This window comes from Dermacentor albipictus, unplaced genomic scaffold (genome assembly GCF_038994185.2).
Source record: "Dermacentor albipictus isolate Rhodes 1998 colony unplaced genomic scaffold, USDA_Dalb.pri_finalv2 scaffold_54, whole genome shotgun sequence".
NCBI lineage: Eukaryota > Metazoa > Arthropoda > Arachnida > Ixodida > Ixodidae > Dermacentor > Dermacentor albipictus.
This window is the reverse complement of record NW_027225608.1, coordinates 62415-134503: the sequence shown is the minus strand read 5'-3', so window position 1 is coordinate 134503 and position 72089 is coordinate 62415. Positions and strand designations below refer to the sequence as shown.

Here is a 72089-nt window from a genome sequence, read left to right as displayed (position 1 = left end):
GATTACTACATTAACCTTTAATAGGTACATCCCTATGGCAACTGCGCCGTCGTCACAAATCGTTGTTACATAATGTAGCTTCTCGGTATAATGACCATCCCTATGCCGTCGCAGGAACGATAAATAGATTGAGAAAAGAAGTGTAATCTAAACTTGTACTTTATTTCCTAGCATTGAGCGAATTAACGAAGGGTGAGGCCTAATAAGCTTAAGAAGGATGTGTGGCGCAAGGTTAAAATAAACGGAAGAGGAGGAGACAGATTGTTGTCTTTCTGGCGCTCTTTTAATCTCCTCTTGTTTCTTCCGTTGATTTCAACATTGCTCTACACATCCTTCTTAAGCTATGCACCAACTATCCCAACATTCTACTCGTCTAATAAGCAACATTGTAGCAGGGCTACTGCTAATGTTCTCTGCAACTGACAGTGTGTGACTTCGCTGAGGCGTAATATGGCGTATAATTGTTTCTTTTTTATTGTTGTCTCCACTATTGTAACTTATTGAAAGCTTGGAGCTATTGTATTTTCGCTACTCTTAGGTGTGTTGGCCAGTAACTCCTGTAAGAAACTGGCTTCGGTCATCGCGGCAATTACTACATGCATTTAGCTTACCGCGTTGCAAGATGCGCTATCGCAAGGCAACTGTGCGCATCGCGCACGTCCGCCTTTATCACCGTAGTGGTGACAGATGCGGGGAAATGGCGAACATCTCGATTGCCGCCGCCGTTCCGTCGTGGTATACCGACGGTGCAAGTGGAGCAAGCGCGGACCACGCGTGGATGGTTAGAAAACTTTCAGAGACGGGCGCAGTGCGATCGGCTGTGAAAGGTCTGGGAATAAGTGGACGCGCGCAGCGTCACACTGCGCTTATACTCCGCTGCGCACAGCAGTCAACCCTGTGGAGGCTGGAGTGACTTCGTTCGCGCTTGGATATAGTTTCGTGTCTTTTGACCGTAATTGCGCCCGACTGTATTATATATTGGCTCAGTGTTGAATGAAACAAGTTTTTATTCTTAGAAACAAATGGTAAACGGCTGCTGATGCATTGTTTTAGATCATTTTTATTTTTGTCGTTCTTTTTTTTTTAATTTGCAACCCGTCGCGAGAAGCCTCACGTGCATCCTCGCGCGAGTGAACGCCGTTGACGCGCCGCGAAGCATGGACGGAACGTGCGGAGAGATAACTTTTCCTGACCGGACTTCTTGTGCAGCTTCCGCAACGTTCACTGCTATGCACGGAACGTAGTCGGCTCTTCAGCAGAGCGTTCTGCCTCCTGCTTCTTGCGCGAGCGTTGTACGTACAAACCCTAGCGTTCCTGCCGAGTAGTTGTGAGCATGCCAAGTAACACTGACGTGTATATACCAACGTTGATGCACGCTGTCGTTTGATTGAAATAGTGCCGGCGTTGCGCAATGTTGTGAGACGCCTGTTATCTACCAGCGGGGCACTGTTTCTGCTGCCCAGCGGCAGTGCTCTCACGTGCCAGACATGTCGCCTCTGTGCCTCGGTAGAACAGCGTGTGTGTGTATATATATATATATATATATATATATATATATATATATATATATATATATATATATATATATATATATATATATATATATATATATATATATGTATATATACGACAGACCAAACAAATAATCGTGAGACTTGACGCATTTCCGTTCCAGATGTCGTCGAACTCGCCCCTCAGCCGCGCAATGAGCAGTGTCGGCAGCACTGTGAATGGCACGAGGAACATCAGTGCAGGCTGGGCCAGGCGCATCAGGTAGAGGCTGGCGAACGTCGCCAAAAGACCTAAGCCGTAGACTGCACAAGGATCAAAGAACAACGAGCAAACAGTGGCGCTAAAGGTAGCAAAAACGGGCAAAACTTAACATTTCTTTATCTTTACGATGACGTTCCATGAGTAATCACTGTAAATCGCTATTAGAAGCGACAAATGATCATTAGGTTAATTAAAAGTGACTCTCCAGAGTTTCGATTCCGTTTCTGCAACTGGGCCTGTGGAATTAAGCAGCAAGTGGACATTTCAAAAAGCTGGAAGAGCTTGATGCTTGGTGCAAAAATGGTAGCTCTGATGTACATGGTCTAAGAAAGTTCACGTACTGCAGCTTGACGTGGAGGCGGAATATATGCTGCGCTGATTTCTTGGTTTACCTCTAAGGCTTTGCAAGCAACGTTACAACAGCTATTTTACTTTCTTTTATACATGTCTCATTAGGCGATTGGGCGGCACGGATGACGAGAGACCAAAATTACTCCCCAGAAAAAGCTGAAAGGAAACAAAAAAAAGCACTTAATTTGGCTAGGGTAGATTAGACAGTACGTACGTATGTACGTACTGTCAGTATGTACGTAACCTTTATTATAGTGCATGCTGCTCAGTGCATAAGTGTGCTTTGTGAACGAACGGTTGTTTTTGTTGTTGCTGCTGCTGTTGTCAAAACAATACAGCGGGCAGAGAAACACCACAGAGAATGGGAGTATAAAGTTGGCCAGTGCAGCTGTGGCCAGAGCATTGGGTAAGAGAGAAAGTCACCGGACAGTCAAAATCTGGGGTTGACGACGCCTTCAACTTTCCACACGAGCTCCTTATCACGTCATGGATGCCGACAACGTCTGCTGAAGAATAATACTTTATCAATCGAGATTCAATATAATATACTCAGAAATAAGCAAAAACTAATCCTCATAGCATTTATGGTATTCGCTGCTACAGAAAAACGAAATACGTGCCGTGAAATGCCTGACCTATCGATGTCATCGGCACCACGCATAGCCCGCGAAATTCGATTGGCGAAGTTTAGCCTACAACATTCTCACCACCAATACATGGCCTTTCTTCGTGAAGGTCATGCAAATAACGCATTACAAGACTACTCTGGCAGCCTCAACTGCGTTATCCTTTAAATGCCGTGTTCCGTTAAGAGAAAATCAGCAGTGCTTGCGGGAATCGCGAGGAGGAATAACCAAACGGGATCTCTTCACACTTATGCAGGGTGTTTCACGTAACTTAAACCAAGAATACAAAAAAAAATCGGGTAACTGCAGCTGGGTGAAATCAACGACACATGCTTTGCCGTCATGTGGCGCTCCTCAAAATATCTTTTTTAATATTTCGCTTGATTAGTTAATGAGCTAAGATAATTTATTTTAAAAAATTTGTATTCACCTTAGGGCGGAGCATGTTACGTTGTATAGGGGGTTCAGGAATGACTAATCCAATTTTGTTGTGGCAATGTACGTGCTGCATGGTGATATTTTAGGCGTTTAAGGAAAGCTTACAAAATGTGAAATAGAGCCACGTGCCTGCGCTCATGCGCTATCGTATTGCAGCGCTCTCAACCGTGCTTATAGCTTATGGCTTATCAGGGATGACGGTTCTTCCTTTCCGTGTGCCACCATCAAAGATGCTGACGCACTGTGAAGCCGATGCCTACCGCTGCGGCCGCTCTCTTCGCCACGGTCCGCACGCACGGTTCTTTCGCACGAAACGCGTTTGAGAGCGCTGCAATACGATAGCGCATGAGCGCAGTCACGTGGTTTTATTTCATAACCCCCCCCCCCTTTGCGGGCTTTCGTTAAACGCCAAAAAAGTCACCACGCAGCGCGTATGTTACCACAAGAAATTGTATCGGTCCTTTCTGAATCACCTCTACAACGTAACGAAGCACACTTGGCCCTAACGTGAATAATAATTTTTTTGCATAATTGACTTTAGTTAACTAAATAATTAAGCGGAACATAAAAAACGATACTCCAAGGACGGCAAATCATATCAAATCTCCACATGATGGCAAATCATATGTCGTTGGTTTCAATCAGCTGCGGTTAAATAATTTTTAAGTCCTTGGTTCAAGTTACGTGAAACACCCTGTATCCCTTTTTAAATTGCCACATTTGAACACCTTGAACTTTGTTACTCTTATACGAATATCCATATGGAGTACTACATAGTGATAGGGTTATGAATTGTTACTTTCTTTTTACCACTGTTTAAGGCGTACTCCGCACAGTGGACGAATTCACTATTCAGTGCACGTACGACACTAAGGCAGTCGCACGAATAACAGTCGAACAGATTTAAAACGAAGTGCTTGAGGCCTCCAAAATCATTCGTTATACAGGTCACCTTGTTGTAAAAGTCGCGCACCGCACAGCCTCACCGTGAAAACGAAACAGAATTATTCCTTCGTTATACAGGCCCTTTCGATGTAGAGGCGTTTGTTGCATATGCGTTCGACTTTATGTTGCACATCTTGGTCACCAGAAGACCGCTTGTTCTCAGTTGTGTTCCCGTACCGTGTGGCGGAGAAATAGACGTTAACGCCCATGCAAAAGGCACCCAGCGCCCAGTGTTTCCGTATGCATCCTAACTTGTTATTTTCTTGATGTTAAGTCTATACGAGTAACACAAATTGAAAACAGGTTGCAAACATTATTTTGCTATAGCTCACAGTGCTCGAATGCAGTGGGAAGGTGAGAGTGGGAAAGTGGGAGGTTGGGCGAAAACTCGCATGGCCAGTAGCATGTTGCAAAAAGTGAAAAATGAAGGTCAGTGACCAAGTAAACAATCTTACTTTGTCAGCGACCTTAATTGTTCACTTTTTGTAAAGCGGTAGTAGTTGGGGCAGGGGGAGGATCGGCTGCTACGCGTTGCGAGAGATCATCTGTAGTTGACACCGTAGCTGTCTCGCTAGTCTATTCCGTGACATAAGTAAAGACTGGTCTCCGAAATTGGGTGGTTGCCGATCTAGGAAGACATGAGAGGAGCCATCAAGACTTTGTATTCGGTTACCAGGTGACTTTAGCTTTACACCTAAGTACCGACCTTAGCTTCGGGCCATATGAAGAAAACAAACGCATTCAGTGTGACTTTTGGCTGATCATCCAATATCGCTATAAAATAAATACGTTTTTACAGCATTCATATATGCGACGCTTTTACACGCGGTTAACATTTCAGAGGAGTAGCCGGAGCCGCCTGCAGCAACGCGAGCGCCAGCTAAAACAAAGTTCATAAAAAAATGCAGCATATCCAACGAGTCGGGACCTATATACAGCGAAGCTTTTGGTGGGGGCATAGAATCGAAACATGAGTGCACGCATGCACGCACTCAAACACACAAATTATGCCGAGCCTTTTGTTAAGCGGAATTACTGACTAATAGCAAGTACGACGGGCGCCTTGAACGCATCATGCGTATATGTGCGTAGGGCAATTCGAATACATTCTATCAACAAGAGGCATCTACTTCATTACAGTGCAGCAGCGGCTGCGCGAAGGCGAGTTTTCAGGCTCCTTTTTTCTTTCCCGCGCATGGCCAGCACCGCTACTGCCGCAGATGCGCGGATGCAAGCGCGTTATGGTGGTGGTGCAAAGACCCTAGTGATTCGCGCGGAGCGCTACTCCACTGGGATTGGTTGACCTATTCGGCAAGAGAACAGCCACACTGCAGCCACATTCACGAAACCCGGCGAGGTTTGCAAAGAAAATCTTCGCTGTTAAAACAACTTTCCTACTGCTTTTCTTCTCCATACACTGCTGGACAACCGAAACCTAAAAAAAAGGGGGCGGTGGAACACAAGGGTTGATTAGGTTCATCCAGATCTGAGAATACTTACATATCAAGGCCACACGGAAGTACATGCAACCACCGACATGCATGAGGTGGAAGCCGCGCAGAAACGCGTGCAAAAGGCCTGCGCAAATGATACGAGCAGTTGAATCGGTACATTTGGACGACATACATGCATATATCATTGCTCACGACTTTAAAGCGTGGCGGAAACGACAACTATGACTACGCCTCGATTTCCATTGCTACATGCTCAGGCTTTAGCACCACTTCGTACCTTGTAACCAAAATAATTACAGGGGGAGAGAGGCTGGCTAAGTTGAACGTGCAGCCGTAGCCTATGGGCTGTGTGGTGCAGCTAACTATTGCCATGTGAGTATCGTTCACTTCGTTCGCTTCGTAGGTTGTTTTGGTATCACGTTTTTGTTGTCTGGCGAGAACGCACTCACGATATCAGATTACACATGGTTCTTGAACGTAGTAGTACAACGTAGTAGTACATAGTGCGTAAAGGATGCAGTATTGTTGAAATAGTTTTCCAAAACTCGTTTTGTATCTGCTTCTTTCTATACCCGAAAGTAAAAATGAAGCTATAGTGGAGCACGATATTTTATGGCCAACTTAACAGAAGTTTTGTTACACGGCTCTACTAGTGTTAATGAAATATGAGCAGAAAAAAAGGGAGCCGCCAAGAGGACTCACCGGAATCAAATGTGGCGTAAGAAATACGAAAAATATATCATAGAAGAATAGAATCGACAGAAGCAGTGTGCATATCTGAAAGAAAAAGAAAAAGTTATGTAATTATAGTGGTATTATCTGCGACAGAGAAGACATATCGAACACGTGTTTGTAGTTTGAAATTAACAGTGAACCTCGTCTACGTAACAATCAAAGAGTTAGCTCCATAAATTAATTATCGCTTTTGTGGATCAGGTGCGCAGCATGTGCTGAGACAGTCAGAAGCGTCTGTGATGTTACTGTCTGAATTAGACACGTGCGCAGTGCTGTACTCAATAACAAACATGCATCACTTCCCTTCAGCGTCTCTGGTATGAATCAGTTCAGACAAACAGACAGCTCAATGAGGCCAGGAAATGGTCAGTAGGAACTGCAACTGCGTCATTTGTAACGGAGTGTTTTTTTATTTTATTTATTCTTATTTGTTTATCACAATACCCACAGCACCCGCAGGCATTACAGTGGAGTGGGGGATTGGATCAAATAAAGAACCAATAAATGACACAGGTAAAACAAAACATGTACCCGGGACACTTTCATACTTTCGCACCCACCCACCCACCCACCCACCCACCCACACTCATTCACACACAAACACACACCCACACACACACACCCACACACACACACCCACACACACACACTCTCTCTCTCTCTCTCTGTTTCTTACTTTGGTGGGCTTATTGAATTTGAAAATAGCTTGTCTCAGATAATTGTTGCGACATCAGATAACATTTTTTGCGACAAAAATGACATTTTAAATGTTTCAATTTTACAAGCTATTTCTTTAACCTTACTGTCATGGCCCAGCTGTTGTAAAACGTAATCAGGCTTGGGATCCCGGGATCTATAGCCGTTCGAGAATGGAATACGTTGTGAAAAATTTTCATTCCGAGATTTTCCTTGCATTGCTGTGGTGGTTCTCAACCGAGGCTTTCTTTTGCTCTTGAAACACTGAAATTCCTGGTATAATCTGAACAATCAAAACGAAAGGCTATGCTTTGAATTTTTTAAAAACTGTTTACATCACGTGTCGACCGCGGATGCCACACAGGGCAAGCATAATCCAAAATGGATCGGACATTTGATTTGTACAATGATACCTTTGTCTCGAGTGGCAACGTTCTTGCATTTCTACGCAGGAAACCTAGAACGCGGCATGCTTTAGCTGTGATATGATCAATGTGACGGCTCCAAGAAAGAACAGGTGTGAAATAAGCTCCGAGATGTTTGTGCTCCTGAGCTGATAACGACTTGGTTGAATTTCGAGAGTGACAGGGGTCATGAGTTGATCTTTTCCTCGAAAAACGCATATGAACAGATTTTTTCAAGGTAATGAGCATGTGCCACTTGTTTCTCCACTCATTTACTTTGTAGAGGTCATTTTGTAAAACACTGCAGTCATGGGTAGTAGGAATAACACTATACAGAACACAGTCATACGCAAATAGTCTGCTTTGCGATGAAATACCGGAGCAGATATTTATATAGATGGGAAACAAAAGTGGCTCTGACTGATCCTTGAGGCACGCCAGAGGGCACATCCACTTCACGGGATGTCTTGCCGTTAAGCACAACTTCCTGTCTTCTTAAATTTAGGTATTCCATTATCCACTTAGCAACCATACTTTTTATATGATACATTTCAAATTTTTCTATAAGAGTGAGGGACAACATCGAATACCTTAAAATCTAGAAACAAGCGTTCAACCACAACACTATTGTCCAAAGCTCCTGCTAAATCATGCGTAAACTCAAGCAGCTGTGTTGTACAGGACAATTAACTACAAAATCCATGCTGGTGGGGGCTGAGCAAGGAGCGCACGTTCATATGGCTTATAACATTACTGTAAAGCACATGCCCAAGTATCTTACATGCAACGCTGGTGAGACAGGCCGGTAATCCAAAACACTATTTCGCGGTCCCACTTATGCACGTGGACTATACATTGGCATGTTTCCAATCATCTGGTAAAGAGATCTTTTGTAAAGATTTGGTGAAGATTGCGCACAGATATTTGGTTACTTCCCGTGGGCATCATGAAAGCAGCGCAGGCGATAAAGCATCAGGTCCAGTTGCTTTAAACGTATTCGATGTTTTGAGAGCGGCCTCAATCTCTCGTTGGTTGATCATGATATCGCTCATTGGCTCACTCAACACAGGCGGGGATCGCGCCACAGAGCTTTGAGTGTGAACACGAGCAACGTACACAGAACTGAAAAAAAAAAAACGGGATAAAGCACTCGGCTTTTTATATCGGATTATGGACGGTAGCCCCGTCGCTATCAAGGGTCGGTATTGTTAATACATCGTTACGGTTCATTTCAAAGAATTGTCACCGTTCTTTCGGTCTTTTCTGTATACGGAGATGGAACGTGTTGAAGAACTTATCTTTGGCTGTCTTCAAAGTTGCCTTCATCTCTTCAGTATTTTTTTTTCTTGAGTTCATCTTTAAGCTTCAACAAAGGGTTTTTCTTATAAGCAGCGTAAACGTGCGCTCTGTGCCTGGCCTTGCATTTCATGTCTCGCGAACACCATGGCTTACTTTTGCTGCGTCGCGCAGTCACAACCCACGATGGTCCATATCTTTCACGCATCTCGAGCAACTTCTTAAATACTTTCCATAGCTCTTCCATGTTCAAGAGTTCAATCTGTGTCTCACACATCAAAGTAGGAATCTAAAGGCAGAACCATATCACTGACACGTGCTTTTTGATAGCTGTAGACACGCTGCGTAACACCGTTAGCAGCTCTCACATACTGCAAATTCATATCGCGCAATACGGCTTGGTAGTCGCTAAATGAATTTAGGTTCTTGAATCTAATCTCTACCCAGAACATTTCACTTTGACTGCATTCTATATCAATTTACCGGGAGCACACTGTCGCATCCGCTAAAATAAAAACACCTCCCCTGTAACGATTTCGGTCCTTACCGTAGCAAAAAAAGCCTCCGGAAAATAATTCAATATCCTCAACGTTCTTTTTCATCTTGACTTGGTTAGTGACCACAACTTCTTCAAAGCGACCTTCGGCATGTTACCTGACCAGACAAACTTGCAGCATGAAGAAAAACTTGAAGCATCAAGCCAGGATTAAGATCCAAGGACGACAGTTGGTATAGACATATCAACGAGGCTAGAAAATTCATCCCCTTTATTTAGTATACTTCTGCACTTCACAATAAGAAAAGAGAGCACAGACCCATCCGCTTTCTGTTCCTGTCATTCTGCTTGCACAACTTGGTCCAGGTATTCATCATAGGCGTACTTCACCTTACTTATATAAAGAGTAGTGAACTTGAGGTTTACTTTGTCAGTCTTCTCTCGATTCGCCTTAGCGTAATGCCACAGTCGTTTGCGCTTTTTGTGCAGGTTCTCCGGAAAGTCCTCTGAAATACTAATATCTGAGCCTTTTAATTACACCTATACATGTGTTCTGATATTCATCACATCGAAAATGGGGGAAAAAATGTATCAGAAAGATCTAATGGCGCCGTCGTACACGGGTCACAACTTCTGTATAATGCGTGCTCGTTCAGCAAATTGAGGTACAGCGAATGCTCTCTTCCCCAGCTATTTCAAGGGTGTCTATTGTGCACATGGACGCGCAATGTATACGCGAGAGGCTTAACCAGCACCACTCAGTGGCATTGCAGTGGATGTACATTGGAACAGTCTTTTCTAAATCGCATAGGTGCCGAAAGCTTTAATAGACGATGCGTATCAAAGAAATCAATGTTTGGAAATATTTTCGGGGACAAAGCAGCGGGTAAGCGACAGATCTTCTGGAATAATAAAAAATAAAATCGTGCGTTTTCCAGGCACTGTGAGAATCAATGTTGTGTGAATGATTTTGCTGGTAGCTAGCTATTTACGGTATCGCTTGCGGTCACGCAAAGTGTTTTCAGATGACGCAGTGAACATGTTTCGCGTAAAGCAACCGATTTGGATTTCGACAAAAGTTTGTCTGGTCAGGTAACATGCTGAAGGTCGCTTTGAAGAAGTTGCGGTCACTGACCAAGTCAAGGTGAAAAAGAACGCCGAGACGTTTCGGAGTATAGACCGCTTTATAGTGATCAAGGTACCCGCACGGGTTCCGAAACGCCTCTTAGAGGTTTTGTCCACCCTGACTTGCTCAGCGACCTCAACTTCTTCAAAGGGACCGATGGCACGTGTAACGCGAGTGTGCATGTGACGGCAGCGGCAAGGCGAAAGCATGACGACTGGTTCACTACATTTTGACTTAGGGAACGTCTATTCCCTTACGACCAAGGCTGATGCCGAAGGCGGTGCGATTTCACACAGCGCCAATCACTTACTAAGGAAGGAGACAGCTCCCACTGTGGAAAGTGGGTCAGTGGCAACGGCAGTGCAATATCTCAAAGCGCTCTCTGCCACAGCGAAAGAATGGAGCAAACTCGCTCTCACTTTCACAAACAAATTGTTGCGACGCAACGTGAAGCACGCGAAAGGCAGTGGTGGGCTTGAATATTATTCGCACATTCCAGCGTGTGGGGCTTGGGCCCGTGTACTGAAACGTTCAACATCTTGAAGGAGCAGCGCAATATGACGACGACAGAAGACAGGATCACACAGGACAGCGCTGCCTTCTGTCGTGGTCATATTGCGCTGCCCCTTCAACCCTTCAAGGTGTTCACCCAGTACCAACTCGCCCAAGTGTCGATCCATCTGAAACGTTCGCCTTCCGCGAAACTATCGCCTTGGCCACACCTCCGCCAATGGTGAGCCTTGATTGGCTGTTGTAGCAAAATGGATGGATGAATGGATGGATGGATCCTTTGGTTCCCATCGAATTCCAAGCAAACAAACGCATTTCCGGAAACCGGAAAATAAACAGCGCCATCTAGTAGTTCCGGCCCACGCCATTTTAACGTCATGGTGTCGATGGGTGCTCTCGCCGAAAATTGAATAAACGAACACGTCCTTTGGCGTTCGGTTGGTGGTGGAATGTACTAGAGGTAAGATAGGTGGTAGTTTATAGCAGTTTTCTTGGTGGCGTCTTACACGCGTTGTATCGCGGCGATATTTGTGGATTCCCTTAAAATAAAATATTTCACACTTCTTTATTCAACCTATTTTACCTAATGCGGGGTAACCAACCGTAATCAGTGCGCAGAACCAGTACTGCGGCCAGTACACTCGAAAACAACACACCCGAGCCGCTCTGCACTCGCACGGTGAACTCTCTCATGCGATGTGAAGCGTTCGATAGCGCGTGTTGGTAGTGCACGCTGACGTCACGGGCAAGCAGTCGCTTGGTTTATTGAACGTGGCTATCGCGGCGGCGAAACTTTCGCGGAAGGCGAACGTTTCAGAATACGGCCCCTGGTAGAAACTGGGGCGCCGGCACATGCTCTTGCTTTTCTAAGCCAATTGTTGCTATACGACATCACACGCGGCAATCGTCTCAAAGTACTAGTTAACTGTGCAGAAGTATTAATTAGGGTTCTTTTACGAGCCAAAACCACTTTCTGATTATGAGGTACGCCGTAGAGGAGGACTACAAAAATTTCGACCACCTGAGGTTCTTTAACGTGCTCCTAAATCTAAGTACACGGGTGTTTTCGCATTTCGCCCCCATCGAAATGCGGCCGCCATGGCCGGGATTCAATCCCGTGACCTCGTGATCAGCAGCCCAACACCATAGCCACTGAGCAACCATGGCGGGTGTGCAGAAGTATGCATGCATTTGTTGCCTAATGGGTAGGGCATCAGGCTATATTGCACTTAAGGAGACTGGCTCGAATCCCAACATCGGAAACCTAATTTTTTATTGTTGAATAGGCCCAGAACGTGGCGAGACAAGAGCCTACCTAGCGCAAAGTGCTTGGTAGAATGCTTCGGATTGAATAAATACGCAGGTCGCTGGGTGCATTAATCGGCTGTTCAATCGGCATGTCGTGTACCCACCTTTAGGCTCGGCAGGCGAAGCACGCGCAAGATGTACACGCTGAAGCAAACGTCCAGAACGTCCTGCATTATCCATGAGAGCGGGTGGTGCCTCCAGTAGACCCAGACAGCGGGCACTATGACGGCCATGATTAGCATGAGCGCCTGCCGGACCTCAAGCGAACCATGGAAGCAAGGTACGGCGCCAACCGGAAGCCTGCGCATGCGCCGAGAGACTGCACTGCGTTGCCCGAACAGCGACGGTCAGGCGTTGCAACTGCGCGAATCTGACTGACGTATAATACCCGGACCTTGAGCCCTTGACAGTCGCTGCGGTGGAGCGAAAAAAAAAATAAATGGTATAGTTTTACGTGCCAAAAACACGATATGATTATGAGGCATGCTGCAGTGGAGCATTCCGGATTAATTTCGACCACCCAGGGTTCTTTAACATGCACCCAGTGCACTATATACAGGAGTGCTTGAATTCCTCCCCCATCGAAACGCGGCCGCCGTAGTCGGGATCTCATTCAGCGCCCCCGGGCTTAGTAGCGGAACGCCAAATCTCCTACGCGACCATTGCGGGTGGAGTGGAATGAAGAAACGCTTTCCTTGGCTTCATTAACTGTTCGCTTCATATGGTTGTGATCAACAAAAATAGAGCCACTTTGTTCTCCTCGTTCACCGTACACGTTAAAGAGTCCCAGGTGATCAAATCAATCAAGCGTTCCTCACTAAGTAACGTTCATAGCCTGTCAGTTGTTTTGCAATATTACACAAATGAACTAATTAATTACTGATTAACAGCAGTAGCGTACTCAAGGTGTGTCAAATCGGGCTCGCACATACATAAGCCCGTCAGCTGGTACTTTCATTCTGTGCATATGCAACCTTCGTATATGTATCAACAAATATATCCATCGAGATACTGAGCTACTGAGCCAGCATGCAGTTACGGCCAACCCGAGAGGATTGGCATCGAATGCTTCGCTTTAATATCGACATGCTAGGTTACTCCTTGCTTCTCTGCACTTTTTTTTTATTAAACAGTGGGGGAAAGCCCAAACAGAAGTGCACACATGCGTACCTGCCGGTGCCACAGGACATCTTGTAAACCAGCGGCTCCAGAACACCGAGAATGGCGACTGCCGAAGACAGCGCGAACATGCCGTGAATGAAATAAACTGCGAGGAAACACACCAACAAGATATATATATATCCGTACAACACACAGCGATCACGTCTAGTCTCGTGGCACCCATGTTAGCGTTCTTCCAAGATTCCGGTACGCTCGAGGTCATGAGGCATTGCGTATACAGGGTGGTCAATTTCTCTAGAACAACCTGTCCACCATCCTTCAACAAATCTGCTGTTACCTGATCCTCCCCAGCTGCCTTCCCCCTTTGCATATCTCCCAAGGCTTTCTTTACTTCTTCCGGCGTTACCTTTGGGATTTCGAATTCCTCTAGACTATTTTCCCTTCCATTATCGTCGTGGCTGCCACTGGTACTGTATAAATCTCTATAGAACTCCTCAGCCACTTGAACTATCTCATCCATATTAGTAATGATATTGCCGGCTTTGTCTCCTAATGCATACATCTGATTCTTGCGGATTCCTAGTTTCTTCTTCACTGTTTTTAGGCTTCCTCCGTTCCTGAGAGCATGTTCAATTCTGTCCATCTTATACTTCCTTATGTCAGCTGTCTTACGCTTGTTGATTAACTTTGAAAGTTCTGCCAGTTCTATTCTAGCTGTAGGGTTAGAGGCGTTCATACATTGGCGTTTCTTGATCAGATCTTTCGTCTCCTGCGATAGTTTACTGGTATCCTGCCTAACGGAGTTACCACCGACTTCCATTGCACACTCCTTAATGATGCCCACAAGATTGTCGTTCATAGCTTCAACACTAAGTTCCTCTTCCCGAGTTAAAGCCGAATACATATTCTGCAGCTTGATCTGGAATTGCTGTATTTTCCTTCTTACCGCTAACTCATTGATCGGCTTCTTATGTACCAGTTTCTTCCGTTCCCTCCTCAGGTCTAGGCTAATTCGAGTTCTTACCATCCTATGATCACTGCATCGCACCTTGCTGAACACGTCCACATCTTGTATGATGCCAGGGTTAGCGCAGAGTATGAAGTCTATTTCATTTCTAGTCTCGCGGTTCGGGCTCCTCCACGTCCACTTTCTACTATCCCGCTTGCGGAAGAAGGTATTCATTATCCGCATATTATTTTGTTCCGCAAACTCCACTAATCACTCTCCCCTGCTATTCCTAGTGCATATGCCATATTCCCCACTGCCTTGTCTCCAGCCTGCTTCTTGCCTACCTTGGCAGTGAGTCGCCTATCAGTATAGTGTATTTTGTTTTGACTTTACCCATGGCCGATTCCACGCCTTCCTAAAAGCTTTCGACTTCCTGGTTATCATGACTGGATGTAAGGGCGTAGACGTGTACAACCTTCATTTTGTGCCTCTTATCAAGTTTCACAACCAGACCTGCCACCCTCTCGCTAATGCTATAGAATTCCTGTATGTTACGAGCTATATTCTTATTAATCAGGAATCCGACTCCTAGTTCTCGTCTCTCCGCTAAGCTCCGGTAGCACAGGACGTGCCCGCTTTTTAGCACTGTATATGCTTCTTTTGGCCTCGTAGCTTCACTGAGCCCTATTATATCCCATTTACTGCCCTCTAATTCCTCCAACAGCACTGCTAGACTGGCCTCACTAGATAACGTTCTAGCGTTAAACGTTGCCAGGTTCATATTCCTATGGCGGCCTGTCCGGACCAACAATACGTTGGGCGCCAAACGTGGCCCGCCCTGTTGCCGTCACCGGTTCTCCGAACAAGGCGCATGGTGGATTAGCGCTGTCGTCCTCGCTGGTTCTCCGAAGGGCCCCACCACCGCGGGTCGATCGAAGCACGTGCAGCGGGCTGAAACAGAGACAAAGCGAGAGAGAGAGAGAGCGAGAGAGAGAGCGAGAGAGAGAAGGGAAGACAGAAAGGCACGGATGTTAACTAGACTGAGTCCACTTTGCTACCCTACACGTGGGGAGGGGAATGAGGAGTGAAAGAGGAAGAGAGAGAACTTAAGTATAGGATGTCTATAGTCGGGCACTCGAGCCCTCAGGTAGCGAAAAAGAGCTCGAACTGCTTTCTGGGCCTACGAACTGTGAGGCCAGGCTCCCAAGATCTTCGCTTCCGTAAATGGCTTTGCAGAGCAGTACCCCTGCAGGCCGATCCTAACAGCTCCTCCATGGCCCGGGAAATCCCGCCTGGCCAGTGTTGACAACCGCTGGGCAGGAAGAGAATGGCTGGCGAGCAAGAAAATGGCTTTGCTCTCTGCAACCCTTGCGCACTTGGAATGCATTCAACCGTCTCACAACAACCGGCACAGAAGAGTCGATCCCGGCAACACAATTCCACTCAGCGTGCAAACGCCCGGAATCAGCTTTTAACCAGCCAAGCTTACTATCAAAATTTCCATGCAAGCCACTCAACTGGGAACCCCAAATTTCGCCCCGAAATTTTGTGCCGCCAAAGCGGACGTTCATGTTCCCCTTGCGCCTCGCTGAGAGATGGCAAGCCGCCCTCCTCAGCGAGGCACCCGAAGACCAGGAGTGGGCCGTCCAGCGGGCCAGGGCCGTTGCCGGGGATCTCGAAAGATTTTCCTCGGTTGATAGACCCCTGGCAGCCTAGCCCCGGGCACCAACATCAACAACCGTTGGACAAATAAAGTTCATTCCTATCCTATCCATGTTCCCCTTGAGTTCAACCAAACATGACCGTCGCGCTGCACAAGAGTAAATGTTTACGCAGAACTTAACCGAAGGCTCTCAACCACTAATGCCCAAGCATAACTTAAGCAGCCTAAGTTAACGAACAGCCTGTTCTTACCCTATCGCAGTGGCGTACTTATCGCACGTACTGTTGCCACTGAACAGTCTGGTCAGCTTCACAGGTACGTAATCACAATCGCGCTAGCTGTGTAGTCATTATTGAGAACACGGATTTCCTCCCGTAGCACGCTAGGCGTCGTCTACTACGGCAGGGCCAGCACAGGCGGCGCCACTGTCGAGACCGTGCCCAGTGCGGGAGTGAAGTGGAGGAGGAGGGAAGTGGTTGGCGCTACTTTTTCAGATTGAGGGGTTTGATGGGGCGGCACGGAAGTCAATCCGCTCGCTGCTGCTGCCGTGCTTTCCCACCCTAGTGTCTTGCAACGAGTGTGCGCGGTCATCCAGTGAGATGTGTTCAAGTTTGCTTGTGCGCGCGTGACACCATCCTTGGTTTTAGTTAGTAAGCGAATGTTGACAAGCTTATACAGCGAAGCTGTACATGGGTTAGGCTCCATGCATTGTCCATGTCCATGAGTGAACAATAGAAAAGGTGAGTGTGGGCTGGTCCCATGAGATAACGCAATACTGGGCCGAACCGCAGTGGAGGTGAGACAGGCTTCAAACACTCCGCCAAGGCTCAAGATCTGGCTGCTGCCTGAGGAAGGGAGGCTCCGGTCGGGCTAGTCACCCGGCCTCCCGCCTCCCTTGACCTGAGCAAGGACTTTGAATAAAGTTTCTCCTGTCTCTCTCCGCCAACAACAACAACAACAACAACAACAACAACAACAACAACAATAATAATAATAATAATAATAATAATAATAATAATAATAATAATAATAATAATAATAATAATAATAATAATAATAATAATAATAATAATAATAATAATAATGATGATAATGATGAAATAAATAAATTAAGACGCATTGTACCAAGTCGGTGCGTATACTGGAATTTTTTGTGAACAGAACATGGACTCACGAGCAGGAGGCGTTGCCATATATGCAAAAGATAAAATGTGTGTAAAACCATACACCATTGACTCGCGAGAAGACAATGCCACCGACTGTGGGGATGTCTGTACCGTACAAGTAGAAGACGGAATTGTGATATCCACTGTGTATATATCCCTAGGCACACCCAAGTGTGATATCGAGAAGTTCATGACTACGCACGTTGTGCTTGTTAGCCGTGATGACACAACCATCCTGTGATGATCGTTGGCGACTTCAGTGTGAATATTTTAAAACCAGACAAGAAATCGTCCACTCAGTGTGCGTTATAAAAGTTTGGATTGAAGTGCCACACCAATCCAAGTCACTCAACAACGGTCGTGCATAGATTTAACTTTGGTCAAGATTCTTTCCACGGTTGTAAGCCAACCAATCAGTTTATGATACCGTCAACACAAAGCTATCGTCATTACCATTAATAAATGATGAAAATAAATAAATGTACCGTTGCCTAACCTGGGCGGATGCTCTACATCCGCCGACCATGACTCTGAGTGGCCCTGGCTAACACTCCTAAGGCTAGACCTAGTTAACATAAATACCAAAGTTAGTGGACGATTTGATAGCCGTCACCGTAGCACAATTGGAAGTGCAACGTACGCCTAATGCTGAGGTTGCGGATTCGGCTTCCACCAGCGACAATTTATATTTTAGTCCAGTTTCATTTTCCCTTCGTTGTTTTCTACATTCCAATTTCAACCACAGTTAATTTTCTGGAAGCTTTTCTTGGTTTTATTGTTGGTTTGCATTAGGTGGGCGTCTCGTATTATCCTGTGCAACGTAGTGCAGCTTCGCTGGTCATCCACTTTTACAGAGTGCAATGGGTTCTAAATTTATTTGGCTTCGACGCCTTCTGACAGCTATCACGTGGTTGTAACTAAAGAAATAACTGATGCTTTGTTCGGCTATTCTTCAGTCAGACACAGACACATCCACACGCAAGCACGCACACACACTCAGTCTCGATAAACACAAAATAAAAATCAACTTAATGTTGTCAATCCCTTTTTTTTTGCTGAGAAATACAACATGCTATTATCGTTGATCATAGCTTGTATGCACTTTATAACTGCGCAAACATAAATGAAAACACAATGATTCTACATGCTTTCAACAATATGGCAAGAAAAAATATGCTGTCATTTTTATATGGGAAATACTTACAGAAGAATGCATTGAACTCCGTGACCTCCCTCTGATGTAGCGCGTGCTGAGTTTCTGCCGCGGAATCCAAGAAATAAAATCTTGATTTGCACGCTAACTTACCAACCACCAACCTCTTACCGTGAAGTTTGCAAAAGTACACTTTCGAGAGAATTTTTTATCAGCTGAAATTCATTTAGTGTTTAGTCTGCATAAAGCGGGGCTACTTGATGTGCACGCGCGTGTATGTAAACAGTTTGCGATACCGTAGGTCTTCTCATTCGACCAGTTAGTTACATGTGTTTGCACATTAGTAAGGTTGTACACGTAGGCAGTGTCATATCAAAAGAGAAAAGGTAGAGTGTCCTGTGTTAGCAGGACACCCTACTAGCTTGAAAAGTTTGCAATGATTGGGGCATTCTCATACCTTTGTTAACTTAGTATGTAGGAATTAGAGTTCCAAATGATAATTGCTGATCTGCTTTGACCTTTAGCAAGTTACTTCGAGTCCTTTCCCTGTGTGAAGTGTGTGAATGAAAGCAAAAGCGTTAAACTGTGACTTGTGCGCACTTTTGATGGGCGAAAGAAACAGCTATAAGTAATTGGTTAATATATGAATGCATGATTCAAGATACCGTTTTTCCGCAGTCTTTTGTTTCGCTGACATGCACTGTATCAGCCAAACAGGAGGACACAGCCTTACATTTACTGACAATGCGAAATTTTTAAGCAACAACATTCAAAAATGCCGAGAAGCAATGTTTTACCAACAAAACATGGTAGTCAAAGTGCGCTTGTTGAAGAAATATGTTACAGTGGTGGGCCAGTCGAGAAAACCATGATTCCAGAATTTCCAGAAAACAATAATTCCATGTTTTATGGCAATAAGTTTAAGCGTAGAAGATCAGGAACATGGCAGAAAAAAACACTTAGGAAAAAGCTGCCTAATTAAGCGCATTGTGCGCTTAGATCTGGCCAATGTTACCGCATGGCCAGCGCGCTGGCAGTAGGTTCGGTCGCCACCGAAAATGCACTTCTGTCAGCATTACGGACTTGTTTCTACCGCCACATATGTCTACAAACGATTACCCTGAAATAGTCAAATCACAGGTTCATACAAATGCAAGGTATTCTCTTATAGTTGCCATTATCACTTTTGCGCTTAATATATTGAACCTTCTACTTTAATCTGATCACCTTTCGTATGAAAACAGCTCGTCCAATTTAGTTTCCCATATAGCCTTCCTTATGCTGTTATTCTGCGCTGTGTGCTGCCAAAACCAGAACTGATATTACGCAGGGTTAACGAGACCGCAACCACACACACGTGAAGAGAAAGAGGCGGATCTTCCTTGCACCTCGCATTATGCATCTTTGCTAATCCCAGGTTACTGAGGTGTTGTTAACTATAAACCAATAAAAACTTGTCCATTAACATTTTTTCGAAATGTAATTTTTGTATGTTGTGTTTTCGAGCGCACTGCGTGACTTCACGGTGTTTCGGCTTTTCATCGCTTGTGGCTTAGTACATGTCTCAAAGGAGGACGCTGTGTCTCGAGTGAAAACCTTGCGTTCATGAAGCAGCCCCGAGAGAGCGTGCCACGAGTGAGGCGTGCACACGAAATTGCACAGATGCACGCGTGAACCACGCAAAGCCCGATCCAGCGTCCGGTGTGGCACCTTTCGCTTCCAGGGATTTTGCCCAGTATTGCGTCCACACCTGGAGGCGGTCGAGCTTCACGATCGATGTAGCCGATGTACCTGAGGGGTCCGCAACGCTTGAATGACCACGTGAGGCACTTTTCTTCCTCTCAGCTTCATGGCTCGCTGGGCTGAAGAAAAGCTTTGTCACACGCCACGGTGGCTAAGCGGTTACATGGCGCTTTACAACTGAACTTGCGGTATCGGGTACTCTCGCCCGTGGTAGCCGCCTTACTACTTTCTTGGACCCCCAAGACATTGCCACTAAATTATATCTGGAGGCTCAAGTTTATTGCACCAACAGCCTAAACTGAAACACCAACGTGAAAAAATAACTAATCGGAACATCTGTTCTTTGTAATCTAATAAGAGTGCTATGTGCAATCGTTCCGTAGCCGGTCTTAGGCAAACATGATGATTCAAATGCGTACTGTTACGCTCGAATTAAGCCGCTGATATCAATGTAGGGAAAGTTACAAGCGCAACGCCAAGGCATAAGCCCCGTTTACATGAATGCGACAGTGGCACATCGCATTTCCAAGCGCATTTGGGAAAGGCGATGCGACGCCGTTTACATGTAGCGCCTTAACTCTCGCGAGAACGTAGCTCCACATGGTGTCGTATAAGGGAAGTGCAGCCAACTTCCGGTGTAACTGGTTTCCGGTAGTAGGCCGAGTGCACGTTGGCGGTTGAGTGCCGAGAAACAGACAGTTTTAGTTTAGCGTACGCAACTTATAGCGTACGCTATACGCGATAGTGTAGCGGACGCAAAGCCGCGCACGTGTTTTGCAGCTTTAGTTGGCCAGCGAGATGTTCAGATCTCAGAGGCCATATGCCGTCGTTGCGGCTATTTTCCGACTCTAGCGATAGGTAGCGCTGACATCTCGAACGTTTCTTTCGTTAGGCTTCGACACGTTCGAAACGAGAAGCGATCTCGAAAACACCACAAGGGTATCCATAATACTCTGTCGTCGAAAAGGCCTGAGACTAAGCGAAAGCCATTTACACAATCAATGGCTGCGAACGAAGTGCATTTTACAAAAGAAACGCCAAATTCAATTCGAAGCGGGCAGCCGGGACCGCCGCCATGTTGATGGCTAATTCCTTCCCATCATTCCTAATGCGACGATCCTGTGTTTACATGCTCCGCGAGAGTCGACTCGCGCCCGTAAATCTACCCTCGGCTGGCGCATTAATGCGATGCGCCTTCCTAGCGCATTACTACTGTTTACATGAATGTGATGCGCTAGAAATGCGATGCGATGCGACACTGTCGCATTCATGTAAACGCGGCTATAGTCGCTTTCATTTGTTCGCGTAACTATTCAGGCTGATAGTGCTTTAGGATGGCAACAGCTTACGCGAAGGTCAATGCACATCACTGCAGGACGTGGACTAAACCAGAATTATAGCGCTGGTATGTCTATAATTAATTTCCCTATTGTCCTTCACATTCCCTTGGCGTACGCGAATGCACAGTGTAGCACAGCCCCAAGCGGTAGTGCAGTTTCATCTGGCTCATCAACCTGTGCATTCCTTGCGCCTTTACCAAACCTCTTTTCACTGTTCAATATGATTCGTTATATAGACAAATGCAGACACTGCCACATCCTGACTGGGAGCTTACCACTATCATTGAGAAGAAAGATGTACAATCGCTTCATTCTACCGGTGCTAACATATGGGACAGAAACTTGGAGGTTGACAAAGAAGCTCAAGAGCAAGTTAAGAAACGCGCAAGAGCGATGCAACAAAAATGCTAGGCATAACGTTAAGAGATAGGAAGACAGTGGTGTGGATCAGAGGGCTAACGGTGATAGCGGATATTCTATAGTGGACATTAAGAGCGAGAAATGATACTTGGCAGGGAATGTAATGCGTAGGATTGATAACAGGTGGACCATTAAAGCCACAGAATGGGTGCATAAAGAAGGGAAGCTCAGTCGAGTACGGCAGGAAACTGGGGGGGGGGGGGTGATGAAGTTAGGAAATTTGCAAGCGCAAGTGCATTCAGTTGGCGCAGGACAGGGGTAAGTGGAGATAACAGGGATATGTATTTCTGCTGCGGTGGACATCAAAATAGGCTGATGACGATGATGATGATAGACAAACGAAGCTAAGGTGCTGCTGCCTGGATTTGCAATGAAATCGCTCGTCAAGTAATTAATGTGTCTGATGTCCCTACACTACGTTTCAATCTGACAGCGTAGTGAAGTCTTCGATCCATTCTCTTGCACAGGATACTTACTACTCCCTGGAAGGCATAGACAGCGCCCTGACGTGCAGGGAGACGCAGCAAGAAGGCATGTGCTTCCCCACCATTATCGCTCCTGATTGGCTGACGTCAGTGGTAGCTGGCATATCATTGCCTCACTAACGTGAAACAGAGTAGCTAGGCAGACAAACTGCACATTGTGACGTCATGAAGGTACTGCAGCGCTGTGTTCGGTTTCAGTACAGGCAAGAGTTTTTCGACCAACTGTGCTCCTGCAAATTTTCTCTGACGGTGATATCACTACTTGAATTCTTTTATGTATGTTAGGGTCATGTCATTGTTTTCCAAACATATGCTATATTCACCTACTTCTTTCCTTACAAAGTATTCGCCAGGCTCTTTTGTTTATAAACATACAACTTTTATACAATTAATTATTATTATTAACTTTTATGCAACAAAAGTGAGCTCTCTAATCCGAGCTGGACTGATGCGAATGCACGTGAGCGCGTGCTCAGAAGCACGAGAAGTCATAGCATGTGTACGTGCTGTTTGCAACGCTTGCTTGAAGTCTGAGAGGCCATACAAGTACCACTGCTTCTTGTTCTCAGCTCTGAGAAATTGGACCATGGAGTTGTCTGCTGCGCGAGTACAGCGCGTACTTGGTCAGCAGAAATCCCAGCTTGTTCCCGTCGGTAAACCAGCTCTTCTCCACCCTTCGCTACTTGTGGCGCATCCTGAAGTGTCGCCGGGGGCACTGTGATAAATCTTTCACAGCCAGCACTGCCGATGGCTGCTTTCTCCCTGGAGAGCTGTCCCCATGGAACAGATTCATTTGGCTCAACAGCATCGAGCTACGTGAAGTCAGTCCAGGAGGGCTGGTCATGACCTGGTTGCGTGAACGCATTGTTCCCGGCGCGTCCAAGCAACAGCGCAGGCACTCGTTCGCACTGGTCTCCTGGCTGCTCATGAAACATTACAGCATTGAGTTCGTGAAGCTGTGTGGTAAGTCATGCATCTCGGAAAATCACTCCTGGTTCCGGGATGGCTTGAAGTTGAGCGGCAGCCTGAGGCACGTCCATCTCTGCTACTACCTGCTGGACGACTATCTGTGAAGAGACCTCGTAGACTCGCTCTTATCCGCGAGGACCACGATCGACAAGCTCGAGATCGTGAGTGTGCGCTTCTCGAGCGTGTTAGGGCTGGCATCTGACACCACGTGGCGAAAGGAATTTCATCCGACCATCTTCGTCAAAATGAGGCGTCACTTCTCCTGCGATGGTTGGCGTCCCGCACATCGTGCACAAAGAACTTTCTCTCACCGTACCTTCTTCCACCATGACTCGTCGAAATGAAGCGTGACTTCCTAATTCGCCATGACCGTTTCGAGTGTCTACCTGTTTGCCGGAAGCCCCGCAGTGTACAGCCTCTTTGGTGTGTGGGTGTGTGCATGTTTAGAGAGGCCCTTTCCTCGAATTGGGCCTAGAAGAGAACTTCCACGAACCCGCAGAACGCAGGAGAGGCGGACAGGCGTCTACAATTCCGGGAGGCGGGGCGACTGCTTCCTTTCAGCAGGCTCGGTATAATCAGAGGAGGAGGGGCCCTCTTTCTGTGCCGGTCACGTGACATCGATGGAAGCAAGATCTCGCCCACGATTGTAGAGAGCCTATTTAGGGGCTCCGAAATGTACTTTTGAAAACTTCATGCTCTTCTCATTTTCTTTCATCTACCTTTGAATAAATTGTGCAAGTTTCGCACTAGAAAATCGTCTCGCCCTTGCTTGGTCGCCATGGTCTACCGGATGCGTGCAGCTCGCCGACAACGCCACGCTACCCAATAAGTAACGTCGGTCGAGCTTCGATAGGCAGGCGCCAGGTCGAGCTTCCAGGGCAGCAGTACGATACGCTACCCTGGAGTACGCAACAAGCGTTGGCGTGCACATGCTTTGCGAGCTGCTTAGCAGCTGTGAGGGCCTAAGCAGGCTCGTCTGCTCTGAGAACTGGATCAGCGTGCCCGAGGCCGAGACATTGGTGGGCTGCAGAGCAGCGGTACACGGCCTGGGCAAGGTTCACAACGACGACCTGTTGGCGACAGCCAAATTGTGCTACGTGTTGCACCACTTGGTGTCTCGCAGCGCAGTCATCGAGTTCGTTGTTAGCCGCTGTGAGCCTGGCGTGCTTAGGATGAGCCACGCATTTGTAGCGCTGTTCGCCGCCCTCGCCTATTGGTGCGCGCCGCTTTTGATATTCGGAAAGTACAATTTTGAATTGCACGAGACGTGCCGCCTGGACTTTTCCAGGGCGGCGAGCGTAAGTGTGAACGTCAAGAGCCTAGTAGTGATTTGCACCGCGGCCTCCCCTGGTCGATACCTATATTTCGCGCCTGTTATTTATGGCAAAGATGATGAAATGCAGTGCACCTTTCTTGGTGGTGTCATTGAGCGGTGCGTGTCTCAGCGGCGATGGCAGCCTGCAGCTTGCACACTTGCGGTCGGTTAACTGGACGCTGGAGGTCTTGAGGCTCGGCACGGTAAAGCAGGCGAATTTCTCAAAGCAAGTTGGCGACAGAGCCCTGACAAGCAGGGTAAAGTTCAACGGCTTCTACTAGGCTGCGACATACGACCTGGTCGCTTGTGGAATCATAGCCTCAAGACTCGTGGACTCTGTAGACTCTGCTGGCAACACATACCTCTCGACGCTCGTGGTAAGAATGGGTCTAGTCATCGGCTGCAGGCTGGCAATCCTGCTTTCGATTGTCGCGAGATGTGGCAACATTCAGGACGCGCAGCTGGTCTTTGCTACATGACGCAGCGCAATAGTGCAAGCAAGCGCTACAGCCTCTGCTCCGTGATCTTTGGCGACTGTACGTTCGATTACCACGTGGCCACCATTTTATTAATGTTCTGTGCACGATCAGCACGAAAAAGCACCTCACGCTGAGTGCGGTGTCGAAATCCACCGCCCTGGCAATGATGAAGTTGCCGCGACGTCTGGTATGTATGCTGTTGACCTTGTAAGACTGCAAACAGCGGGACTACGAACAAAATGTCTTCAAGATACGTGACGCGCAGTGACCTAACCTGTCTCTGCTACAGCATGCGACACAGTTCGTCATGCCGCCCGGCTTGAACGAGCGTACCCGAAGTTCGAGAAGGGGTCGCCACATTTCTGCACGGGCGGGCTTCACCGAGTTCGAAGCAGCTGAGACCATGAGTCGCTAACAACGATACCTATGGACGTCCCCTTCCTAGCCCTCGCTGGTGCAGTCAGGGGCAGTCGAGCGCTGCTGCGGCGCAGCTGGTGGTGATCACCCCCACAAGCTGGATGAAATTAACTTCCACAGATGCATTAAGTAATGTGGTGTCTGGGCCTCGCTGACATCCTGCAGATGACTGGACTGTGGTGTGTTAACTTCTTCGTAGCCTTTGTTAGGTCACATTGCGTGTCTGTTAAAGAGGATACTGGTACGTTAAGGCTGGCCTCTTGATCAGGATCAATGCAATATTTTCTGCCACAAGGCTGGCGAATGATATTTAGTAGGACACATGATCTGTGGCAACATCTTATTTTGTTGTAGCGCAAGCTGAACAAGGACAATAGAAAGGCACATCTAACACACACATCTCTAAAGAGCCCGTTTAACGAGAAATGAAGTGGATGAGGGTAGCAACAATTGATTCAGTGTTGCTCGCGGCAGTGTGCATTTCCTGGGCTGAGCAATGCTATGCTTTCATCCTTTTTCGCACGATTAATATAAAGTGAGATACGAACGCTTGCCGCATGTGACGTTCCGGTAATAGCACAGACATTTCAATGGGCCACCGTCTCTTCTGTTAAGTCTTTTCTCCCCACTGTATTTGTGCTCGCATTGCTTTTTGAAGATTAACCCTATGTACTACTAGACAGAAATGAATTCCTGCCGAGTTCTTGTTGTCTATAGTACATATTGTCAAGTGGCATAAAAGACGACTGGTGACGTTTAATGAGGGCAGCTGGCTTCTGAAAAACACCGCGGTGGGACCTGGCTTTCGAGCGGGCGGGTTAGCACGCGCGTTTCTTTCTTCTTGACCTTACCTGCCTCCTCTGTTGCACTGTGCCCACTGCTGCAGGTGGTAATATTACAGGATCTCGAGAAGATCAGGACGGCGTAATTGTTGTAGCAGATTTTTTTTCTGCTCTTGGGGAACTATCGATGGCGCATTGGTTTTCCTCACCAAGTCTCTGGCACCTATATTTACCGAAACGCGTCGCTGAGCTTTAGCTTGCGAGCAACGAATGTTCGAAAACGGTAACGCGATCAGTCGATTACTTTGTTTTACGGTACGCTAAAAAAAGCTGCGAGCATAAACGAATAGTTGTGAAGTGAAATAATATTTGGAAGGAAGTGATCAAGAACAAATCATATTTGAATAATCTGGGCATGTCGCTTTTTTTTTTTAGCTTTCAGTACAGAGCTCGCTGCCAGCGCGGTTCAGGGCCTGCTCGTTTAATTTGGTGAGTTGGGACTCCCAGCAGTCGGAAACTAAGGAGGCCATGTGTTGACATTTACAAGGACGGGGAAGAAGGAATGCGTACTATGTCCAAAGGATGCAAAGACAGCGGTAGCATCTGGTAGACACAGGTGGATGCAGCTATTATTGGTAGAAATGTTGTGGACACACAATTCACTGACGGGGTATCGAGGGTTTTTGTTGTAGCTGAAATTTTGGGACATAAGTGAAATTTGCCAAGAGAGGTCATGCGGGTAAAGCGCAGGCAGCGATGGTTCAAATAATGTAACAGAGTAGCGAAGCAAAATCAATGGAGAGAGAATGACAGAAGAATGGGAAAGCGGAATGGAGGGTTTGGATAAATCGAATGGAGCGGTGTGTTTACACATCGCACGCCATAGGCGGTGGCAAAAAATATTTCACTAGCAAGATACAAGCACCCTCACCCAACGTATGGTTGTCGCTGTACAGCTTTGTGAAACTGCTGGAAAAGGTTTTAGTTCTGCAGCAATATAGATTTGTTAACATTAACTGTTTCTGAGGTACGTGCCGGGGCCTTGAAATTGGGTGTGTGTGCGTGTGTGGAAAACTTTATTGTAGAAGAGTGCTTGACCAGTTTTGCACATAATTTTTTGGGGAAGCACTCACTTGCCTGTCACCAAACTCACTGAGCGAGTATCTGCAGTGAAAGGTATTCTAGAGCCTGGGGAGGAGTAAAACAACTGCCCACTCCATTGCGCCTTCCGCCCTTCCTGTCTGTTTAGATGTGTTCGACATATGTTGAGTGGGATAATGACCTATCCTTACAAAAATGGCATATATCTAAAAATATGCATAGCATCAGTTTTTAGCTATATTTATTTAGCCATTCTCGTCAATAAGCTATAAACTCCTGGGGGTTCTAATCTTGCAGATATTTTTAGTTTTTTACAGTTTTTTTATTAACCAAGATTGCGAGCTTTGGGGGCCCCAAAGGCCGGGCAGCAATACTGCATGAACTGAAGGGCGTCAAGGAAAAACAAGATGCGACAGATATGAAAATTAAGCAGCTATCCGACAGAGTTACAACGCAGGAGGCCAAGGTAGAATCATGTGACCACACCGATAACTATGGTCTTGAGCCTGCGCTGAGTGAAATCACTGTAAAGCTAAAAGAAGTTACAGTGAAATGTGACGACGCCGAGAAAAGGCAGCGTCGCTCAAAGCTGCTTTCTTTGGTCTTCAGAATGACGCGAAAGAGAACTGGGATGGCTCGGAGCAGAAAATAATTAAATTTTGCTCTAGTCATCTAGGAATCACTGTAAGCGAATCTCAGTTTGAACGTGTACATCGGTTAGGGAAGTTCGCTGTTGACAAGCAAAGGCCCACCATTGCAAAACTAACGTTTTTTAAAGACAAACAGCGAATTCTGGCATCCGCGCACAATTTGAAACCCTCGAATTACTCTATTCGCGAAGGCTTTTCTTTGCCGACAGGTTAGCTAGGTGGAAACTACTAGAATTCGCCAGAAACCAGATTAAGAAGAGCAAACTGGTCGCTGATAAACTGCGCATTGACAACAAAACATACGTCTTTGATAGCACGACTAACTCAGTTGTGCTATCAGCAAGATAGCTAGGCAAAAGAAAATGCACTCAGGAGCGGCCCAGGCCATCTAGCACCAGTCCACAGCTATCAGTATCATTTACTAACCTCCGAAGCCTGCTTCTCAAACGTGATGAAGTGTGTTCTTTTCTAGATGATACCAACAGCGATATTGTGGGACTGACAGGAGCCTGGCTTCATATAGATCTAATGGACAATGAAATTATCCCAAACCAAAATAACTATAACATATATAGACGTTATCATTCCGTTAAGAAAGGTGGCGGTGACCTTATCGCCATCAAGAAAGTGCTAGCATCATACCACGTACATGATTTTTCTCTGGAAATGTTGTGGGTCGCCTGTGCAACGGCATCGGTCAAGGTATTGGTTGGCGTCTGCTACCGACCGCCAGATTCTGATCTCTCCGTCATTAATAAACTTCATGCCAGTATTACTTCTGCCATCCAAACATGCCCAGCTGAATTCATTTACCCGGTTGGTGGCTTTAACTTTCCGCACATTTACTGGCAGAATTTTTCAACCTCGTGTCGCACCTCATCGGAGCTTATCAGCCTTACTTTAGACTTCTAAAACGTCACAACCGCGAGTTGGTTGATTTATCACTTGAAAAAAAAATTGAAGTCTAAAGTCTAAAATGAGGGCAAGAACGTTTAAACGAAAAAGTGATTAAGCCTATTATTCATTTCTTTATAATCGGATCTATTATAATCGGCAATTTGCCTGGTTGTAGTACCTTGAAATGCTAATGGGACGTCTAGCTCTTAATGTATAAGCTTGTGCTCACTAAAACCATCGAAGTACAACATTTCGCCAATCGTTTCAGGTGCACTGCAGAAGATAAGATCTAAAACGTTAGAACCGCGAGTTGGTTCATTTATCACTTGAAAAAAAAATTGATCTTATCTTCTGCAGTGCACCTGAAACAATTGGCGAAATTTTTGTACTTCGATGGTTTTAGTGAGCACAAGCTTATTCATTTAGAGCATAATGTCCCATTAGCATTTCAAGGTACTATAACCAGGCAAATTGCCGGTTATAATAGAGCCGATTATAAAAGAAATGAGTAATAGGCTTAATGACTTTTTCATTTAAACGTTCTTGCCCCCATTTTCGGATAGGTCTGTTGAAAACAACTGGCTGTTTTTAAGAACCTGATAAATTATCTATTATACAAATATGTTCCATTGGGGGGGGAGGATTTCTGTCTCAAATGACAAATCTAAATCATGGTTCACAAAAGCTCTCCGTCGTCATTGAAATCGAAAGAATCGTCTTTACAAAAAGGCCAAGCTCGTGTCCACACTATCGGCTTGGGAAAAATACAGTGTGTGCTTAAAATCTTATTGTTCTGCTGTTCGCGTTTGTAAGAATAAACATTTTTCTCACGACCTCCCCTCTCTTTTAAAATCAAATCCCAAAAAGATTTGGCGTGTGATATCTCCCGACAGTGCTGATAATCATATTTTACTGACCAATGATCACCATCTACCACTTTCTAATAGTGAGTACCCTCAATTTAACAGGCATTTCGCATCAGTATTCACAAGTGAAGGTCTTTCCAACATACCCGTTATACCTGATCATGATTGGCAATATATGGCCCCTATTAATGTCACCGTTGAAGGTATCGCTGAACTCACTGATGACCTAAAGATTTCCAGAACTGCTGGTGTTGACAATGTTAACTCTAAAATATTAAAAAGCACTGCATCAATTTTCAGCCAAATTCCTTGCCTCCTTTTCCAACAATCACTATCATCTGGCTTGCTCCCTACCGACTGGAAAATTGCCAAGATCATCCCTGTGTTTAAAAGTGGAAACAGAAATGCACCCGAAAACTACCGTCCAAATTCACTGACACGCATTTGCTGTAAATTACTCGAACACATTATCGCTTCTTACACTTACAGTGACCTCGAACATAATTCCTTCCTGTTTCCTGAACAGCACGGCTTTCGAAAATGATTTTCTTGTGATACTCAACATCTAGAATTCATGACTGATTAGCATTTTAACATGGACGCTAACCTACAAACTGACTGCATCTTTTTAGATTTTGCTAAAGCTTTTGACCGCGTTGCACATTCCCGTTCGTTTCCAAAATTATCTACTATTTGCCTAAATTCTTTTACACTGTCATGGATTCGTAACTTTCTTTCTTTCCGCCAACAATTTACAACAGTTAACAATTCTACTTCATCACTCTGTGACGTAACTTCAGGTGTACCTCAAGGCGACGTTCTTGGCCCTTTATTGTTTCTCATGTACATTAACTACCTGCCCGCTATCATATCTTGTCGTCTACGACTCTTTGCTGATGACTGCATCATTTACATATCCATTAATTCCATGGATGATCATCTCGGCCTCCAAAGTGACCTTAACCTAATTTCCAGTTGGTGTAATAAATGGCAAATGACACTTTACTCGAATAAATGCAAGGTTATCTCTTTCAGCCGCAAGGCTACCAATTCTAACTTCTCGTATCTCATAGATAGCATGGTATGTATGAGGCATCATCATACAAGTATTTAGGTATTCATCTCACGCATAATATTTCATGGGCCACGCTGTCAATACCATTTCTGCGGAAGCTTCAAGGACACAATGGGGTATCTGCACCCGGAACCTGTGGAATTCCGCTAACAATGTTCGAAAACTGTCCCATCTAACACTTGTGCGGCCACAGCTAAAATATACAGCATCCATAGGGTCCCCATGTCAAAACTGCTTAATAAACTTGCTAGCATTCATACAAAATAGAGCCGCTCGCTTCATTACACGTAACTACAATCTCCTTTCGAGCGTAACACAGATCAAACTTGATATCTCTCTTGAACTATTACATATTCGTCGATCAATCGCTCTTTTATACTTATTTCAGAAATATCGCCACTGCACCAGGCAATCTGCGTAACCTTTCGAAGCGCCGTCACGCATTTCGAGCCGTTTACATAATCAATACAGCATCAAGTCCATATATGGAAGAACACAAGCCTTCAATTCATCAGCCCTTCCACGTGCCATCGTTTTTTGGAATGATCTTCCCGAAGATATTGCACCGATATGCAACCATCAATCATTCCATGATCAGCTGCGCGCATAGTTTTAAGTGTCATCGTGACGTTAAGCCTTCTCATGTATAAAATATCGCGCTTTTTGGCTATTGTCTATTGTAAACCCCTGCTTTATTTTTTTTCTTTAGTTATGTGTCAGACATTTCTGCTGTATTTATATACTTCAATTATTTCGTGTACTTTGCTCTTGTTTGTTGCTGCTTTTTAGTACGAGCCCTGTGCAATGCTTTCCCTTTCCTTTTTTTGACCTGTATAATTTGCATTTCTTACAATATCCTTGTTCGTCCCCCTTACTCAACGGCCTCTGGGCGTGTAAGGTACTGTAAATAAATAAATAAATTTGCGGAGCTAAACAGTTCTGCGTACGCCAGATTTACGGAATGTGCTGGGTGTGAGTTTCAGAATAGGGTTTTGGGAGGCCACTGATAGACTTCGTGAGAAAGAACAGGAAGAGCATATTTACGACTGACCTATTTCACGCTCTGATGTGTTTGCCTTCACATACTTTGAGATGATCTATGTAACAGCAGAAACAGAGGCAAATTGTGAAGACGCAGACGGCCGTCATTGTCTGATAATTGAAAGCACTGCTTGGCAGTGGTCATTTCGTCTGTTTTCCTGTTTAGAATCGTCCTTTTCTTGCTTGATGCTACATTCCCCTCCACTTTCTGCATTACCAGCGCGATTTATGCTGCCAGGAGTCGCATGCACTCTAAAAGGAGATGCTTGCTGGCCACTCTCTTATGCGGAATTTAGCTATTATTTTTCTCACTCTAACTACTCCACGAAATAATGAGTATACCCTACTCTGCTTGTGCCGAATTAGAGACGGTGCTACACCGAGAACTAATAGAACTACCGAAAATTGAGTTAGATATCAATAACTGGTTGCCCTGGCAAAACAAGTTCCAGCATGCTCTTTGTTCGTCGACTGGAAGGCACCATCAGCGAAAAATTCCTGCCAACGGCGTCCTTTGTATTACTGCCTGCTCCCACCTTGCATGCTTCAAGAAGTGTAAAAATAAAAGTTGTTGGCTTGAAGGCACGAAAATGAAGGACATTCATGAGGGTGTCTGTCCAGAAGGAAAGTGCCAACTTTTGTCTGCTCCTTCAGTTAGCTTTTTTTTTATTTTGTGGTTTGCTCATTAAAAACACAAAGAAAACGCTAACCTTGTAGTCTTATGCGTGTGTGAATCGTACTGTAAACCCAAGTAAAACAGGTCGACGGCTGTTTATTCATACATTGCTCATCCGAACATCACGCTTCACCACTGTAAAACTGCTCAGTACAGCGGTCTCAGGGCAGTTTTTGCGTGCAAAGTTGACCTGTAACAAAATATCCACTCGTTAAAGCCAGGTTATAAGGTCGAAAGATAAACGATTGTTTATTCTATCACTCTCCAATGTCCAAAAGACGACCTCGCTTATAAATCCTGCTCCGTGGGTCTCTTCCAGAGATCCATGATGTCCGACCCTTTGGTCTTCTCTTCGATTTTGGCGGCCATTTTCTGCAGGAGCTCCCGGTTGAAGTAGTGCTTCCAGTCGCCCACCTTGGCTTTGCGCATGAAGTTGAACACCTTCACGTCCTGCTGCTTCCCGTCGGCGGAGTCTGTCGACTCGAACTCCATAATCTTCTTCATGAACTCAGGGCTGCTCTTCTCCATGACCTGTTTGAAGATGTTCTCGTCTCTGTCCAGCAGCTTGCCGTACTCTTCGCCGAGGAAGTACGCCAGCTTTCGTATGCTTCCGGGTGTGTCCTGCTTGAACTCCTCGTAGGTGCTGAAGAATACGTTCGGCTCGTTCCTCATCTCGTAGCCAGCCAGAATGTGGTCGAAGTAGTCTCCGAATCCGAAGTTTCCCTCGAGAAAGCAGTCGAGGAAGTCCTCAAAACTTCCGTTCTCGAAGCGAAACTTGGCGATTCCTTTGACATGATGATAAAACGACACGGAGCAATCCCATGGGTTCCGAGCCATGTAGACGTACTTGGCGTTCTTGTGGCACGAATTTCGGCTCAGGATCGGGAGGGTCGTGCGCATCATTCTCGGGGACGGCATTTTGTCCAAAAGCTCCTGCGTTCCGTTCATCTCCATGAAAGCGGCGTTCTCAATGTGGTCGTAGTAATCAGTCGCCGACTCGCCTTTGTTCAGGATCAGGAGCATGACCTGCTGAACCCAGTGTGATCGCGATTTCGGGTAGGCCACTAGGATGACGTCACCGTCGCGCGGCTTGAAGTTGAGAGCGTTGCGCAAGCATTCCGGTTCACAGTACGGTCCTCGGGGCACGCCATCAATGATGTTGTAGTAAGGCACCTGCCTCTGCTTCTTCTCAACTTCCTTCCTACTCATGGTGGTATACGGTATTTCTTGTATTCGAGTCTGCAAGAGAAAAAAACGTCGTTGATATTTCCAGAAAGCTCTATAATGCGGAGGCTATGAAATTGCTTTAGAGAGGGTGAAAGAGCATAAACTATGCCCATAATCTGCCTCGTCATGCATAGGCAATGGATACAAAGCATAAAGTCAGAGGCATCAAATAAATGAGGCTTGCGCGAGTCATTTGTATAAACTGTGTGTTCAGCGGCAGGAAAAGTGAAAACACCAATGCGAGGAAGAGTGAAGTTTTGCAAAATAAAGAGAGCTCTTAGGTTTTTTCCAGAAAACTTGTAATTGTGAGCCAGGTTAAGATATGCGATTAAAACTCGATTCTGCTATTATCTCCTTGATTGCACTGATAAGAAGGTGCCGTTGAAAATCAGCAATGAAGAAACAAAATTTTATAAACAAAGCAAAACCAGACGAAGGCATTCTTTTTTGTTCTTTGTGGGCCACAATGGTGGTAAACATTGTCCATGAAGAAGGAAGTCTGGAAGGCACGAATTATTCTTTTCTGTAATACATCCCGGAAGTGAAGACATAAAACGTGGTGTTGGCTCTCTTAAGTGATGCAGAGACGGATGAAAGCATGCCTGCTCAGTGTAAAGGTTGCTATAAATTTGTTTATTACTGCCAATGTTGTCAGCGGATGGCTAGAAATATAGCTCTCACACCTTTTTTGCCCGCGCGTGTCGTTTCCTCGGCGAGTATTCTTTCCGCGTGAACTGGACGCCAAGTGCGGAGTTGGTAATTTCTATTTCACTATGGAATCATTAGGAAGTTCATTCTGCCACCCCGTTTATTGGGTACATTGTAGTTTGTACCAAACGTGAAGGAAACAGCTACGATTTATTAAGGGTAAGTGCAGTATCTTACAGATCACTGTTTGCGGAAGCAAGTATTCTGGGGCAGAATTCACTAAACCGCACTGTTCGTATCAAGTTTCTTAGCCAACAAGTTCTTACGCTCAGATAAGCGTGCAACCGGAGTGGCAGCGCATATAACGTACGGCGTCGCATGAGAACGAGGAGAAAAGAAAGCTCGAATTAAATGACAAGAAATGAAAGTGCGGTCAACTGATAGCATGACGGCAGATCATGCGCATGTAATTCAGGCTTTATTCTTACGGCAAATCATTGCACATTCCTATTCGACAGCTTCCTTTTCCGGGCGTCTGCTACAGCGCTGACCAGCGCAACCACGCTCACCCGTACACAGCTCCGCAGTCAAAAGAATTGCAGTCGAAGTTTTATGCATTATTTTCACATTTATACGAGAGACCGGACTGAGGGACACATGATGACATATTTAAAGCAGAAAGAGACGTTCAGTCGAAGGAATTGCCGGCCGAGTCTGCCAAGCTAACCTCACCTGAATACATCATCACCACCACCCCCAACGTATTAAATTACTGAAATCAAAAAGTTCCATAATACATAGTTCGTATGGTCTCAAGGCAAGACGCCCAGCACCCGTACGTTCACCGGTATGGTATGTGATCGCACAGCTCATGGCTGCAGGTGCGGTTATACTACAGCGCATAGGCTCAATATCAGCTCCCTGGGCCACCGGTACCATCTATAAGGTGCTGGTCGACGATGTTGTCGAGCGCCGATCGAAGACAAAACGCACGCTCCCCTCGCATAGGATCGCTGTCGAGGGCAGAGAGAGCTATTAAAGTAGCCCTGAAGGAGAAATACGGAAAGAAGCCGGCGCTACCGACATTCCCATAATTATCACAGAAAACTTCACTATACGTAAGATCCACACCTGCAAGTTTTGCTCCCTATCACACGTTGACACGTTATCAGCGTTCATCGCTTCTTGTTGGCTTCTACTCGGCTAATAAATCACGATGATGCTTTGCACCAGGTAAAGGGTTTGTTTTTGAAGGTTCAGGCGGCCGCTTTGCGACGGAGACAAAACACACAAAGTTTCGCGCACTTCAATTTTGGAGTCTGGTAGGTAATGATAGGTGGACGACTTTAGGGCCTGCAGCCCCTAACTACGTTGTCTGCCATAGCCCAAGTGGCACCTCATAGAACTTAAGGCTAATCAGCCAACATCATTAAGATGCTAAGCGCCAACGTTGCCATAAATTTACTAGCCTGACAAAAGCACGCTCAAGTGCACGTCAGAATAATGCACAGCACCCTGCACGAAAGGCATAGCGGTTCAGCATTCTAGTTGGTTTCGGATCAAATGTGTTCAAGTCTTCGATCTTGCAGCACTGAAGCACTTTGTCACTGCACATGTAGTATGATGACAATGTGGGGGTGGCAGTATCCAAGCAGCGCCCGACGCTGTTCTGCAAAGAAGCGAATGCGACCTCGCAGTACGAAGCGAACTGCGGCTCAAGAGCAACAGTCCGTTAATATTCCGCACAAACTTTGTATGTTGTAAAACGCCATCAGCGCACTTTTATGTTCACTGCAGGACGAAGGCTTCTCCCAGCAGTGGCGTAGCCAGAAATTTTGTTCGGGGGGGGCTACGCCACTGGCCCAATATATATATATATATATATATATATATATATATATATATATATATATATATAGCTGCACGTTGCAGCTCCACCTCCTCCTTCAGAGGAAGCTTTAGCTCGCGCGCTCCTATCTAAACACATATACAAGAAGAATTCGTTTTTCTCGGCAACCATTGCACCAAATTTGATGAGGTTTGTTGCATTTAAAAGAAAAACTTAAAATCTAGTGACTACTGGTTTCGAATTTTTCATTTAGGCGGTCAATTATTTATTAAAAATTGGCCAAAATTGAAGATTTTCAGAAAACGGAACTACCAAGTTTAAAACTCAGTGACTCAACAATGAAAAATTATATAAGAATTATGTGAATTGCATATAATAGTACATGTGCCGTGGACAAAATAGATATGTTACACATGAATCTCAAAAAAATTTAGTATTGTGGAAATACGTCTTTTGCAGAACCCTTGTACACAACGCAACCAATTCACGTAAGCTACAAATTGACACAGCAAACTTGTCCGCCTTGACTGTTATAATAAATGCCGTTTACAGAACCAAAATATCTGTTCTTCATGTATAGCTAATAATTTGTAAACGTCATGCTTCTATTTTTTCAAACTTTCGAGTTTTTCAAAATGTTTTAAACAAAATTCAGGCCCTAAATCGAAGTTCTGTTTCCAACAGACACTAGGATATAGCTTTCTCTCTCAAGTGCAACCAATTTCTACAAAAGCGATTAGCAGGATTATCTCAGAAAAGCGCTTCTGCGTTTTACAAGTATTTGAATAGGCCGCGTCGGATTGGGCCCGAGCTAAAGCTTCCTCTTAAACAATTTATCGAGGGATCGAATACATGAATAATAACTGCATTGTCATTGCCAAAGATGCTGCAAACGAATTCTTGAAAGCTACGCACTGTAAATACAAGTAAAATATGTATTTTTTCATAAAATATTATGCTCGTATGTGCCAAAAATTGTGCCCAACATAACTGACGTCAATGCTTCCATGTTTTTTGTCTATTTATTAAGTAAATAAAATATCACACGAACTTTAGAACTATATCAGTTCGAAACCAGAAAAGCAGTGCATGCCGCTGATATGAAAAATTAAAAGGCAATGAACTGAACAAGTTGAGGACAAATATGTTAATGAAACTTTGTCATTCAAGAACCGTGCTTACATTTTTGTATATATGCAACGGCCAGTGAAAAATCTCAATGACGCTGTCGTTTGTTCCAATGTATTACGCAGGAGTAGCTGTCCCTTGTCGTCTATCGTGAGTAATTGCACCGAAGTTATAGTCGCGACAGAGAGCACGTATAAAAAGCAGGAGTTCTGCAAGATATATCTGGGCAAGTCAAATGAATGAGCCAACAACGGGGTACCTTATTTAAAGTAGTCTTCGTGAAAATTTAGACATTTGTCCTATTGACTAATGAGTCGCGTGGTTCCCGTCTTATAAAACTCCTTGGGTTGCTGCTTCAAAAAGTCTGTATCTGGTTCCGTTGAGCTGTTTCTTTTGGTTGCCCCAAAATGTAGAATTCGCAAGGTGACAGGTCTGAGCTGTATGGCGGATGTTGCATCGTTTCCCACTTGAACTTTGCCAGTTTTCTATTAACCACATAAGCGACGTGGGAACAGGCATTGTCGTGGAACAAGATGACCCCATTCGTCAGTTTTCCACGTTGTTCGTTCTTGATTGCGACACGCTGCCGTTCTGGCGTTTCACAATATCGGAAACAATTGATAGCTTCTCAAGATGTAGCGAATTCTATCAGTAATGGACCCTGTCGATCGAAAAAAAAAGTCAACAACACCTTTCCAGCGGAAATGATGGCCTTTACGTTCTTTCGGCGTGGTAAATTCGAATGTTTCCACTGTAAGCTTTGCCGTCGTGTTTCAGGCTCGTAGTAGTGGCACCAAGGTTCGTCCGCGATCACAGTTGCAAACAAGACGTCGTCATCCTCATTGTGATACCCGATCAGATGAGTCAAGGCAGCGCGAAACTTCTCCGTCTTCTCGCGATGGATCCAAATCTTGGGGATCCATTGCGCACCAAAGAGCCAATAACCGAGAAGCTCATGAATTATGGCCTGAACCGAACCGTGACTGATGTTCAGACGGTCTGCCAGTTTATCGATGCTTATCCTCCGTTCTTGTTTCAGCAGCTCATGAACCTTTGGAATTGTGGGGGGGGATGATTGCACGATGGTTTTGGCCCGGTCTTAGAATGTCTTTGCAACGTCCTTTGAACCGTTTGCTCCAACGCTTCACAGCTAGTGGTCAGTGAAATGCAGTTTTCAACGTACACGGCAGCCATATGGTGATTAATTTCTGTTTTGCAAACACCTTCAGCTGTCAAAAACTTCGCGACACCGAGCTGTTCAACTTTTGAAGTGTCCATAATGTGACGCAACCACATTCAACCCAGTGTATGAGAGCATTAAAGAACATTTTTCACACCTGCGTGTCACTTTTGTAAATGAGACATGCCGTTCTCCTACGCGCATGCCTCGCAGGTAATGAGCCGAACCATTATTGCGTGGTTAGGGTAGGCTCACTTTCATTTGACTCGCCCTCGTACATTAGAAATGTGAAAATACGGCTTGATAAAGGACAAAAAAGTGTCACTGGAAACAAAGTTCACTGCATGTATACACGAAACCTCGCAACAAGATATTTAAGTATACATTTAAGTCTCCAATGAGTCTATGTATCTAAGAAGAAGTAACTGTACATAATGCGTCAAACAAGGCAAATAAACATGTTGCACAATCATAGATTCACAGAATCCTAGATTCCGCCCCCATTCCATCCACTCCCCCCGATGCATTGCGCGCTACGGAAGGCGACGCGCTTGCTCCCCGCGTTTCTCCTTTGCGCACACAAGACTGAGCCACCATCGTCGGCTCACCCGTTCTACCTCCCCTCCTACGCGTTCACTCACGCATACAGCATGCAGCGCGTGGTCACGATGTTATCACCCTTGGACTTTATACGAAACGTGAGGGCGATGGCAGGAATGCGCCTGGAGTGTCCATATAATTGCTTTCGCAATAATATAATAAACGTATCCGTCAACTGAAGCGTCCCGTCGCCCATTACTTTCCCCAAAAGAAGTATCAAAATCGAACTTTCACCATGCGACAATTCGCTGCGCCGCAACAATGTATTTTTTTGTGTGAGGTGGAGGCACCGAAATGAAAAAAAAACGCATAGGAAAGTATGTTGGCCAGAATCGAATGCCTACTTCGGGCACCTAATGGGGCTACGGAAGGAATACCGAAGAAAACATGAGACTTGGTCCACTGAGAATCATACGCATAATGCTCAGTATCTTACAGTGGCGAAACAAGACTTTCCGGAAAGGTTCCGCTCAAGGAATGCGGTGCGATCCTTCGAGTCCCCACACTGATGGCGGCGAGCGACCATTGTTTTTTTTTTCTCGTCTGCTAGCCAGAAAGCGTCCAAAACTAATGCACTCGGCCAGAGCAAACCGAACACGCACCGAAGTGCACCGCACGGCGGTCGGGGCCATACGAGAAAAACGTATGCGCTCTGGCTGGCTCTGGCAGCCCGCGGGTAGGGTAGCAAGAACAAAAAAAAATTGAAGAGGCTCAATGTGTCCTCGCGAATAAAAGTCAAAGTAGAAAAAATAAATAAGAAGGTAGTTACTTTGGCTGGCTTTGGTGTCTTGACATGGATGTTCTGGCGTAGGTTAAAAAAATGTTGATATTTCTTTATGTGACATGACGGCACAAATGAACCACCCCAACGTTTCGTCTCATTGGACCTCGCTGCCTGCTTTGTCAGCTCGTCTGCTGGTGTGCTGATTTGGCTTGTCTCGTTGTATGTTCCGATGTAAGTCTTTAGAAAAGTCAATGGACCTTTGGCGTCAAATATTTATAACAGCATTAAACCCACAAAGTTCCGCAATTGAAAATCTAAAGCAGAACATTGGAAATGTCAATGCACCTTTCACATCAAGAGCTTATGAGATTTATACCTATAAAGTTTCGCAATTGATATCCATGCGCTCCATAGATTCCGTGGCCTCAGTGAGATGCCGCGGCCTCAGTGAGATGCCGCGGCGAGCCCGCTCACCATCAAAGCGCCCTTGAAACTTTGTGCTCGGATGGGACTGCTTGGCGTTATGTGACTGCCGGTGTATGGGCGTTGCCACGAAATCCAGCCCGAGTTTGCAATCTTCGCGGTTAAATGTCTTTTCGAGCGTCAAAAAGACATTCTAGACAAAATCCAGAGTGATTTCCGGCGCCGGGGGTCGCTTTGGTCGGCGGTGCATGGGCAACACGAAAAAATTTCGGGGGGGGGGGGGGCTGAAGCCCCATAAGCCCCCCCCCCTGGCTACGCCCCTGTCTACCAGTTATATATAATTGACCCTGACCTGTGCTAACAGATTCCATGTTATGCCTGCAGATTTCCTGACTTCATTACCCCACCTTCCTTTCCCTAGCACCCAGTCTTTATTTGTATTAGACTCCCGTATGTGCCGTATTAAATACGCGGCCTTCCCAGCTCTAATTTTCCCGCTTAATTTCACCTACGACTACCCCGTTTATCCTCTTAGCATTAGGTCTAACATTTTTCGTTCCATCGCTTGTTTGAGATGTCCTCAATTTATTTTCAATCTTCATTGCTGACCTTCAAGTTTCTGCCCCTTATGATAGTACTTGAAGATCGGAATGGTTGTACACGTTTCTTATCAACGACAGCGGTGTGCTCCCGGTCACGACTTGGTAATGCCGGCCGTGTGCACTTGGAACTGTTTTCATACTTTTGCTAACTTCACTCTATGATCAGCGTTCCCTGTGGTTAACTGACCTAGAGAATCTTACTCCTGTATATACTCTAGAGGCTGACTGTCGGTCATTAATTCTTGTTCGCTTGACAACGTATTCAACATTACCATCGTCTTCAGCATACTTTTCTTTAAGCTTCTCTTGCACTTTCTGTGTTAGAGTTCTCAATCGATTCTTACAATGTGTCCACAGCGTTGCTGTACAGGACAATGACACCGGCAAGCTCAAGCCTGTTGAGATATTCCGCGTTGACCATTTCCCTTGATCCTTCCCAGTTCTCAGTCGAATACCTTGAATACTCCTAAGCATACAATCAATACTGTCACGGGGCAGAATTAGTGAAACGTAGCCTGAGGCGTTAGGGACGATGGTCGACGAGTTGGTGCCGAACGGAACTGGTGACGTCGGAATGACGGTGAGAAACTGTTCCATGTAGCAGTCCCCTCGGCGTTGGGCGTTTAGGCGATCTTTGAGTTAGGTCTCCCATGCATAACAATAGCCTCAAATCCTTAAAAGAAATAATCATCCGCAGCCCTTTGGGCAAAAGAAAGCACAAACTAGAAAAAAGACAGTGATAGAAGTGCTCACAACACATCAGTGACAAACTTGATGGTTGTCAAGGACGGACACTTCTGTTTGCTAGCACCCAATGGAGCGTCATTACGAGTATGAAAGTTCCGGCTATAGCGCGCATACAGAAACACAGCCTATCAGACATTAGGCAGATGTTCATTGCACAGCATTAATGTTGCTGCCTTCCACAGCAACGCAAACTCAATATAATTATGCGCTGAAACAGCTCGATGCACTCTGAGGTGACAAATCAGAGCACGCCGCAAAGATAATAAGCACGCGCCATCCTCGGCTATCAGTTGTGGCCTCTGGCCAGTCAGCCACTACAGCGCTTTCCAATGCTTACTCGCGTTAGCTCGAGTGGCGCAGATGGACGTAATTATGTTCGTAAGATTGCTACACCCATATGCTAGAGATTTCCTCTGAGGTCGTCATTTGCGACGGCCGTTTAGATTTTGTGAATCGACGTACGCTTACTATTGGCGGAAATACTGAAGTTCGCAAGTGTGCTACCCTAACATATACGCATTCTTTTCAATTACAGCGCTCGTCTTTGCCGCGGCGGGCGTAGTACGCTTCAAGATCTTAAGAGCAGTTTTTCGCTTCGTGAATTCGCTTTTATCGTAAGATTATCCTTAAGTCAGATTAATAGCATAAGTTAGCTTAGTGAATCCTGCCCCTGACCTTGATGACCAGCCTTCGTGACAACCTTACGACGGCTGCAACACTGCAATAAAGGGAAAAGGTAAAATTATCTCTATAAGAAACAAACTTGCAGCCCAGCAAAACAATGGGCCACACGTTTCCTGAATTTTGGTTGTGCAGGGTCACATAAATGTTACATTCAGGTTTCCATTCATAACAGCCCGATTGAGGTTACTGCTTCCAAAATAGCGGGGTAAAAAATCTGCCCCATTTACCCAACGTTCAGCACAATGGCTGAAAGGCAAGAAGGGTGCATGAGCTCAAGAAGACGAATGACTAGAAGCTTGAATGATAGTAACATTGAAACAATTAACCTTCTGTCGTTCCGACATAACAAAGTGGACACGCCGTGGTTGCTCAGTGGCTATGGTGTGGGGTTGCTCAGCACGAGGTCGCGGGATTGTAGTCCTTGGGAGTCCGCGGGAGTCTTCCACTGCGGCGTGTCTCAAAATTAGAAAGTCGTTTTGGCACGTCAAGCCCCATACTTTAATGTAATAACAAAATGGGCGCGACTTGTTTCATCAGCTGCGAATATTTTGCGTGCGCATCGCAACAAAGCAACCTTATGCGAATTGCTTGTGCTAGCGGAAACTGGCAGTCGGGCAGACTTTCTGGGAGCAAAGGGCATGTGGAAACCACATTTAACATCGAGGGTGGACTTTTCTCGCACAGCATATTAATTCTGGTTCTTGATTTTCATGTTAAATCAACCTATTTATTCCTTTACTAGTTATTTTATGGGAACGGCCAAACAAATTTTGATAATACCAGTCGATTGTATTCACATACTAACCAGAACAGCAAAAACCTTGGGTTATGGGCTGCATAAACAAAGGTTTCTGCTTTCTCGTGCTACATACATTCGGTAACAGCATTGGCTAATGGCAGTTGAACGTGTGCCCCAACCATCTCTGCCACATGACTAGGGGGAGAATTTGTCGTTCTTAATTTATACATTGCATAAGTGGCTACAACAACTTCGCATAAGTAGCACCCTAGGTTGTTCCCACTCTAAGTTAAGCTAGACATGAATATTCTTCTCAAGCATCGCGTAGCACTGAATGTGCCGCCCTCTTTTAGTTTTATAGCAAAGTCCTCATAGAACACCATCAATGTAAGTGTGATTTTGGCTAGCAGCACGAAACGTGGTGTCAACGAGCTTTCGACCAAACCTCCTCAAATTCTTGCTGATCTCACATTTTGTTATTCATGCACATGACTGGAAATGATTCACATGAGTAGAGAGAGAGAGAGATGAGAATGTAAAGGCAGGAAGGTTAGTCGGAAGGGAGGCTTCTGGTTCGCTACCCTACAAAGGGATATATAAGGGGCAAAGAAAACAAAACCTGCGATAAAGCAGACGCACGAAGAAAAATGGGAATTGGGGAGGGGAACGGAATAAATAGTTTCTCGAACAAGTTCCCCGAGAATAGTACCTTCAGTAGAGCTTTGACTGACTGCGGGTTTGACAACCCTGCTGGCCGGTACTTCATAAGTGCCTCCGAAAGCGGATGGTTGTCGGACTGCCTAATGTGGTCGCGACAGACTAACACGTCTGTGCTTTAGCGAGAACAGCAAATAACGTGTTCAATAGTTTCCTCTCTGACGCAGCAGTCACAAGCAGCACTGGCGATATTTGATTTTACACTTATCACTGCGCGCGAGCTGCCAGAGCCAGCCGGAGCGCCTTCGTTTTCCTCAGGTTGCTTCGCCCACAGCGCGACGCACTTCGGCCACGCGTTCGTTTTAGTTGGGCTGGATGGTGGTTCTGGCTACCCGCAGGCTGCCAGAAGCAGCCAGGACGATTTCCATCTGGCTGCTCTCTGGAAGTTATCTGGCTAGCAGATTGCAAAAGGAGGCGATCAGCGCTCGCCGCCATTTTCATTGAGACTTAACGGATTGGAACGCAGGCGCTTGAGGACTTCTAACTCACCCAGCAAACTGGCTACAGTCACATTCAGGCGGAAGTAACTGTAGCGCTCTTCTCTAAGATTCTACCGCACCTTGCGAGATGGTGAGATACGCGCGGCGGGGAACCATTTCCATTTCTTTTTTTGTTTTGTTTACTGCGAAGCTGTCTATGGCTATGATCCGGGATTTTATGGCGTCCACGCGGAAAACCTCTCCCCTAAAAAGTCAGAGTGAAAGAGCCAACAACAAAAGCAAGCGCATATCACCGCTCGCGTCAGAGCTCGGGTAAACGGCCTCCTGTGTCTGGAAATGGAAACGGCGCGCCGCCGCAGCTGTGTCTCTGTGAATGTATGAGGTAGTGGGCGACGTAGTGTGCGCCTGATAAGGCGACCAAGGGGAATTTTCCGTGCCATTTCGCTCTGCCGTTGCTATGGTAAGACCACGCGTGATCCGTACGCATGAAGAGCGAGGAGTGACAGCGAGAGCAGCGGCGAGAGAGAGGCCATCGGCGTCGTGCCAACCCGGCGGCCCGGGAAGAAGAGCGTGCCGGCGATGTGGTACGTAAGCGACGAGCAAGAGCTGATGGCGCATGATGATGATGTGTTCTGTTTTACGGCGCAAGGGCCACGTATGGCCAAAGAGCGCCAAGCCAATGGTAATGAAATCAAAGTGAAGCGTTAAATTACAAGCGATGAATGTTACAGGGCTGTAGAGGGGCCTAAAAGACGGTCACTGCAAAATGCGTAAAAGCTACATGTAATAAAACTATGACTAAGATTATGAAGCGTGACAAGGACGCGAAAGAAACATTGTAAAAGAATTACGTCGTGATAAAATTTGAAAAAGCACTACTGCCCTAATAGACTCCTTTAAGCGCAAGTACCTGAAGGTGTGTGCTGTCCAGAACTACTATCATAGCACCATCCTCTAGAAAGAGGATGCGCTACGATACTATTGGGCTATTAACATGCAGAACCACATCTTTGTGGTGACAGCTTTGGTAGTAAACACTCCACGAGGACGTGGAGGACGGTGAGCCTTTCACCACATCTACAGCAGGTAGGAGGTTCCTTGCCAGTAAGCAGAAAATTGTGAGTGCCATATATGTGTCCTATTTGGAGTCTACAGAATAGGACGTCGGTCCGTCTTGTTTTTGCAACAGGGGGCCAGAAACCTATCCTTGGCTTAATCAAATGGAGCTTATTATTTGTTTCATTGTCCCACATGCGTTGCCAGTAACTTCGCAGTTTCGTTCGCAAAAAAGGCTTGAGGTCTGTGGAAGGAATAGCAGTTGTGGTATTACCAGCTTGAGGTGTAACTGATGTGGTCATTTGGTCGGCCAGCACATTACCTTCAATGCATCTATGACGAGGGAGGAGGAGGAGGAATAAACTTTATTTGTGCACAGCAGATTTGAGACCTAGGCCTCTACCTAAATGACGGCCTCGAGCCCTTGGGCCCTGGCGGCATCTTCGGCCTGCTGGATTGCCTTGCGTTGGTCTTCCGGTGCACAGCTGAGCAACGCGGTCTCCCACTGCTCTCTGGTTTTAATTATTTTATTCTGTATGGGTGTACGAGGACAAGCCCATACCATGTGTTGTAGGTCCGCCCTTTCTTCACAGAATCTACATCTATCCGTGCAAAGGTCCGGGTAGTAGCGGTGGTAGGCCACCGGGTTCGGATATGTATCTGTTTGTAAGAGGCGCCATGCCGTCGCTTGCCGTCTATTTAATGAGGAGTGTGCAGGGGGGAAATGGGCGCTTCCCAATTTATAGTGTTTGGTGATCTCGTTAAAGCTGGTCATCCGGTCTCTCTCCGTTCCCAGTATTTGTTGCGTGTAACCTGCTCGGCCTGTCAGTTCTCGAGCCAGGTTGTGCGCTATTTCGTTCCCGGGAAGGGAGGAGTGTGCGGGTGCCCATATAATCTGAATGTCGCGATCTTCACGAAAGTTGTTTAAAATTCTGAGTGCTTCCGGCGACATTCTTCCTTTTGCATAGTTCTTGACGGCTGTCTTGCAGTCGCTTACTACGATGTTGGCTTCCGTGGAGGCTATTGCCAGTGCTAAGGCAGCTTCCTCCGCCACCTCTGCCTTCCATGTTTTCACCGTCCCACTAACTCTGCAGTCACCCTCTAGACTCGTAGCAACTATCGACATACTCTGTCCATTTGCGTACTCCGCCGCGTCCACATAGACCACGTCCCTGGCATTACGGAATCTTTTGTGGAGAGCTCTCGTTCGTGCGTTTCTTCGATCTTGGTGAAACTCCGGGTGCATGTTTCTGGGGAGGGGGGGTATTGATAGATGTTCCCTTCTTTTCCTTGGGATGTCTCTCCGCACTCTGTGCTGTGCTTCGTAGGTTATTCCGATGTCATCTAAGATGTGTCTCCCCGTCAAACTCTGCGTAAGCCTTTCATACTGCGCTACTCTCTGTGCCTCAATAAGTTCGTCTAATGTATTGTGCACGCCGAGCGCCAAGAATTTCTCGTTTGACGTATTTGCCGGAAGTCCCAAGGCTTGCTTATAGGCCCTTCTAATAATGCAGTCTATCTTGGCTTTCTCCGCAGCGTAGAGCTTGAGGTAAGGAACCACATATACAATACGACTGATTACGAATGTTTCTATTAATCGGATGAGATTGTGCTCTTTCATGCCATAGTGCCTGTTGGATATGCGCTTTATTAGTCTGATTGTTTGTTGAACACTATTGTCAAGTAGTCTAATGGTTTCTCCGTTATGGCCGTTTTCGGATATGTGGAGTCCCAGTATTCTCAGGCTCTCCACTATCGGTATTGTGGTGCCTTCTACTGTGAACACAATGCCCGGCCTTTCCCTAATGCTTTTTCGACCCCGGCATGTGGGCCTATAGAGCAGAGGTTCTGATTTTTGCGAGGAGCATCTCAGTCCCTTGTCTTTGATGTAGTCTTCTACCGTGTTTACTGCGGTTTGAAGGATCTCTTCCACATGCCCATCGCTTCCACCCGCCACCCAAAGGGTGATGTCGTCCGCGTAGAGGCTGTGTCCGAGTGCTTCTATCTTTTCGAGTCTCGCAGGAAGACCAATCATTGCTACGTTGAATAGAAAGGGAGATAGGACTGAACCCTGCGGGGTACCCCTATTACCTAGCTTGAGCGCGTCCGATTTGGATTCTCCCATTGAAATCTTTGCGGTACAATCTGTCAAGAAGTCTTTGATGTACGCGTATGTTTTACGTCCTACATCCAGTTTTTGGAGATTTTGTAGTATGGCCTTGTGCGTGACGGTGTCAAAGGCCTTAGTTAGATCGAGACCTAGTATGGCCTTAGTGTCTAGACTTTTCTCACCCGCATCTACGATCTGATGTTTTAGTTTGAGCATAATATCCTGCGTCGATAACTTTGGTCGAAATCCAACCATGGTATGTGGGTAAAGTCCTCCATCATCCATGTATCTCGTGAGACGTGTGAGAACCACATGTTCCATAAGTTTACCGACGCAGGATGTCAGGGATATGGGCCTTAAGTTCGTCAGTTGTGGTTTCTTTCCAGTCTTTGGTATAAAAATAATTTGGGCTGATTTCCATTGACTTGGAATGCTGCCTTGCTCCTAGCAGTTATTCATGTAGTCCGTGAGAGCTCGGATGGATACATCGTCGAGGTTTCTGAGTGTTTTGTTGCTTATCCCATCAGGTCCTGGTGCACATTTCGAGTTGAGCCTGGTCAGTTCATATCTAACTTCTGCCTCCGTAATAGGGGTATCAAGATCTGGATTCTCGTTACCTAGGTAATCCGGAAGTACTTCTCTATCCGCATCTCCAACGTACATCTTTTGGAGCTCTCGGAAGAGCTCTTCTTCTGTGCCGTTGTAGCTGTGTATAACCTTCTGTAGATTGTGTCTTTGTATGGTTTTTGTACTTCCGGGGTCCAAGAGGCATCGGAGAATGTTCCAGGTCTTGGAAATTCCTATCTGCCTTCCCATCAAGTCGCACGTGGCTTTCCACTTCTGTTGGGTTAACCTATTTGCATATATCTCGATTTCCTTGTTTAATTCCACCATTCTCTTCCTTAATTTCCGATTATGTTTTTGCTTTTTCCATCTTTTCAGCATGCTACCTTTCGCTTCCCACATGTGCAATAATCTGCTATCCATCTCCTCTATAGCTGCCTCCTCTGGAACAGTTTTGGTAGCTCGTTTAATGTTTTCTTGCAGTTTCTCTGCCCATTTCTCAACGTCCGTTATAGTGTCTTCCGCATCATCTTGTCGGATTTTGCGGAAAGAGTCCCATTCTAGTAGCTTCAGTTCTCTCCTCCTCTTTTTCCTTGGGCCTGCTTGTACCGTTGTGACGACGATGTAGTGGTCACTACCTAAGCTTTCCTGCATGTTTGTCCATTGAGAAACTTCTACATTCTTCGTAAATGTGAGATCTGGTGTCGTGTCGTTGGTTACGCTGTTTCCTATTCTGGTTGGTGCCTGAGGGTCAGTTATGAGCGTTAGGCCTTCGTGCTGAGCGTCTGCCCACAGGCTTCGGCCCTTAATGTTCTTTATGCTGTATCCCCAAGCCACGTGTGGCGCGTTAAAATCGCCGACCACGACTAGTGCCTGCTTGTGCGCTACGCTCAACACTTTGCGGAAGAGTGGGCCGAATTTGGGCTTGTGCCGGGGTGGACTATATATGTTCAGAATAAATAGACTTCCATCTTCTTTACGGGAGGGGATTATTTCAATCAGGACGTGGTCTATGCCGCGCACACCGGTATCGTGCTCGACAGCCGAGAGGTTTCTGTGTATGAGCGTCGTGACGGTTGCCTTCTCGCCGGAAGCACTATACGATTTATACCCCGATAATTTTGCGATCGCCCCGGTTTCCTGCAGGGCGATGACATCTGGCACCTCCTTACTTGTTATTAACTGCTGCAGGTTTCCTCGCTTGCGACGATACCCGCGGCAGTTCCATTGCCAAATCGCGTATTGCTTACGCGGCGCCATGTTGATTTATCTGTTCTTCCCCGGTGGCCAGCATATTGTCTCATGCTTACGAGATGAATAAATATTGCACAAGAGACAGTAAAGCTCAATGAAAACATTATTCCTGTGTTTTCTTAAGGACATTAGTGCTCTCACAATACTCAATGAGTCTGGGAATATTATCGCTTTGTCTAGTTTTTTTTTTGTTTTTTAGTGCAGATAGTACTGCGTAGGCTTCTGCAGTAAAGATGCTTGTACGGGGGTTCATTACACCTGCTTCAGAGAAAGAGGGTCCAACAGCCGCGTAAGACACACCAACATGTGATTTCGACGCATCAGTGTAGAATTCCGTACAACAGTACTTCAATTGGAGTTCATGAAAATGCATTCGTATTTCGAGTTCTGATGCCCATTTTGTAACACTTACGAAAGGTATATAACACTCTATCACTTGTCAGTCCCAAGGCGGTAGCTGCTTCGCTGGAGGCATCAAGCGGAGTTCGAAGAGTGGAACATTCACTTCCACGCTAAGCTCCCTCACACGGAGTGAGAAAGGCTGTCTCAAGGAGGGTCGATTGCGGAAGAGTGCAGTACATGTCGAATCGTTAATAGTTTCACAACAGGGATGTTCAGGATTAGAGAGCACTTTAAGAAAATATGTGAAGCTGGTGTAAGATCGCTGCAGATTGAGTGGCCACGCATTCGATTCTACATACGAGCTTTGAATGGGGGTAGTTCCGAATGCGCCTGTGGCCAGACGAATACCCAGGTGGTGGACCGGACCCAGCATCTTTAGTGCACTCGGGGCTGCAGAGTTGTACACTATGGCGCCATAGTCTAACTGCGATTGAATGAGGCTCTTGTAAATATTCATTATACACTTCCTGTCGCTACCCCATGTTGTGTGTGGTAATATTTTGAGTAAGTTCATTTTTTTAGACATTTAGCTTTGAGATATTTTATTTGTGGGATAAAAGTAAGCTTAGAGTCAAGTATTACACCTGGAAATTGGTGTTCTTTGTTGACAGGCATTTTTTGTCCACACAGTTCCATGCATGGGTCTGGAACCAGGCCTCTCTTTCTTGAAACTAGAACACATGAACCTTTGTGGGGGTCAATTTTAAACCCAGTTTCTTCTGCCCACTTAGATATCTTGTTCAATCCCGGCTGTACTTGTCCTTCGCATACTGCAATGTTTCAGGATTTAAAACCTATTTGTATGTCATCTACGTAGACGGAATAAAATATAGCTGGCGGTAATGAAGTGCGTAGTGTGTTTATCCTAATAATAAAGCGAGTGCAACGGAGTATGCCTCCCTGGGGTACACCAGTTTCCTGTGTGAATGTACGCGACAGTGCATTGCCCATTTTCACCCGAAATGTGCAGTTTTGTAGGTAGCTTTCGATAATGTTTAACATATTGCCGCGGATGCCCCGCGCCGAAAGCTCGCGCAATATTCCGTACCGCCAAGTTGTATCGTACGCCTTTTCCATGTCAAGAAATACGGATAGGAAGGATTGTTTATGTACGAAAGCATCGCGAATGTTTGATTCGATGCGCATGAGATGGTCGGTTGTAGATCGCCCTTCCCTGAAACCACATTGAACTGGGTCAAGGATATTGCTGGACTCTAGAAAATGTATGAGACGGCGATTGATCATTTTTTCAAAAAGCTTGCAAAGACAGCTCGCAAGCGCTATAGGATGGTAGCTGGTCAGCAGTGATGTATCTTTACCGTGCTTCAAAACAGGGATAACAATAGCTTCTTTCCATTTAGATGGGAGGTACCCGGCCGCCCATATAGCATTGAAAAGTGCGAGTAGCGTTATTTGAGTATCGTTGTGGAGATGTTTAAGCATGTCGTACATGATCCTGTCAGGTCCAGATGCAGAGCTCTGACATGCAGCCAAAGCAGCTGTCAATTCGGCAATGTTAAAAGGCTGGTTATATAATTCGTTCTGTCTGCATTTGCGGTTGATGGCCTCACGTTCTGCTATTTTTTTGTGCTTGAGGAATGCCTTGGAATAATGATTTGAGCTTGAAATCCGCTCAAAATGTTCCGCGAGTGCGCCAACTTGATCTTCTAAGCTATTGCCTTCATCGTTTACTAGGGGCAACGGATGAATTTCTTGTCCCTTTAGCCTTCTAAGCCCGTCCCACACTTTAGCCTCTTAAGTATATGAATTTACAGCTGAAAGGAACCTCTGCCAGCTTGACCTGTTTGCCTGTCTTCGCGTTCGTCTTCCCTGGGATTTAATCTGTTTAAATTCTACTAAATTTTCGGCAGTAGGGCATTCGCTTAGTTTGCCCCAGGCTTTAGTCTGTCTCCTCCGTGCCTATCTGCAATCGTTATTCCACCAGGGCACCCGTCTTTTCAATGATGTGCCATTTGTTTGAGGGATGAATTTCTCTGCTGCATCAATGATAAGAGCGGTAAAACATGATACGGCATGATCTATGCTAAAATCACTTATAAAATCTGGTAATATGTAGGTGAATTCTTTAAAGCATTCCTAATTAGCCTCGGCTCGTTTCCTGCGAGGAACAGGCGGAGGAGAGTCATGTTGTGTTACTAGGTTTAGAGTTAATGAGAAGTGATCACTTCCAAATGAATTTTTAATTACAGACCACTCTAAATCAGGGAAGGTAGAACCAGAACCCATAGACAGGTCTATTGAGGAGTATGAATTAAGCTGTGGCATATAGTAGGTCGGTTCTTTCTTATTAAAGAGGCACGCACTGGAGTTTAAAAGTAAATTTTCAATGAGTCGACCTCTCGCGTCACATCGTGAGTCTCCCCACATCGGGTTATGAGGGTTAAAATCTCCCACGAGTATGTAAGGCTCGGGGAGCTGGTCAATGAGGTTATAAAAGTCTGTTTTTTCGAGACGCTGGTTTGGCGGTATATAACTGGAACACATTGCTACTAATTTGTGAAAAAGAATGGCCCGAACTGACACTGCCTTGAGGGGCGTGGTAAGGGCGATGGGTCGGCAAGCGACATATCTGTGGGCTACGAATGCTACACCGCCAGAGGCGGTAGCCTCGTCGCGGTCATTCCGAAAGATAGAATAATTGCGAAGGAAATTAGTGTTTGTAGGTTTCAGATGTCTCTCTTGAACACACAGCAACCTTGGATTATGTTTGTGTAACAGTTGGTTAATGTGATCGAGGTTACGTAAAAGTCCTCGTACATTCCACTGTAGTATTTGTGTTTCCATTATGATAAATGTGTTGGGTGCTGTGTGTTTAAGAGACAAGGATTAGCTCACGGGTGTTTTTCAGGCACCGTGACGGGAGTTTTGTCTCTTTTGGAGCGGTCGAGAGTGCCTCGCCGCTCCTTAGGCGCTGGTGGCGCCGTCTTGCTGGTGGTTGTGTCCATCGCCTCTTGCGAGGCGCTGGACAGGCGCTCTTCCGAGCGCTTTGTTTGGCGTGACGGCCTCGGCACGTTGGACGAAGCCTTTGAGGTCACCTGCCCGGAGGTAGATGGCCTCTTCTGCTGGGTTGGCGTAGCAGCAATAGCTGCAGCCGCCGGGGGGGGGGGGGGGGGGGTGAGGAGAAGGCGTTTCTGCCGCCTCACTGGGTGTGAGTCGGACAGCCGCCAGAGACCGCTGTGGCGTTGCCTCCTGACGCGCCACTTCGGCAAATGTGTTTTTGGGCAGGTAGGATACCCGCCTGCGTGCCTCCTTGATTGAACCTAATATTTTCTTTTACTTTTGTCGTCACAATTTCTTTTCCTTTTTTTCCAGGATGGGCACGACCGCGAGTATGCGGCGTGCTCCCCTTCACAGTTTACACAATGGAGAGTGTTCTCGCAAGCTTCAGAAGTATGTTCGTGGGCACTGCACTTGGCACAGGTTTGACGGCCTCGGCAGCTCTGCGAACTGTGGCCGAAACGTTGGCGTTTGAAACATCTGAGCGGATTTGGCACATATGGCCTAACACGGAGCCTGACGTACCCTGCCTCGATAGACTCGGGCAGGACACTTGATCCGAAGGTGATTGTCAAGTGCTTGGCTTGGATTTCTTTGCCATCGCGCCTCATCTTAATTCTTTTGACATTGATTACATTCTGTTCACTGAAGCCCTCCAAGAGTTCAGCCTCAGTGAGCTGAGGCTGAACCCTTTTTCTGAACCCCTTTTCTGCCGCAACGCTTGACCTATTAAATGCATAAATAAAGACGTATAAAATAAAAGAGACAAAAACGTATTCCTTCACAGACTCTGAAGGCTGGCTGGCGATCCTGAACACTTGTTTCCTTGCCGCGCTATTGAACCTTATTTTTGTCTTTTCATAAGAATCTCAACTCCACTCTTATACTTTCTCTGTTAAGGCCCCGAGTCATTTGTTGTGATTCATCCCCAGTGTTGCTGAACAGGACAAAAATGGAAGGTTGCTTTGATATTCGTCGTTGATCCTCACTCCTAAGCCTTCGAATACTACTTCCAAACATGCAGTTAATAGCACCGGATAGATTTTGTCTTCTTGTCGGACCCCTTTCTTGATAAGTAACTGTCTACTTTTCTTGTAGAGTACCAAGGTAGCCGTGGATTATTTGTAGATATTTCCCAAGATGTTCACGCATTCCTCCTCTACTTCTTGATTGTGTAATGGCTCTACGACCGCTGGTGTCTCTATGAGTCAAATGCATTTTCATAATAGAGAGAGGTTGATCGTATTCTGCAGATTTCTCGATTACCTGATTGATGACATGGATGTGATCCATTGTAGAATATCCCTTCTTGAAGCCAGCTTGTTCCTTTGTTTCGCCGAGTTGAAGTGTTGCCCTTATTCTATTGGAAATTATCTTGGTGAATATTTTATATAATACTTAAAGCAAGCTAGTGGACCTAAACGTCAAAATGAAGCTTGCAATGAAAAAGACGGACCATATGTTAGCGTAAAGCCATGTACGGTGTAGTAATGATGCGTAATTAGCGCAAACGGCCCGAAATTTTAACCCAGATGGTCCAGATGGGCCGATCCTGGATAATGTGCATTATCTAATGTGGGCGAATCACGAAAGTCGTGCAACCTAAACAAACGACAGGGTACGCTAATGCGCCCCAGAAGACCTTGTCTTCGGTGTAAACCGTTGTCGAGTCGCTTTGCTTCCCCTTTCTGTTATTTTTTTTTTTTGCTTTAAAGCAAAAACTCTACATTATAGCATTAGAATCAAGCCACTTTACCATTCGCAGGTTGTGTCGGCAGTTATAGTGCACTATTACATTATAATATAGAGGGCCCTTAAACCAGCGCTAAGTCGACAATTCTTCACTGTCGACTCTACGGTGCCGTTGAAGGAACCGCCGCCCTCCTATCCTGCCTTATGCCATCCACGGGGCCCAGCCCAAACAAGCCTTGGGAAATGCGTCAGGCTACGTCAGGCTCTCGCGTCATGGCTGCGCTTTTTCTTTGTCGTTTTTTTTTCGATAGGCGCTGACTGTACATTGCCGTGTACAAGTGTTTCGCTCGCACTGTTTGCGTCGGCATCGCGCGCGAGCCTCGGTTGATATCCTTAACGAAATATCGCTTGCCTGGCTGACGTACGCCAGTTAGGCAAGGACTGCGTATCGGGGCGCCAACAGAGATGTTATTGGTGAGGGAAGTAAAACAAAAGAAACAACAACAACTTGTATCCTGCAAAAGAAAAGGCTCCCGCTTTTAGGCTCAGTTCATTGTGACTACATATAGCCAGTTGGAAATTAACAAAAGGCGCTCTCCAGGTATTTGTGTGGTATACATGTGCGAGCCAATCAGCGTCCACCATTAGACCTCTCCCATCGTTGTATGTATTCGCTAAATCGACGCGTTCCAAAAGTGCGCGACCAGCGGCAGCTGGATTTCGATGCAGGCGCAATGCAGGAACGCCCGTGTACCGTGTATTGGATTAAAAATTAGGGTGTTTTACGTGCCAAAACCAGTTTCTGATTATGAGGCACGCCGTAGTGGGGGCCGCTGGAAATTTCGACCGCCTGGGGTTCTTTAACGCGCACTTAAATCTAAGTACATGGGTGTTTTCGCATTTCGCCCCCATATAAATGCGGCAGCCGTGGCCGGGATTCAATCCCGCGACCTCGTGCTGAGTGGCCCAACACCATAGCCACTGAGTAACCACGGCGGGGGTGCATTGGATGCATGTTAAAGGCGGCCAGATGGTCAAAATCATATAAATATGCAAATTATTTGTGGTATTACAAACTTTACGCGAATGTTGCAATTGTGAAACTGATGCTAAGGAGTAGTGAAGTCATGTCTGGTTAATAGAAATTTTATAACTAGCACCACTTTCTAGATACCGGTCCCCAGAATATGCTTAAGAATACCTCGGTATTTCAGTTAAGATTGTCCCGAACTGGCTAGAGGCACACTTTTTAGAAGCTGCTAACTGGCACGCCCAATTATTTCATAAACCATATTAAGGTCACATATATCTCATGTGATGACAGTTTTAGGATTTCAGTATTGCTATATCTTAAGTTAATTATTAAAAAGTAAATTATAAAATTTTACGTAATTGGCAGAATTGTCGTTGAAATCTACCTAGTTGCTAATGTACGCCTAGACACGTAGCATATCAGGAAAGACGGCAGCAGCCCAGATATGACGGTCAAAGAAAGTGTTCCGCATAAAACGAAACATTGGGATTTATGTTACTGGATGACAGCGATGAAGGTGTGAGTATCCGCGTTGAAAAGGTGCGATGAGATATGCAATCTAGCTGTTTATTCTAACTTTTCTGGTTTATCGAAGGCATTAAATATTTCTTTACCCAAATTTACAGTATACCAAATGGAACGTTCGGTTCATTGCATTTCTTCCTTTCTATTGCACTGCTAATCTCGCAGCAATGTATCTTGCACACTCTTCGCGTATACGAAGTCTCACATAGCGAAATATAACGACTATCTTATCGGGAGGCTAAAGCCGCGTTTGTATATGATTGAGATAGTGGTGCATCGCATTGCATTTCTAGTACGTCGCATCCATGAAAATCTCAGTATACCCCTAGCTAGGCAAATCGCATGAGTGTCGCCAGGCGAGCTTAGTGCTACGGTGGAGACAGGTAAATCGCCTCGCATGGTGCATGTAGACGCTGGCGTATCACATTGAGGGGGTGTGGAAAAGTGAGACCGCTGCTGGCGTGTGCTCTTCTTCGCCCACCGGACAAACCTGATCTCTGGAAAAAGGTTATAGTAGTTTGTTTGGTACGACCGATAATGTGCCGTATGTAAATGATGAAATGCCCCAAGGTGTGGCCTTTACTTTTAGAGTGAACACTCTAAATAAAGTTTCGGCGACAAGATAAGCCCCAAAGGGGCCAAATGTTTCTTAGAATGTACTTCAATGACGAATGGCATGGCGCAGTGCACAAGAAGTGCATGGAACTGCTCGTTCGAACACGGCGCTTCGTGTGAAATTTTCGGACAATTAGCCTTTGTCAGTTTGGGAACCACAACCCGCCGTCACGCGACGTCATGCATACTTTCATACTTTCGACGCAGCCACGGCAACTCGTCCTCGGCGTGGGACCTGGCTGAGCACACGCGCTGCCTGGCGTCCTACACGAAGCACACCTCCGGCGTCGAAATGTCCGGCGACGAGCCGTGGTGGCGCGACGCGGTCCAGGTCCGTTGGGCCGCCGAGGTGTCGTTCAGGGCGGCCGCTTTACGAGACGCCAAGATCGCGCAGGAGAGGTCGCTCAGGCAGCTCTTCTTCCTCCGCTTTGGCCACACCTTCTGCGCAGTGCCCAGCCGCAGCCAGCGGGAGGCGGCAGCAACAGCGTGTCTTGTGGCCACCATGAAACTGCCTGCGTTCGCCGGAGCGTTCGGGTGCCCCGCCATGGTGGGCATCGGGTGCTGACCACTCTGCGACTGTACGGCTCAAGGAGAAAAACGAGAGTTACTCGCAGAGAGCAGCCGTGCGGCTTCGCACTGCACGTCAGTTTCTTTTAAAACGTGCAACATCTCGAAAGTGTTTGGGATTGATTTTCTTCACTATACGTAGTGACTGCTGCCTAAGCTGAGCAAGAAAATGGTACGCAAGAGCCCACTTGCTAATAAAGTGACACAGCCTGGTAAAGAAAAAGAACTTTTTTTTCCATCTTACACGCTGACAACGGATCTATTAAGTGAGCATTCGATATGTTACCGATAGCGTTACGCGAACTGGAGAGAGAGAAAGAGCGATAATTTTATTGCGATAGCAATTATATGGACATTCGAGACGAATTTCCGCCGTCGCCGTCGCCATGATATTCCATATAAAGTCCAAGTGGAATAAGATTGCGACCGCACGTCGTGTTCTGTAAGTGCTAGTGGAAGCGTGTGAAGCTGAGAAGGATGTACTGGTTTCATTTCGTGTGCGCATAGGGGAAAGGCGGAGAGGATGCGCGCCGTCTTCCATTTCACGCAAGGGAGCAGGAGGCCGTGGTCCTATCCCGGTCGCGGCCACGCTGGCCCTACTTTGAAGGTATATTTGCGTTGGTTGCAAAGGCTAGGCGTGCCGATGGCTGATGGCTTCGTCTGAGCTGTGTTCTCGCCGCTTAGTTCAACGTTAAAGCGAAAGGCAGCACGAAGGGCTATTCGCTCGCTGCTGCTGCCGCTCTTCCTCACGCCATCGTTTTGACAGCGAGTGTCCGCGGTCATCAGTTTCTTAATCACGGCTCAGAAATAATCACTAGTCCTGTCCTTTGAGCTCTGCAGCTATCATCGAAAGGATCAGCACATTAGAAAACTTCGGATATTTGGAATCAGTTATCCCTGCGTCGCCATTGCGTGGCGTACCGTGAATTTCATTATCGCCCCTACGGTTCGAATATAAGAAATTCCTGCGATGACACATACAGCGACATCGTGTGAACAGCCGGTGAATTTATTAACCGGCGCAGCGAAATAAAGAACATGTCCGCAAGCGATGCAGTAGAGCTACCACAATCCTATGGATCTGCGAGCACAAAACCACTCGATGACCACGTGGCCAAGGATGTCACGGCATAGAACAGGCTTATGTCTGTACTGCAGACGAGGATGTCTGTGGAGTTTAACGTTCCAATGCAATACAGGTGTGACAACGATGTGGATCAAGGCCTCCCGATTAAAATTGAACACCGGGTTCTGTGCCCCAAAGCTTTGTATAAGAGCATGGCTGCATTCCGCCACCCTTCGAATACCACCACCGCACTGGGAATTGAACCAAAGTATTCGTGCTCAGTGTAGATCAGCTTAGCCATTGAGCCATTGTAGGGGGTGCGACATGCGTTGAAAGCTGGTCCTGTAAAAAAATATAAATATGCAGCTGTCTTTGACGAAGGAGCTTTTGACCTAATATGTACAAAACCTTCTAAAGACTACTTCTGGATGTACATTCCTCGCAAATCAATACTTTCCTACGTCAGCTCCTATTGTTTCCATAGGCTTCCGGTATTAAAATTTTGAAAGTGTTAAGAATAGAAATTTCTGTGACCACTTATGAAATTTAGACCATACTAACCTGTACTTGCATTCGTTAGGTCATGACACATGTACCTGCACTTCTAGCGAGACCAAGTTCCAGACGGAGAGACCGCGGGGCCGCGATTCCGGAGAAAATAGTTTTTTTTTTTCTGACTGGCGATTGCTTCTTTTCCTTCCTATTAATGTTGCTTGTATTTGATACTGTAGTTATCTACGTTCCTGCAGCACACCAAGCTCGACGAGCGGCTCTAGCGAGGCAACTGTCTCATGTACATAAGCACTCACCACTTCTCTTATCATCATCATCCATCCCAATACTTTCACTCCCCTTCCCTCCTCCCCAGTGCAGAGTAGCAGACTAGAGCGCACTAGCTCAGGTCGACCTCTCTGTCTTTCCTATCAATAAATTCTATTCATTCAATACGTTTAATTTATCAACATCAAGCACATCATTAGGTGCGTGTCATTTGTGTGCCGCCCATTACAGCATGCATCTCTGCTGAAGTTCATTGAAACGCCGCGACTGGGCCGATCGTGATGCAATAATTATTTCTCTTTGCGAAGCAAGCCTAATCAAAATTGTGCTGTCAGTATGTCAACCAAAGCTTCCTTGTCTGATTGCTTCTTGCATTTGTCATTGTGGGTCATTTGTCCTTGTCATCGCATTCGGTGCGACCAATTTCCGTCGCGAGTGTATGAGCCATGTTTTGCTGCTACAATGACAGCATTTTCTGCAGGACCTGGGCTCCCGGAGAGCCCCCAGTGTTGCGGGAGCGCCGGTGGCAATGAACACTCGGCCGCTTGCAAGTCACTCTTAAAGTAACACTTTTAAGCTTAGATGATGTCAGTGGTTTAGGCTGAGCCTTGAGGACCTCCCGTGCCGAGTTTCAGGAAATGTTGAGCCGTTTGCTTGCGGCAACTATTATAAAGATGAATTCACTACTCAAAGCAAACTTACCAAGTGTCTGACGAAATTTTAGAAAATTTGTGCGGCATAAAAATCAATTACCGGGAATATATTTCTCTAGTATTTTTTTTTCCTAACGCGGACTTTATTCCTGCAAAGTTTCATTGTGAAAAGTTTAGTGGTTCGCAAACAACAAACGTTTTGGTCCTCCGGCAAGCATCGAAAGTTAATACAAATTTTATAATATTCTACAGCACGTACAAAGCATACCTACGAAATTGCAATTTCTCTGACATGTTTCTCTCGAGAAACTGTAATCCTATCAAGTTTTATCTTGATTTGCGCGATAGTTCTGTTATGAAATACCGTTGTATACTTCATGACACTCAGATGCGGAATTGGTAGAACTTTGGTGATATTCCACAAGGGTGTCTAAATTTAAGGCATGCTTATGTTACTCGCACATTGCCCATAGCAGACCCAACATCCCCTCCAAATTTAGCTGCTCGATATAAGAAAATTGTTTGGATTATTTTCGTAGAGTGTGGGATCTGTTGTTTTGGAGCAGAAATTATTCACCGCATCTAATGGCCAGAAAAGCAGCGTCTTTGTAAAAGAAACAGGAAGAATGGAAGCAGAAGTGTACTTTATTACTGCTTGCTGCATTTTTTCTTCGCACATCCACTAAGAACATGTGCTACTGCGAAACAACACCACGGGGTGCACATGGGGTTACGTTGCAATAGGAAACCAATAAGATGCTGCAATAATACTGGAAATTTGAATGGTGGTGGCAGGCTTGAGGCCTTGAAATTACCATCCCACGTATTCTCTTTGACCGCACTAGCCAAGTTAGGAAATCCGAGAAAAAAAAAACAAGAAAAGAACCACAGAAGGGGCCGAATTAGTCACTTTCAGGGATGGCCAATGACAGGCAGATTTGTCCCTCGCGACGCCCTCGCCACATTATTCAAACAACCATCACGAGAGTCTCTTCGTCATTCGTTGTTCGTGGCAGAAGAAAACAAACAAACAAATAGAAACAACAACAAACGAGTCCTTATTTCCTCTACTTGGAATTCTGCCTTCACGTAAACAGACGAAATGATTATAGGCACAGAAGTACATTTTGTTATGTGAACGGCTTTTTTCTTTAAAGCATGTCGGCTGGATCAGTAATACGGATGAACAGTGACATGTAAAAGAAGAAACAGTACACCTACCAGCACTTCTGCCTTTACGCCTTCATAAAACAGATTAATCACGCACAAATTGTAGAAAAATACCATTCTTAACGCCTTACAAAGCTATCACACAACTCAGGCAATATGCCAATGAAAACATATTTTTAGAATAAATTTACAGATCGCACGCAGTGTGGGAAACCACATTTGGTGAATAATTTTGGAGGTAGCTTCACCCGGTGGACAAACATGTTCTTGTAAACCACACAGTCCTGCGTGTGACGACAGCGGCAAGACAACGACCATAATGTGTCAACGATCGGCATGAAGACTTACTTATTGTGCTTCGCCAATGAAAGGGCGGGCTCATGTGCATAGGGCATCGTGCTTCAATCGAACAATCGGACACGTAAACATTTTAAAGAGAAGCTTGCTTTGCCTGCTTGCCAGAGTTTGGCGTGGTTGCTGCGGACTGCTGCTGGGTTGATCGGAATTTTGCGGATGTATTTGTACATATGTACATAAAGGTTATGTGCGCGGCGAATGAACGCTACAGAAGACGGGCTTAAATATGGGCTATTATCTTTCCTTTTGTGCCACAGAAGTGCTAATGAGCGCACCTCTGTTCTACGTTATATATATATATATATATATATATATATATATATATATATATATATATATATATATATATATATATATATATATATATATATATATATATTGTTGCGGTTCAACGTGGACCGAAAACAAGGAGACGTTCTTCAAGAACAACAGCTCAACCTGTTCAAAAACAAACGGCACAGAGGCACGTCTTCTTCGTCCTCACCCAATCTCTGCCACCCACTAGACGGAGTCCGTTAATGCCGCCATCGTCGCTGTCTTCTGCGTAGGAGACGCGCGTCATTAGTCCCTCCCTAAAAGACCATCGCCCCGATGTGAAACCAGAAATGTCACTCGCGGAAGTATCTCGCATAGTTATTCGCTCACATGCGGCTTCATGCCCACAGCGTGCACAAGTTCAGGACGGTGCGTGCGTCGCCGCGTACAATTGGGACAATCAGGGACGACCTCGTACGTGACATCACTGAGTCGGCGTAATACTCGATGTGCTCCGAAGTATCGTTTTAGCAGCTTCTCGGAGAGGCCTCGTTTCCGTATGAGTGTCCAAACCCACCCTCTGTCGCCGACGTCATAGATTACCATTCGACGGTTAAGATCATAGCGCCCTGCGTCGTAGTCTTGCTGCTGGCAGATCCGCAAGCGTGCGAGCTGCCGAGCCTCTTCTGCGGGTTGCGTAAACACATCGGCGTCCGTATAAGTGTCGTCAAAGTCGTGTGGAAACATTGCATCCAACATCGTTCGTACATCCCGTCCGTGAATAAGGGTGAACGGAGTCTTGCGCGTTGTCTCTTTTTTCGCCGTGTTATATGCAAAGGTGACATAAGGTAGGATGTCGTCCCAATATTTCTGTTCAACATTCACGTGCGTGGAGAGCATGTCTTCAATTGTTTTGTTTAGGCGTTCTGGTTATCCGTTGGTTTGTGGATGGTAGGCGGCTGACTTCCGATGAGCCGTTCCACTTAGCTGCAAGACGTTATCTAAATGTGCAGCCGTGAATGCGATTACTCGGTCTGTTATGACGACGGTTGGTGCGCCGTGGCGTAACGCAACATGCTCAATGAAAAAACACGCCACCTCGGATGCTGTGCCGTATTCTCTGTAATCATTCGGCGCTTTGTTAGAGGTGTCCGACCGACGCTGGACGTCCAAGCAAAACAGTCGCTGAATTTGGCCAGTAGCGTAAGAAGGCGCTCTCGTTCGTGCGGCGACAAAGCAGTGCTGACGTCAAGCACAGGAGCTGGGTTTTGCGTAGGCGCTCCTTCGAGTAGTGAACAGCAGCCGCGGACATCCGCAGCACCGTCAAAACAAGCCACAGCCGTGCCCTTCGGAAAGCGCTGTCGCTCTGTGCTAAAATTTGTTAGCAACAGGTTCGTGCGCCCGTCGGTGGCATTTACGATTCCTCGTGCGGCCGAGATACCACGAGTGAACAACAACGTGGTTATTTGGTCGGCAACGTCTTCGCAATGAAACGGTACGTCACCTGCTACCGAAAAAAAGGTACATGATCGAGGTGGGATGACAACGCTGTCTTCTGTTAGACGAGAGGAGTGGTGTTTCGGCGATAAGCAATAGACTAAACCAGGACTCTTATAAAACGTCTCCATGCGATGCGGGATGTTAATTACGGTGCCATATTCTTTTAGAAAATCCATTCCAATAATCAAATCTTTACAGCACACAGGCAGAACGATGAAAGCGGCCACGAAAGAAGAATCCCCAATATTAATTCTAGAAGTACATCTTCCAGTAGGCATCAGTAATTGGCCGCCTGCTGTCCTTATATGAGGTCCCGTCAATGGCGTCTTTACTTTCTTCAGGCGGAAGACGAGTTCCTGACTCATCATAGAGAAGTCGCCACCAGTGTCGACTAACTCTGCCACTGGTTGTCCGTCCAACAAAACATCAATGTGGGCACTCACAATTTCTTCGGTTTTTATCGGCTTCACAGCGTTCTGCAGCGGGAGTGCTGGGGGCTTTTTATTTTCTTGCGGCGGGCCTGCAACCTTACCCCCAGAGGTGGCCGCCTTCAGTTTCCCCTGCGTGGGCTGGGCGACCTTCGTCCTCGGAGGTCAGCAAAAGTACGTCCAGCAGGTGAAGCCATCTGACATGGAGGGGTTGGAGAACGCGACCGACGGTCGTAATCGGACCTATCATTGGGCACGGATTTGTCACTCGGGTGCGCTTTTGGAGGTTTCCGAAAAGTAGCGTCGTCGCGGCGTAGCATGGACTCGTAATTTGCACGTCGACCATAGGGCCATGGACGATGAGGTCGAAATGATGTGTCGCGATGCCAGCAACTACGCGAAATATAGCCGGCGCCTCCGCAGTGAAAACAAAGTGGTCGCCTATCGACGGTGCGCCATTCGTCGGTTCTCCGAAATTGCGGCCGTCCCGTAGCGTCGTTTTGCGGCATTGACCAAGGGGCGGCGAACGACGGCTGCTGGTGTGACTGCAGCGAGGCAATGGGTGCGCGCCTCGAAGCATCATCTTGCGGCGGCGACCAAGGAGCGGCTGTCGGAGGCTGGTGGTACGGTGGTGTGGTTGTGACGGGTGGTGGACATCGGACAGCAGCGTCGTATGTCATGGGACGCTGGTGATCTTGAAGATCGGCTGCCGGGAACGCCTGCCTGATTTCGTCGCGCACCATTTCGGTGATTGATGCTACAGGTCTATCCAATGTCGGTGTCAGAATCTTTTGCACTTCCAAGATCTCTGATCAATGCACGCAAGGAATTCTGATACTCGGTAGTCCTCGCGGCGACATTGATTGCAGTGCTGGTGGACAGTCGATCGTACTGCCTCCACCGTTGATGAAGGGCCCGCTCAATAGCCGTAGCCTCTTTGATAAAGTCAGCGACAGTGACTGGTGGATTCCGCACAAGCACCGCGAACAACTGCTCTTTTACACCTCGCATTAGGTAGAGCAATTTCCTATTGTCGGTCATGTTCGGGTCGGCTCTACGAAGGAGGCGGGTCATGTCCTCGGCGAAAATTGTGACCGACTCATGGGTTGTTGCACCCGTAGCTCCATCACCTGCTGGGCGCGGTCGCGTTGGTCGACACTTGCAAAAGTATCAGTTTCAGCCGAAAGTCATTCCATGTCGTCAAGCTAGCTTCACGGTTCTCGTACCAAGTGCGGCCACTATCGTCAGTCAACTGGTTAATCTGTGCGACGCGTTCATACTTGTCAAGCCAGTCTTCAATGTCTTCGAAGACTGCATTGCGACAACGCTCGGGAACCAGTGGATGCAGAACGGTTACCTGTTGTGGACTGGGAAACCAGGTAGTTTGGGGTGCTTGCGGTGAGCTGGTTTCAGCCATTGCGAGATGTGTGCAGCTCCCGGAGAGAGGGGGTTGCAGAGGAGAAAACTCCGGGGCAAGGCCTAGCAGTTGACGACTAAAGCGATGCACGGGTGTCGTAACTGGAGACAATGCATCCGGGCTAGATGAACGACTCCCAGAAGGACTCCGGAGCATCAAGCGAACTCCGTACCCAGCGCCTCCACTGGTGTCACGGTGCAACGCGGACAGAAGACAGGGAGACGTTCTTCAAGAACAACAGAAAAACCTGTTCAAAAACAAACGGCACATACGCACGTCTTTTTCGTCCTCACCCAATCTCGGCCACCCGCTAGACGGATTCCTTTATATATATATATATATATATATATATATATATATATATATATATATATATATATATATATATATATATATATATACACACATAGACGCGTGTCTTCTAGGCAGAAGACAACGACGATGGGGATGTATTATATGTTACGGTTATTATTATGATGGTCATTGTGATGGTTCTGATGACGAAAATAACAAGACAGAGACAGATACAAAGCAGTAATATCTGCTTGCAGACTGTTTAATAAGGAGGTCGACGTAATACTGACACGTGTACTTATCTTTATCGGGCGACCACGTTTCGCTGCTTAACAACTGTTCGCACAGCGAGGGACGCGCCTGCATGTATCCGACGTTTCTGGAAAGTTATCGATGCTTCTACCCGGATGTCTGTTGTCGCAGATCCTTGTGTTATCTGATTTCATCGCGTAACGGGAAGGGTGTAGAGCTTTGTGGAAGGCACGCGGGTCCGAACGATTAGTCTGTAACATTCGACGACTGCTCTATAAAAGCCGACGCGCTTCACCCCCTGATCAGATTTACGACGATCGCCGACTGTGTTCGCCGCTCTCGTTGTGCTTTAAGTGTGGCCTGTTTTGTGGACACAGGGGCCGAATCTTATAACGGTTCGGTTGGGGAACCGTTCCTTTGGCCTCACCTGATTGGCCAAAATTTTTATTACGTGACAGGTCGTCAGAGGCAGCGGGGCGGTATCGCAATTTTCGAATACGTCACGCATCTGTCAATCATCTTCAAAGCGAACCGGTCGTAGGAACCGGCGAAGGGGTAGTCCGCTTTGGGTTCCGTTAGTGTGGCTTGGCTTTGGCTTGTGACCCTGGCCGCGCGCGCCGGTCGCGCGACCCCGGAGACTCTTTCGGTGTCGACCACGGCTGGAAGCGCGATACGAGTTCGAAGAGGTGACGGATAATGACTTGCACCGCCCTTGCTGGCTTTCTAAGTAAACCTTTTGCAGGCTACGCTATCAAATGTAGGGGACTCAGGTACAAGCGTACGAGTGGCCATTCCACGCAGAGGAAGGAATATTGCGCGCTGCGGTTCATCGCCACTGGCCTGCAGCTCCCAGAGGTCGGTCGGACGGGAAGCATTCATCGGAATGACCTAGATCTCTGCTGCCGACACCGTCCACAAAGTTGCTCTCGCAATTACTGTGTTGGCCGGTTGAAGGGCTGGGTCAGCTTTCCCGTGACCTCAGATTCAAAGCCAATGCCAAAGAGATATTTGCATGGTGAGATCGGATTCTCAGTGCTATCGCCAGCGTGAATAGCTTGCAGATCGCCGTTCAGCAGTCAGAAGTGTTCAACCTAGGCTGGTTCAGCACTTCCATCGTTCGTCTGATAAAACTAAACAGTGAGCTAGGACGGGAAGATATTATGGAGATCTCTTATTTGGCTGCCTTTTTTTCTCTGGTTCGGGAGTGCCGCGCTTTGTTACTCAATTTTACGGCACAGCGCGCACCGTCAGTACCACAATATTCGATTTGACTTCTCGCAGGCAATGCAGGGCCCGTGTATTGTAATGTTCGATTTCAAGTTCCATTGCTTTTATCACGCGACGCGCCGTGGGGCTTATCGCGGGGACAGCGGCAGCGCGGCGGCGAGCGAGTCATGTCCGAGCCGATGACGAAGGGCGAAAAAAGATGGAAAATTGATATAGTCGGCTAGTAAAGGTTTGTCATGGCGCTCTTTGGCCAAACCTGGCCCTTGCGCCATAAAACACTACACATCATCATCATCTAGTAAAGGTGTCCCTAAGAACCAGTTCACGGATTTGTCGCGCTCGCTACTTGAGAAGTGCCGGCAGTGCGTTCCTGTTGCATGCATCCTGCGAGCTCCTGGTAGCAGACGACATCGCGCTGCGCTCTGCCAACTCATTTGCGCTTGCGATACCGCCTGTCGGCTGAGAATAAAAAAGAATGACATTAATAAATTACTTCTGCATTGTGTAAACGCCCGACACCACACGTTTATACTTCAGAACTTGGCGTATAATATTAAATTTGTATTTTACATTTATTTATTTAAACATTCTGCAATTCCTTGATTAGCTCGTCATATAATGACGTACACTTCAGAGGTGGCATGCTCTCATCTATTGGTCACGTCCTACCATTCTTCCACCGCCGGCTTGGGAGTGGCACATCTAGTGACGTAAGCGATGAAGCGAACGGTTCGTATTCCGAACCGTTATAAGATTCGGCCCCAGGTTCGCCCAATAAAAGCTAGTTTTTGCCTTTCGCAATACTGCTACTGTGTTCTTTGACGTCACGACCACGTGACATCTGGTGGAGGTGCTTTGCGTTCACGCACCGGACGCCCCCACAAAGCCGTGACCCAAGCCCTCCCTCGGAAGACACCAACGTCGCCAAGAACCAGCGAGGTAGCCGCAGGCTGCAAGGACTGCCCCCGGAGCACGGATTTTTTCCTGAGACGACTAGGAAGATGGCCACCAAGTTCACCCCAATGCCAGCCCCAGCGTCACCCGTCGTACTGCAGCAGCCCAGGGAGCCTCCGACGTTCCGCGGTTCAACTTTCGAGGACCCGGAAAGCTGGCTTGAGACGTACGAGAGAGTCGCTACCTTTAACAACTGGAACAGCGACGACAAACTGCGATATGTCTTCTTCGCTTTGGAAGACGCGGCCAGGACGTGGTCCGAGAACCGAGAAGCCACCTAACGACCTGGGAACTTTTCCGAAGCGGCTTCCTGCAGTCATTCGCAAGCGTCGTACGCCGAGAACGAGCCCAAGCGCTATTAGAAACGCGGGTGCAACTACCTAATGAGACGACCGTGATCTACACGGAAGAAATGAGCCGTCTCTTCCGCCACGCCGACCCTGAAATGCCCGAGGAGAAGAAAGTCCGCCTGCTGATGCGTGGTGTGAAGGAGAAACTTTTTGCTGCAATGGTACGAAGCCCACCGAAGACCGTCGACGACTTTCTTCGCGAGGCCACCAGCATCGAGAAGACACTTGAGATGCGAAACCGGCAATTCGACCGCCGCACGAACTCGACAAACTACGCCGGAGTTCAATCACCGGCCACCGACGACCTGCGCGAGACTATCTGAGCGCTCGTGCGGGAGGAGCTACAAAAGCTGTTCCCACCATCACAGCCTCAAGTGGCTTCGATTGCCGACGCCGTGCGTGAGGAGCTCCAACAACAACTTGGAGTAGCCCCTGAATCGCCCCAAGCCTCAGCCGCAAGCGATGACCTACGCCGCCGTCGCACGCCGTCAAGGTCCCCCTCCGCAACCGCGCCAGGGCCCTGTCACGCCGCAGTTCCGTCGTCCGCCGCCGCCACCGCCAACACGACCACCCGTCGCCCAGCGCACCTACGCGAGGAAGACGGACATTTGGCGTGCTCCTGACCACCGCCCACTCTGCTACCACTGCGGAGAAGCGGGTCACGTCTACCGACGATGTCCACACCAGGAGATGGGACTGCGAGGTTTCGCCGTGAACGCTCCGCGCCCGCAGCAAGGTGAACGCCCCCGCGATATCGCCGATTACCTCGCCGCTACTCAGTGGAGCTCTCGACGACCGTCGCGTTCGCCATCACCAGGCCTCTACCTGTCGCCGCAGCGCCGCCGACCACACACTGGCCCAGCCCGGGGCCGGTCAGCGAGCCCATATCCGGAAAACTAAAAGCAGCAACCGATGGAGGTGCGGCTGCTGTTCGTCAAACTGACGAAGATCCTCCGCTGCCGACGAAGACACCGAAGAAACTACCTCGACGACATAACGACACGCCGCCGTGCCGACGAAATCAGGAAGCCAAGACTACACCGATGAAAGACGACTTGACGACGCGACGTTCTAGCTTCAGTTCAACGCGACGCAGCCGTGATCCGACGCCAAGACCTGCAACGCCAGACAAAGGAGCACCGACCTCGACGTACTTCTCGACGGCCACGCAGTCACTGCCTTAGTCGACACAGGGGCCGATTACTCCGTAATGAGTGGACACATCGCCGCCCAGTTAAAGAAGGTTAAGAAGGGAGGGGCCCCAAATTCGTACCGCTGGAGGACACCTCAATACGCCGACTGGAATCTGCACGGCAAGAATTACCGTTCATGACCGGACTTACCCTGCCACCTTCGTTGTCCTCCAACAGTGTTCACGAGACGTCATTCTCGGCATGGACTTCCTGAATCAACATGGCGCAGTCATCGACCTGAAGTCGAAATTGATAACGCTGTCAGAAGATCAAGCGATACCGCCGGACAGCTGTCGTAGTCACCACGCCTTGAGGGTGCTCGATGCTCGAAGATCAAGTGGGCATCCCGCCGCGCTCCACCATTATTATTTCCGTCGGCACTGAAACACCCGCTGACGTAGAAGGCGTCATCGAGGGCGACCAACATTTACTGCTCGACCGTGAAATTTGCGTCGCAAGAGGGATCGCTCGACTCCACGGTGGGCAACTGGAAACTGGAAGTTATGCTACCCAACTTCAGCCAAGAGTTCAAGCACAATAAAAAGGGCACAACAATCGCATACCTCGAGGAAATTGTGGAAACCAGCAATGCCTTTGTCCTCTCGGATTCAGCCGCATCTGCCCCGATGAGCATTTCCCCGAACCAGACTTCGACGTGAATCCAAGTCTTCCTATGAGTCAGCAGTAACAGATCAGAAGCCTTCTCCGACGATACAAAGACTGCTTTTCGACGTCATCGAGGATTCGACAAATACCAGTTGCAAAGCATCGCATAATAACCGAAGAGAGCGCTCGACCACTCCGCCAGAGCCCTTACCGAGTTTCGACGCGAGAACGTGAAGCTATTAGGCAACAAGTCGACGAAATGCTGCGCGACGACATGATCCAGCCGTCGAAAAGCCCGTGGGCCTCTCCTGTAGTCCTGGTAAAGAAAAAGGACGGAACCCTACGCTTCTGTGTCGATTATCATCGACTGAACAAGATCACGAAGAAGGATGGGTACCCCCTTCCACGAATAGACGACGCATTGGATCGGCTCTGCAACGCTAAATAGTTCTCGTCGATGAACCTCAAGTCTGGCTACTGGCAAATAGAAGTCGACGAGAGAGATCGCGAAAAGACTGCCTTCATCACGCCAGATGGCCTCTACGAGTTCAAGGTCATGCCATTCGGACTGTGCTCGGCGCCTGCAACGTTTCAGCGCGTCATGGACACGGTGTTAGCCGGACTGAAGTGGCAGACGTGCCTTGTTTACCTAGATGACCTCGTTGTCTTCGCCGGAAATTTCGACGATCACCTTAGGCGGCTTGCGACAGTGTTAGAAGCCATCAAGTCATCAGGGCTCACTCTGAAGCCGGAAAAGTGCCCTTTCGCTTACGATGAGCTTTTGTTCCTAGGCCACGTGATCAGCAAGTCAGAAGTACGCCCCGACCCACAGAAGACAGCTGCCATCGCAAAGTTCCCGCAGCCAACTGACAAGAAGGCAGTGCGCAGATTCCTTGGCATGTGTGCCTACTATAGGCGCTTTGTCAAGGACTTTTCACGCATCGCGGAGCCGCTAACACATCTAACCAAATGTGATGTCACGTTCAAGTGGGAATCGCCGCAGGCCAAGGCATTTCAAGAACTCAAACGACGCATGCAGTCGCCGCCGGTACTTGCACACTTCGACGAGGACGCCGATACCGAAATCCACACTGACGCCAGTAGCCTAGGCCTCGGTGCCGTCCTAGTCCAGAGTAAAGAAGGACTTGAAAGGGTGATATCGTATGCTAGCCGGTCGCTGTCAAAAGCGGAAAGCAACTATTCTACGACTGAAAAGGAATGCCTCGCCATCATTTGGGCTACAGCTAAATTCCGCCCTTACCTCTATGGCAGGCCATTCAAAGTCGTCAGTGACCATCACGCATTGTGTTGGCTAGCTAACTTAAAGGACCCTTCAGGACCGCTGGCGCGGTGGAGCCTCAGACTACAAGAATATGACGTCACGGTAATATACAAGTCCGGAAGAAAACACTCCGACGCCGACTGCTTATCGCGCGCCCCCGTCGATCCCCCGCCGCAAGACGACGAGGACGACGACGCCTTCCTTGGGATAATAAGCGCGGAAGACTTCACTAAACAGCAACAAGCCGACCCGGAGCTAAAAGGCCTCGTCGAGTACTTGGAAGGGAACACCGACGTTGTGGAGAACATCCTGCTGCGACATGGTGCCCCAGAAGTCCTCATCACCGACAGAGGAACGGCTTTTACAGCAGAGCTCACCCAAGCCATTCTGCTGTGCAGCCAGACAAGCCACAGGAGGACAACTGCCTACCACCCACAGACGAATGGTCTTACGGAGCGCCTGAACAAGACGCTTGCCGACATGCTAGCAATGTACGTCGACGTCGAACACAAGACGTGGGACGCGGTCCTGCCGTACGTAACCTTTGCGTACAACACGGCGGTGCAAGAAAACACAGATCACGCCATTTAAGCTGGTTTACGGCAGGAACCCGACGACGACGCTTGACGCCATGCTGCCGCACGTAACTGACGAAGAGAATGTTGACGTCGCTAGCTATCTCCAGCGCGCCGAAGAAGCCCGACAGCTCGCCCGCCTGCGAATCAAGAGCCAGCAGAGGACCGACAGCCGACACTACAACCTCCGACGACGCTTCGTCGAGTACCAACCTGGCGACCGTGTTTGGGTCTGGACACCGATACGCCGACGAGGACTCAGTGAGAAACTACTCCGACGCTATTTCGGACCCTACAAGGTCATCCGACGTATTGGAGCTCTGGACTATGAGGTCGCGCCAGACGGCATTTCGCATTCACAGCGGCGCCGCGCACGATCTGAAGTGGTCCACGTGGTGCGCCTTAAACCCTTTTACGGACGCTGACGAACTTCGCCATTTTTGTTCTTTTCTTTGCTACGAGTGCTTTTGTTTATTACCTTCATTTGTTTGCAGCATCGGGTCGATGCTTTTTAAGAGGGGGGTATGGACACGTGTACTTATCTTTATCGGGCGACTACGTTGCGCCGCTTAACAACTGTAATCGCACAGCGAGGGACGCGCCTGCATGTATCCGACGTTTCTGGAAAGTTATCGATGCATCTACCCGGCTGTCTGTTGTCGCCGAATCTTGTGTTATCTGATTTCATCGCCTAACGCGAATGGTGTAGAACTTTGTGG

The 72089-nt window shown here is 47.0% G+C and overlaps 3 protein-coding genes across 6 annotated transcripts; 1 reads left to right on the top strand and 2 right to left on the bottom strand.

Annotated features, from left to right (window-relative positions):
* Positions 1 to 1633: 1633 nt before the first annotated feature.
* On the bottom strand, positions 1634 to 13420 carry LOC139053013 (signal peptide peptidase-like 2B). 4 transcript variants are annotated; one of them, XM_070530149.1, is made up of 5 exons: positions 13329 to 13420; positions 12263 to 12458; positions 6290 to 6364; positions 5634 to 5711; positions 1634 to 1814 (listed from the first exon to the last, which is right to left on the bottom strand). In XM_070530149.1, exons 1-4 carry the CDS (start codon positions 13406 to 13408, stop codon positions 5637 to 5639), a joined length of 426 nt encoding a protein of 141 aa, XP_070386250.1. In that variant the 5' UTR covers positions 13409 to 13420; the 3' UTR covers positions 1634 to 1814; positions 5634 to 5636. The 4 variants fall into 4 exon arrangements, with proteins under 4 accessions (XP_070386250.1, XP_070386252.1, XP_070386253.1 ...); XM_070530150.1 differs by lacking the exon at positions 1634 to 1814 and adding an exon at positions 2518 to 2627; XM_070530151.1 differs by lacking the exon at positions 5634 to 5711.
* Positions 13421 to 32689: 19269 nt separating this feature from the next.
* Positions 32690 to 33701, bottom strand: LOC139053008 (amine sulfotransferase-like). The gene has a single exon (XM_070530145.1). The coding sequence runs from the start codon at positions 33674 to 33676 to the stop codon at positions 32756 to 32758; it is 921 nt and encodes a 306-aa protein (XP_070386246.1). The 5' UTR covers positions 33677 to 33701; the 3' UTR covers positions 32690 to 32755.
* Positions 33702 to 44673: 10972 nt separating this feature from the next.
* Positions 44674 to 57156, top strand: LOC139053019 (uncharacterized). The gene is made up of 2 exons (XM_070530156.1): positions 44674 to 44759; positions 56652 to 57156. Exons 1-2 carry the CDS (start codon positions 44755 to 44757, stop codon positions 57007 to 57009), a joined length of 363 nt encoding a protein of 120 aa, XP_070386257.1. The 5' UTR covers positions 44674 to 44754; the 3' UTR covers positions 57010 to 57156.
* The last annotated feature ends 14933 nt before the right edge of the window (positions 57157 to 72089 follow it).

Coding starts and splice junctions, on each gene's coding strand:
- LOC139053013 (XM_070530149.1), bottom strand. CDS start 13,408: ATGTTCGCGCTGTCTTCGGCAGTCGCCATTCTCGGTGTTCTGGAGCCG. Junction 12,459..13,328: donor ATGTCCTGTGGCACCGGCAG/GTACGCATGTGT, acceptor GCGCATGCGCAG/GCTTCCGGTTGGCGCCGTAC. Junction 5,712..6,289: donor TTACGCCACATTTGATTCCG/GTGAGTCCTCTT, acceptor TCATTTGCGCAG/GCCTTTTGCACGCGTTTCTG.
- LOC139053008 (XM_070530145.1), bottom strand. CDS start 33,676: ATGAGTAGGAAGGAAGTTGAGAAGAAGCAGAGGCAGGTGCCTTACTAC.